This window comes from Lactuca saligna, chromosome 4, assembly GCF_052625555.1.
Source record: "Lactuca saligna cultivar CGN05327 chromosome 4, ASM5262555v1, whole genome shotgun sequence".
In the NCBI taxonomy this organism is placed as follows: domain Eukaryota; kingdom Viridiplantae; phylum Streptophyta; class Magnoliopsida; order Asterales; family Asteraceae; genus Lactuca; species Lactuca saligna.
The window spans coordinates 299,056,802-299,128,890 of NC_136420.1; the positions used below are offsets into that span (position 1 = coordinate 299,056,802).

The following is a 72,089-nucleotide window of genomic DNA, read 5'->3' on the forward strand; positions in this document are numbered from 1 at the left end:
GGCCTTGGCCTCGGATCGTCCACGTCGCGCCTATGCGAGGTTATGCCCCGTCCCATCCGAGCTCCGAGGCAGTCGAGGACTCGGTCATGCATGACGCACGCGTACGCCCAGCGTACGAGGTCGGTTCCCAGTCCCTATAAAAGGGATGCGAAGGTTCCGAAGAAAATGCACCATTTCTCTCATTTCTCTTGCGTTCTTGCCTCGTTTTCTGTGCCCGTGATAGCTTCATTTTAATTACTTCTTTTTATAGTTTATTTTAGCATATTTCATTCATAATTTAGATAATTTCCATGCATATTTTCCTTTTTGTTATTTTATGACTATTTCGGGTACTCTCGAATCTTGTGAGCATAATTGCAGGTTTTCGGGTCTAGCGGAGCGGGAGTGTTCGGGACATATAGGAGGCGATGAGATTTGGTAGACAAAAATGATGTTGGGCTTGATGGGTAGTGGCGATGATGCATGGAGTGATCTTGATGATTATTTGAAGACTTGGAGAGAAATAAACTTTAAATTTGCAAGATGCGGGGGAATATTCAAGCGTACGTAAATTATTAATCGGGCGAATTCACGAGCTTTGGAGGATTTGGAGAGCTCAAATTGGGCTTAAAATGAAGAAAAACTTGAAGAAACTGGGCTAGGAGGTGATTGGATTCGATCTGGACCAAGTGGGCTAAGCTATGGAGGCCCAAAACCTCAAAGATGCTACATCCAGGGACCACCCGCACAACCCACCCGCGCAAGAGCACGCGGGTCGCGCAACCTCCTGCAGGGGCAATTTCGGAAATTCTTCTTTTGAGCTATTTGAGGAAGGTTGGTGCCCATCTTTTGCATACTCTTGGACATCCGATTTTTGAAGATTCTCTCTGGAGTTTTGAAGACTTTTGAAGGCCAAGAACCCTTGAAGAACATCATATTTTTACCTCTTGATTCTTGCTTAATGTTTGGTAAAAATTTCTCTAACTTTGTTTCTTTGGGTTTAGCCATGCTTGGCTAAGCTAATCTTGGTTGACTTTTGGTTAATCCTTTGAACTTTTGTTGAATGTTGAAGAATCCATGAACATGTTCTTGAATCTTTATGGAAATGTTTTGTGTTTTAACATCTTATCATTACTTGTATGTTTTAGTTCATGAGTTTAAATGTGTTTGTGGTGATTAGTTGGCTAATTTCTTGATTAAGTAAAGGATCCTCAAATTAGCAAACAACAAATGATTTTTGTGTTGTTTTTGCTTCACACAATCATAAAAACATTTCCTCCAACATGGTGGTGAAAGCATTTGACCCCTCTTGGATTTGGTGACTTTTTGGTTCTTAATGCTAGTTGACTTTCACTAATTACATGCTATTTGGAATTAGTGACTTTGACTAAGGAAATTGTTATGAGCTTCTCTAGCCATTTCAACAATTAAGAAAAGTCTAGGTAATCTCAAGCTCCTTGGATTACTATAGCCAAATTGAGGATTTAAAACAAGTATTGCACCATTGAATTCTAATGATATGTTCATCAAAAGTCAAAGTGAGAAAACTTTAAGTCAACAATCTTTCCCTTATTGATTTTACATCAAATTCTTATTTTTGTTGCAATTGTCTATTTAAATCATAGTTAATTCTAGTTTGTTTCAAGTATTTCAAAACATCAAAACCCCCATTTTTAATTTATTGTCATATTGCAAGTATTTTACAAAGAGATTTTTCATAGAGTTATCAAATTGAACCAGTCTCCGTGGATTCGATCCCTTTACCACTATACACTATTTTAGTGTGTAATAATTAGGGTTATTATTTGTGTTGGCCTCGACAACCACCAAATTTTTGGCGCCGCTGCCGGGGATTGGTTTATTTTTAATCAATTTGTTTCTCTATGCCCAGATCTCAGCGTACAGGTGACTTGATTTACAATCCAGAAATCGAAAAAGAAGCAAGGCGTTTGGCGAAGGAAAAGCGAATTGAACGTGGTCAAACTTCTAATCCTCACGGGGATCCGGAGGTCGAAACCGCTTCATTAAGCGACATAGAGCCCGATTCTAGTCCCAACCTTCGCCAAGAAATTCCCGAACACCACCCCTACAACAAAACCCACCCATTATTGAACCAATTGAAATGGCGGACGGAGGAGAAGTTCCCGAAAGAACTTTGAGGCAAATGATGGAGACCGATGTTACACAAACTCCAACCGGTATCAATTACCCGGTTTTGGAAGGAGGCTCGGAGTTGAAGTCAAGTTTAGTCCATCACCTACCGACTTTCCATGGATTGGAGAATGAAGACCCTCATAAGCATTTGAAGATGTTCCACATTATTTGCACTAGCATGAAGCCACAAGGGTCAACCGATGACCAAATCAAGCTAAGGGCATTCCCCTTTTCATTGGCCGATAGAGCAAACGATTGGTTATTCTATCTTCCACCGGGGTCGATCAACTCATGGACCGACATGGCAAGAGCTTTCCTTGACAAGTTTTATCCCGCCTCAAGAGTCTCAAGTCTTCGAAATGAGATTTGTGGAATCTGCCAAGGTCAAAATGAGACTTTCCATGATTATTGGGAGAGGTTCAACAACTTGTGCTATAGTTGCCCACAACACCAAATTCCGGAACAACTCCTCATTCAACACTTCTATGAGGGATTGTTGCCAATGGAGAGAAGACTAGTTGATGCCTCAAGTGGTGGAGATGTCTTTAGTAAAACCCCACAACAAACAAGACAACTTTTCAACACCATAGCCGCAAATTCACAACATTTTGGCCCTCGCCAAGACATGAAGAGAGACACACAACACAAAGTTAATGAAGTGGGAACATCGAATCTTGAGTCTCAAATAAAAGATCTAACATCCGTCGTCCAAAAGCTAGCCATGGGACAAACTCCACAAGTGATGGTTTGTGGAATATGTGCAACCATGGGACATCCTACGGATATGTGTCCCATCCTTCAAGAAGATGCGGAGCATGTGAATGCCACGGGAGAATTCCAAAACTACCACAACAAACCATCCGGGTACCAAAATGCATATAATTCAAGTTGGAAACCAAATCCCAACGGAAGCTACAACCCAAGACCATTGCCTCACAATGCATTGGTTAGACCGTCCTATCCACCACCACAACCTCAATACCAACATCAACAACCACACTATCAATCCAAAACGCACCCTCCACATCATCATCAACAATCTCCTCAATCTCAACCAAGTAGCTCCGGAATGTCTCTTGAAGACATTGTCAAATCTCTAGCCACTAGTACCCAACAATTCCAAAAAGAGACAAGGACTAGTATCTCCAACCTTGAAGCACAAATGGGAGATATAGTTACGTCCATAAGCAAGTTGGAATCCTGTGGTAAACTCCCTTCTCAAACCGAAAAGAACCCAAATGTCAATGTGGTGACCTTGAGAAGTGGCAAGCAAGTCGGAGAAAGTAGTTCAAAGAAGAAGCCAAGGGAAGAAGAGGAAGAAATAGAGATCATTCCCATTGAAGAACCTACAGTCAAGAACGATGCACAAGCCGGAGTTCCAAAGAAGTCCATCCCTCTAGTAACACCAATAGCCACTCAACCACCGTTCCCCTCTCGACTTGCAACTTCAAAGAAGAATATGGAGGAGAAAGAGATTTTGGACACCTTCCGAAAGGTGGAAGTAAACATCCCTCTACTTGATGCAATCAAGCAAATCCTGAGATATGCAAAGTTCTTGAAAGAACTTTGTACCAACAAGAGGAAGTTGAAGGGAAATGAGCAAAATTTGATGAATGAAAACGCATCCGCGGTTTTACAAAGGAAACTTCCACCCAAATGCAAAGATCCCGGAATGTTCACGGTTCCTTGCAAGATTGGAGATGTCACTTTTAGTAGTGCTATGCTTGATCTTGGTTCTTCTATCAATGTCATGCCCTATTCAGTGTATGAATCATTAAATGTCGGACCCTTAAGTGAAATCGGTGTCATAATCTCTCTTGTGGATAAATCAAGTGTCTTTCCTAGAGGTGTTTTAGAAGATGTCCTAGTGCAAGTGAACCAATTAGTCTTCCCGGCGGATTTCTATGTGATTGATCTAGATGAGCAAGTGTCTTCCAAATCGGCTCTAATCTTGCTTGGGAGACCGTTTTTGAAGATGGCTAGGACAAAGATCGATGTGTATGCGGGAAGTTTGACAATGGAGTTTGATGGTGAAACAATAAGTTTTAATATTTATGATGCCATGAGATATCCTAGTGATGTTTCATCTTTGTACTTTGTTGATGTTGTTGAGCCAATTACTCAAGAATTGTTGGAGTTATCTAACGGTGATATGTTGGAGATGATCTTAAGCAAAGGATTCGATTGTGGGAAGCTAGCCGAGCAATTAAAGTTTTATTCTTTGGATCCGGAAGTTGAGAAGTTGGTAAATAAAATGGAAATGAAAAAATCCACAAGATTAGATGTCAAGCAAATTGAATTGTCCCAAACTCATACAAAATTGTCTCCATCCCTTGTTCAACCACCCGAATTGGAATTAAAGGTCTTACCTCAACACTTGAAGTATGCCTACTTGGGAAAGAATGAAACCCTTCCGGTTATCATCTCAACTCATTTAACCGAATTTGAAGAAGAGCAACTCCTCAAGGTGTTGAAGGAGCATAAGGAAGCCATGGGTTGGACGATTGCGGATATCAAGGGTTTGAGCCCCTCCACTTGTATGCACAAGATCTTAATGGAGGATGAATGCAAGCCAAGTAGAGACGCGCAAAGAAGGCTAAATCCACCAATTATGGAAGTCGTGAAGAAAGAGATATTAAAGCTTCTTGATGCGGGGATGATCTATCCAATCTCGGATAGCAAGTGGGTGAGTCCGGTGCAAGTCGTTCCAAAGAAGACGGGAATCACGGTGGTCGAGAACAACAAAGGTATGATGGTCCCCACCCGTGTGCAAAACGGGTGGAGAGTATGTATTGACTACCGCAAACTCAATGCGAGCACACGAAAAGATCATTTCCCATTGCCTTTCATTGACCAAATGTTAGAAAGGTTGGCCGGGAAATCCCATTATTGTTGTCTAGACGGGTACTCTGGTTTTCACCAAATCCCGGTGGCACCGGAAGACCAAGAAAAGACAACATTTACATGCCCATTTGGTACTTTTGCATACCGGAGAATGCCATTTGGATTGTGTAACGCCCCGGCCACTTTCCAACGTTGTATGGTTAGTATCTTTTCAGATTATGTTGAAAACATAATTGAGGTTTTTATGGATGATTTCACGGTACATGGCAACTCTTTTCAAGAATGTTTGACTAATCTCACAAAAATTTTAAAAAGATGCATTGAAACAAACCTGGTTTTGAATTTTGAGAAATGTCATTTCATGGTGAGTCAAGGTCTCATTTTGGGTCACATTGTGTCTAAAAAAGGAATTGAGGTAGATAAGGCCAAAATTGATGTTATTCAAAGCTTACCTTACCCGACTTGTGTTCGGGAAGTTCGTTCTTTTCTGGGCCATGCAGGTTTCTAACGAAGATTCATCAAGGATTTTTCAAAGATAACAAGACCAATGTGCCAACTCTTGCAAAAGGAGGTCGATTTCGAGTTCAATGAGGCGTGCAAAGAAGCTTTTGACAAGCTCAAAGAGTTGCTTACATCCGCTCCCATCATGCAAGCACCAAATTGGGATCTCCCTTTTGAGATCATATGTGATGCAAGCAACTATGCGATTGGCGCCGTTTTGGGTCAAAAGAATGGGAGGGCCTCCCATGTGATCTATTATGCATCAAGGACACTAGACAATGCCCAAAGCAACTACTCTACCACGGAGAAGGAGCTATTGGCCATAGTGTTCGCCTTGGAGAAATTTAGACAATACCTACTTGGTACCAAGGTCATAGTGTATTCGGATCACGCAGCTCTTAAGTACTTGATGACGAAGAAAGATGCAAAGCCGAGACTCATCCGGTGGATCCTACTGTTACAAGAATTTGACTTGGAAATCCGGGATAAGAGCGGATGCGAGAACCTCGTTGCCGATCATCTAAGTCGGATCACTTCAAATGAAACTCCTCTCCCATTGCGGGACGAGTTTCCGGATGAGCATCTCTTTTCCCTTACCCAATCTATTCCTTGGTATGCCGATATCGTTAACTTTTTGGTCACAAAAAGGTATCCCGACACATTCACGCGTTCTCAAAAAGACAAGTTGAAAAGTGATGCAAAATACTATGTGTGGGATGAACCTTATTTGTGGAAACATTGTCCCGATCAAATCATTAGGCGATGTGTGCCCCAACAAGAGCACCAATCCATTTTGCAATTTTGTCATGAATTTGCTTGTGGGGGACAATTCGGACCTAGCCGGACTTTGAGAAAAGTCCTTGAATGTGGATTATTTTGGCCAACCATGTCACGCGATAGTTATATGTTTTGCAAAAGTTGTGAGCGGTGCCAAAGGACGGGAAACATTTCGCAAAAGAACCAAATGCCCCAAAATCCAATCCTTGTTTGTGAAATTTTCGACGTATGGGGGATTGATTTTATGGGCCCATTTCCCGTATCATTTGGCAACGTTTATATTTTACTCGCGGTTGACTATGTTTCTAAATGGGTTGAAACCAAAGCCACAAGATCGGACAATGCCAAAACGGTTATCGAGTTTTTAAAGTCTAATGTTTTTGCGAGATTTGGTGTGCCTAGGGCTTTGATTAGTGATAGAGGGACGCACTTTTGCAACAAAATGATGGAGGCTCTATTAAAGAAGTATCACGTGACTCATCGCGTCTCCACTGCCTATCACCCTCAAACGAATAGTCAAGCGGAGGTCTCGAATCGTGAAGTGAAGTCTATTCTAGAGAAAACGGTGAATCCGACAAAGAAGGATTGGAGTTTGAGACTTGACGATGCCTTATGGGCATATCGGACCGCTTATAAGACCCCTATTGGAATGTCACCCTTCAGATTAGTTTTCGGAAAACCTTGTCATCTTCCCGTCGAGTTAGAGCACCGAGCATTTTGGGCGGTCAAGAAATGCAACTTCGACATTGACGAGGCTGGAAGGCATAGGAAACTTCAACTCCAAGAGCTAGAAGAATTGAGAAACGAATCCTATGAAAACGCAAGGATTTATAAGGAGAAAACGAAGCTCTTCCACGACAAGTCCATCACCCGGAAGAATTTTGAACCGGGACATAGGGTCTTACTTTACCATTCACGGTTTAAGTTATTCCCGGGCAAATTAAGATCAAGGTGGATTGGCCCATTTGTTGTAATAAAGACTTTTGACCATGGAGCGGTGGAAATCCAAAGTGAAGAAACGGGACATATTTTCAAAGTTAACGGGCACCGATTAAAGCCATTCTATGAAAGTTTTAATGCAAGTGTTATTGAAGTCATCCACTTGGATGCACCGGAGTGTTGAACCAAGCTAGAAGGACGTCTCGCCTAAGACGTTAAAGAGAGGCATTTTTGGAAAAGCTTTATGCTTTCATGTTTCTACGTTCGAATAAAGAAGTTTTGAAAATGTTTTGATACGTCTTTTGAAGTCATTTTTGAAGAAATCAAGAGTTTCTAGGTGTTTGGGGCATTTGGGATCAAGAACTTGTGAAGAAACGGAAGAAAACAGAGAAAAATCGATTTCCGGGAGCAGGGGTCTGCGCGACCCGCGCACGGGTGCGCGGCTGGTGTGCGCGGCCGGTCTTCAACATGCAACAAAAAATCAAGCACCAAACTTCATGATGTGCGCGACCCGCGCGCCCCCTCTGCGCGACCCGCGTGCTGCTTTGACGACTATCCCCTATTTTGTTGACCAACTTTGACTTTCGTTGACCAGGTGGTTTAATGAGTTGACCAACATTGACCGGGTGTTGACCACACTTGTATATGGATTAAAAACCTCCAGCAACTCTTCTTCTTAATTTCATTCTCTCAAAAACCCCTCATTCTCTCTCAAACTCTCAAGAACACATAAACCCACTTTTCACAAAAAATTGATTTCCCGGAGTTCCACCGGTCAGAATACGACGAGACCACCACCATTCTTCACCATTTTCCGTGCTCTACAAACCCCACCTAAAGTTTACTCCGATCCATCGCCGGGTCTAGGGGCGCCACCACCACCCAACTCGCGGCTTTCCGGCCATTTTCCGGCCAACTCCCACCACCTCTCGAAATTCCGACATCACCAAAGTGTTTCTTTTTCGGGGATCTTTACATCTAACCAAACAAAACCTCAAAATCTCACCAAAAATTTTCCCATAATTTTTGAGCCACCACAAGCCACCGCCGGATTTTTCACACAAATCAAGTTGAAAATATCCCTTCAATGAACAAGTCTTGCATTTAGGCACCTACGAATAACCAAAGCTTGGGGTGCACGGTAGCGGATTCCGGGTTCAAGTTCAATTTTGGGATAATACGAGTATTCTCTTTCCTTGGTTTTTATTACATTGCATTGTTTCAATTCAGTAATTGCATCCAATTATGCTTTGGAAATTGCCTAAGATCGTTAGTTGTTGCCCGGTTTATTTGGAAACATTGATTTGAGAAAGGTTGAGATTGGTTAATTTGCTTGGAAATTTGTTCAAAAAATTGTTTAAACTTTGGTTGAGATTTTCTCATTTTGTCTCATATTGCTGCCGAATTTTTGTTGGGATTATCGAATTAACCGAGTGGTGTTGTTGAAACCATTTTACATTGTCAAAAGTTGGGTGTCATTATTTCTTGGATTTTTTTTTTTGTGTTCGGTCTAAAGATAGTTGCATTGATTTGAGAGTGGTGAGGTGAGGGATTACGTTGGTGAAGTTGTTTTTGATATTGTAGGTTTCGAAAATGGGCAAAACCACGGCTCGGACACGCACCCATGGATCATCGATCGATCCTAACCCGCAAAAGGATACCGCCGGTCCATCACGCAAAGCAGCCGGTAAACGAAAAAAAAGAGGAGAAGAGGGAAGCGATCCTTCCCTTACACATGTTGAGATCAAAACCTATCGCTCCAATCTTCGGGGTCGCGCAATCCGGCCGACAAAATTCTACAAGAAAAAGTCCATGAAAAAGCTTGGGGTGCATGATGGTGTATACCATTTGTTCATAAAACTCGGTTGGCGTGGTTTTCTTCGACTTTGTGACAGAACTTACGAGGAACCCACAATGGAATTTCTTAGCACATATGCACGAGATGATGACACGGAAGTCCTCACATTCCAGTTGAAAGGGGAGCATCATAGACTCACATACGAAGAGCTTGATTCTATCATGGGTATAGACGATCCATTTCGCATCAGCCCCCAAAATCAAGAGTACCAAGATTTTCTGCGTTACCCTGATGCAAACTTTTGGATGCAAATTTCCGGTCTCCTAACCTTCAACCCAAGCCGACAGCGAGCCAAGCACATCGTTCACCCCTGTTGGCGAATTGCTCACCGAGTCCTTACGACGAGTATCTCCGGGCGTCTCGAGCCCGGTCAAATCAACAGATGTGAGCTATTTTTCCTCCGAAGCATGAGGCGTGCACTCTCCCTTAGTTTTTCAGGCTTCTTTTTAGACAAATGTGACTCCATACGCCAACGTTCCTCAGGGGAAATTTTCATCGGGGGACTTATCACGATCATAGGTTGAGCCGTCGGCCTAGACTTCCCGGATCCCGAGTACATACCTGTCGACACCCCACCGAACTTCCTGCTAGATTGTGACACTCTCATCCGGATGGAGATGTTGCTCGATCGGGGAACCCGCACGTACAGTTGGTTAGACTCTGACAAAGCCCCGGTTTACATCCTGCCAAGTTGGATCGGTTCTTCATTCGATACAGGCGACCCCGACACTTGGCTTCCTCCAGATCAATTGACCCAAGCAGGTGTATTCCCAGAATTCGGTGATGATGAGGGTGACGACGCAGAGCAACAAGAGGAAGAAGATGACGAAGAGAACGACGAGATGCCCGAAGCTGAGGATCATTTTGACCAGCCGCATCAGCAGGAGGGACACGAAGTCCCACCATATTCCCCCCCCCCCCCCCCCCCCGCATGTTCTTTGACCAATTTGCCACAATGTTCTCCACGGTGCAACGCATCGACGCCCAAACGCAAGAGAATTCGAGAGCCATCCTAGATGTGGCAAGCCGTGTTGATCGACTGGAGCAATCCTCCTCTCACACTTCCCGCCAAGTCCAGGATATGTGGGACTACCACTATCGCCACGAGCATTTCCCGCCGCCCGACCCCCCGATTTAGGTCCTTTCCGCCCTTTCCTCAAGCATTAAGGACAATGCTCGTTCTTAAGCTTGGGGTGGGGCATTTCATTTTCCTTTTATTTTTTTCATGCATTTTTAATTAGGTTGCATAACATTTTAGTTTTAAGCTAATTTTCATTCATTTTTTTAATTCCAAAAAGATTTTATTTTCTTCTTTTTCCATTTTTTATTTTTGCATAACATTTAGCTTAAGACATTAGCATTCATGCATTTTTGTTGTCTGTTTATTCTCACCTCTCTTGGATGCCATGGAACAGGTTCACAGTTATTGTATCATTATTGGTCCAGGATCTTGTTGCTATCTCACCCATCGAATCGGGACCACTAGCTGCAGTTTGGGATTTCATACTTGGGATCAGATGCTGGTAGCTTAAAGGGGTAAGTGATCATGGCCAGGTAGTTTCATGAAGAATTATGCATACAATACTAACAACTGTAGGATATACTATAGCAATGGGTGTTCTTAGCCTTGCGGTCACTACCGTGGAGAGGATCACACTTGATCATGTTTGAACTGTTAGGATGAAGCATTGGTGCTTGTCCCCGAGTAGAATCCATATCCGGTCTCTTTACATCACCATATCTTTTTGCGATTTTCTTAGAATTTAGGGAGTCTTTTAGTCCGCATTTGGACATTTTCATTATCTTTGAAAAACCACAAGTTTGAAAAGGAGCTTACTTTACATCTTTATGCTCCACACATGGTCATTTTCACACTTAGGCCATTCGGATTATATCATTACCCTTTCGGTTCCACCTACACACCTTTGGGAACCAAATTTTGAGTCAAAGGGTTTTCTCATCAAAAAAAAAAAAAAAAAAACAAAACAAAATGAAGCATGCAAATTTTCAGTTGCAACTATCTTAGATAGGTGGCCGGTTCAATTATTGAACAAATTTCCCAACATCTTGGTCACCCCGCGTTTGATATTCATTTATTTAGGTATGTTTTATTGTATATAGATCGAGTTGTTTTTCGCAAATTGGTGATGTTAGGGAGACTGTCGAGTCGAATACTACGGGAGGTTTGGGCCAACACCAAGTGAATCGATTCCTACAACGGTGCCCGAGCGATTAAACCTAGTTACACATGAGAGAAACCGGCAAATGTGAGATCAGAGTGTACACTTAAAAAAGAGCTCCACCCGAGCCCATCCAATTGCTTTCTCCCTACTACAGATGTTCTTCATTGTATACATGTTCCATTGAGGTTGCGACTGCTCATCCCTCCTTACTCACCTAAAGGAGTTGTCCTGGCTGTGGTTTATGGTTCCATTGTCATCGGATGAAAAAAGTTGTGAGATAGCAGCGAAATCAATTCTGACCATGTTGACTAACGTCGAACAGGTTCCATGGTTCTATCCATTCTTTTTATTTCTAGGGTAGTTCATCCCAAGTTCATTTAGTCTTGTCTTACTTGAGGACAAGTAAGGTTTAAGCTTGGGGTGATTTGATAGCTTCATTTTAATTACTTCTTTTTATAGTTTATTTTAGCATATTTCATTCATAATTTAGATAGTTTCCATGCATATTTTCCTTTTTGTTATTTTATGACTATTTCGGGTACTCTCGAATCTTGTGAGCATAATTGCAGGTTTTCGGGTCTAGCGGAGCGGGAGTGTTCGGGACATATAGGAGGCGATGAGATTTGGTAGACAAAAATGATGTTGGGCTTGATGGGTAGTGGCGATGATGCATGGAGTGATCTTGATGATTATTTGAAGACTTGGAGAGAAATAAACTTTAAATTTGCAAGATGCGGGGGAATATTCAAGCGTACGTAAATTATTAATCGGGCGAATTCACGAGCTTTGGAGGATTTGGAGAGGTCAAATTGGGCTTAAAATGAAGAAAAACTTGAAGAAAATGGGCTAGGAGGTGATTGGATTCGATCTGGGCCAAGTGGGCTAAGCTATGGAGGCCCAAAACCTCAAAGATGCTACATCCAGGGACCACCCACGCAAGAGCACGCGGGTCGCGCAACCTCCTGCAGGGGCAATTTCGGAAATTCTTCTTTTGAGCTATTTGAGGAAGGTTGGTGCCCATCTTTTGCATACTCTTGGACATCCGATTTTTGAAGATTCTCTCTGGAGTTTTGAAGACTTTTGAAGGCCAAGAACCCTTGAAGAACATCATATTTTTACCTCTTGATTCTTGCTTAATGTTTGGTAAAAATTTCTCTAACTTTGTTTCTTTGGGTTTAGCCATGCTTGGCTAAGCTAATCTTGGTTGACTTTTGGTTAATCCTTTGAACTTTTGTTGAATGTTGAAGAATCCATGAACATGTTCTTGAATCTTTATGGAAATGTTTTGTGTTTTAACATCTTATCATTACTTGTATGTTTTAGTTCATGAGTTTAAATGTGTTTGTGGTGATTAGTTGGCTAATTTCTTGATTAAGTAAAGGATCCTCAAATTAGCAAACAACAAATGATTTTTGTGTTGTTTTTGCTTCACACAATCATAAAAACATTTCCTCCGACATGGTGGTGAAAGCATTTGACCCCTCTTGGATTTGGTGACTTTTTGGTTCTTAATGCTAGTTGACTTTCACTAATTACATGCTATTTGGAATTAGTGACTTTGACTAAGGAAATTGTTATGAGCAGCCATTTCAACAATTAAGAAAAGTCTAGGTAATCTCAAGCTCCTTGGATTACTATAGCCAAATTGAGGATTTAAAACAAGTATTGCACCATTGAATTCTAATGATATGTTCATCAAAAGTCAAAGTGAGAAAACTTTAAGTCAACAATCTTTCCCTTATTGATTTTACATCAAATTCTTATTTTTGTTGCAATTGTCTATTTAAATCATAGTTAATTCTAGTTTGTTTCAAGTATTTCAAAACATCAAAACCCCCATTTTTAATTTATTGTCATATTCCAAGTATTTTACAAAGAGTTTTTTCATAGAGTTATCAAATTGAACCAGTCTCCGTGGATTCGATCCCTTTACCACTATACACTATTTTAGTGTGTAATAATTAGGGTTATTATTTGTGTTGGCCTCGACAACCACCAGCCCGTGCTACCCCGAAGCCCCGATCACTTTGCTCAAGTCCCGAAGGTCGTTTGTGCTCCCGAGATTCCCGAGAATCCCGAGGAAATCCACTTTCTCGAGCCGAAATTCTGTCCGGTTTTCATCCCGCAACCTCCGATCTTTCAAGTGAGTTCATACCCTATAATTCACACTTTTAAATGTTTTATGAGTACTTTTATATGATTTTAAGGGGGGGGGGGGGGGGGGAGAATACAAGTAAAACACTCGATTATTATTGTGTGTTATATAAACTTTCACTATACGTGTTTTATCAAAGGAATCATATGTGATCTAAAACTATTATAGGGAAACTTTCATACGCAAATTATACCACGACAACATTTTATCTTTTGAAATGAGAAACGATTTATGTATTTATATAAATCAGATACTTTGCTTATACTACATTTCTGTGTTTCGGTTTTGGCACTACAAAAACTACACTTTTCATAACAAGTGAACATTTTCACTAAGGGTTTATTATACAAACGAAACACACTTTTAGGAAACTATAATATGTATAGTTTTACGAGAATACTACGAACTTTTACATACATGGAAATACTATTTCAAGAAGCTACTTTCATATACAATAACAAACGAACATTTTCACACGTAAATATGTTTTATACTAAGTTTTGTGAGACATTAACTTCACGTACGTTCGAATACACATTTCAAGTCCTGTATTATATACCAGAATCCCTTGGAGGGGGAGCATGGTGTTTGTGTATAGATCTATACGGGCTTGACAACCCGCACCCTGACTGTTAGCTACAGTCCACCGTTTGGGGTGACAAACGTCAGAACATTCCAATGCCTGAAGAACGTTGTGTATAGGCATCCCTTGTCAATAGCATGGTTATAAAACTCACATAGAGTCTTAAAAATACAATGATTTACGGGGTTTTTCAGTCGTATTGGAAATTTTATACGTACATACGTTTACTAAAAACAAACATTGGTCTTGAAAGAAGGCTACATTTATACTAGTAGAAAATATAGGATTTTCTAGGAACAAACAAACAAGAACAAAAACATTTCATTTCATACAAACATTGTCATTTAATACTTATGAAACTCACCAGCGTAAATGCTGATCTACTTTTCAAAACTACTTGTATGTCCCAGGGATTCAGTAATTACAGGTAACAAACAGGTTTTGAAGAAGGAATGCTGCAACACTAGTTTAAATTCATATTTTGACATCATATTGTAATTGGTTTTGAACATGTACTCTTTTAAACAATGTAAACTTTCAATTATATATATGATGGTTGTATTGCTTTCTTTACTATGTATTCATTTGTTACGCTACCACATGAAGTCATCCGCCCCCGAACGTTTCCGTCGTTCCAGTTTGGGGGTGTGACAACTAAGTCACGAGTACAAACGTGGCTTTCTATCTTCCATACCAGCTCATCCTTCAAAACCTCTAACCCTTGCAAGATGCTCTTCCAAGATTGAGAAGTCGCCTATCCAACTAGCGGGACAGCCCTGATATTTCTTCAATGCATCTCCTTTCAGATTCTTCTATGTCAACCTAGCATTTCGAAACGAACAAATCCAGCCAAACTAGCAATTGGACAGGTCCAGCTTACTAAGTAAGTCGGCTACATTCTCCCGGAAATCAAGAGGGATGCCGGATGTAGAACCCGCTATCGAAGAAGACAACTCCCATCTAGGTCAATAGAAGTCAATTTATCTAAAAAACAGAAAAGAAAGCAGCATCCCGCTCAATGCAAGTAGGGAGAACCCGTTCTTTATCTTGTTTCATCAGCAAATGTGGCAAACGGTGATGCATTGAAAGTCTATTACTAGTACATACCAATTAATCGGACATATAACAATTTCATATGATAAAACAATTAGATGCCAAGACGCATTAAGCTTTTAGAAAAATACGTTGATATCAAATAAGAATTTCATTCAAAATATTCAACTAACAAAAAACGGAATGACTTGTATGGTTTCCCAAACAAAAAGAAAACAATTATTGAGATCCTACAAATCTGGATATGTAGAAATCAAGTTCTCCACATATTAGATCCAAAACGTCATCGTCTTCACAAATGAAGGTTGGAAGAAAAAGAAGACAATTGTAATAAAAAAAGAGATGGATGTTCATTTGAGAGAGCCTAGCTGATTATATAGCCAAGTGGAGCCGCAACTTGTTATCCTTCCACTGTCATAAGTGAGAGGTATTCATAGCTCTGTGAAGCCAGCCTAATGCAGTGCCCTCTTCTCTAGGAAACAAGTGAGCCAAGCCTTCGCTAGAGCCACTGGTTTGAGCTCCAACATGACCAATCGAGCCAGGCTATGACACAGTCCGACCACCTTTTATACCCTCACTTGAGTTATAGGCAAGCGCTACCAAGCCCGGTGGTGACTTCTCTTCAAATGGGTTTTATAAAGAGATCGAAAGTTTGTGAAGCTATCAATGTGGGAAGTGAGGTATAAATAAGAAAATTATAAAATAAACTTTGTGAAGCTATTTGATTGTTTTGAATATTTAATTGGTACATATTGTAGTTTAGTTGTTTGTTATAATTATTTTGAACCATGAAATATTTGCTTGTTTTGTTATGGATTTAAAATAGGCAGTTGTAATTGTAAAAACAAGTTTTTTTTATTTAAATTGCATTTTTTGAGAAGTTTTACTATGAATAGCCTTTTATTTTGTATATTAGTTAATGATATAACCAATGGTCGAATATTGTTGTAAGTTAAGGATAACAAAAAAAATCTCAAGAGATTGAGAAATATGTAGACTTTTTAATTTTAAAGAGTACACGTTTTTTGGGTTGTTTTATTTGTTTTATATACCAATTACATTTAACAACAAGCAAGTTCATTCTTCATACTATAAAACTTAGTTAGTGATCAATTTTATCGTCATTTGATAGCCATTAGTTATTGATGTTGTGGTTTTTCGTGGGGATGAAAAGAAATGAAGGACTTATTCGTCTAATATTGAAATATCTGAAAATATATATTAATTAGCACTTGCACAAACAATATAATTGAGTTTAAAGAACCACTTTAATATGATAAACAAATTGGCTGGCTGCTACTATCTTTCCTGATTTTTTAGGTGTTTTTTCTTATTGAAATGAGAATATTGCTAAATGTTTGCCTCTTTGGGGAACAAATGTGGGATGTGGGTCCATCATTGATTCTAAACTTGTAGCTTTAGCAAGAGTGGGTACATCACATGATTAAATACCAATTAATCGGACAGATAACGATTTGGTTTTACAAAACAATTAGTTGCCAAGACGCATTAAACTTTCAGAAAAATATGTTAATATCAAATAAGAATTTCATTCAAAATATTCAATTAATCAAGTACATAACAAAAAATGGAATGAATTATTGTATGGTATCCCTAATATAAATGGTTTCTCAAGACAATTGCACATGATGAACGTTAGAACGTTAGAACTATGTACTTTGTTCATTTATAAAGTAGAAACCTATTTTTATTATCGATATATATTTTTGATGAGCTACAATTGATAAGTGAGAGCATTATGTATTTTATCTTTTGTTTTTTTATTAAGTTAAATTTAAAAGTTATTCACTAAAATGACCATAATAAATGTTACCACGTCATGAAAGAGAATGTATTTTGAATAATGCCATTGGTTTTTCATTATGGCATTCCTAGTGAATTATATCGAATAAACTTAATAGTTTTTGAAAGTTTTACTTAGATGAACTCGTTGATTCATGACATGATCTTTCTTCATACGACAAGAGATGGTTGATGGCATTTGTGTTAATCATGTTATGAGTAAGATAATTTGTTTAAGAATAATTGTATTTGGTACTAGAGCAGTAAACAATGATATTTTTTTCGCTATGAATTATACGTAAGGTATAAATTTTCTCATCAAATATCATTGCTATGTATTAGCATCTCTATTACATGGAAAGGCAAAATGTCTTTTATAAATCTCCATAGTTGATTCTAACTACGAGAGCGGCTATAAGGTATGCCTAATGTGAAGGTTGATGATATTTATTAGATGTAATGTATCTTAGTAAAATAACCAAATTCACATGTGTTTATTGTTGGATGATATTCAAAATATCACCCTTTAAGTTTTCACTTCATGGATCTTCGTACATCTTGAATAACCGGTTCAAATCTTATATGTTAGTCCATCTAAAGTATTTGTAGGTTTCTGATGTTATGGCTTGATGTGTGTCGAACATTTATTTGGAACATGATAGTTATAAATGTTGCACTAAAACATGATATGAAACTCAAGAGTAACACAAATAGTACGATATGTGATTCATTCTTCCAAATTGTTGGAGTTTTGTATCATTTGGGACATCCTGATTAAAGAATGAGATATGAGCATATAGACACACCTAAATGATTTTGTGTAACTCATTCATTCAGAGATCAAGAAACCTTTTATGGACATTGATAATGATTTAATCAATTTCTCATGCATGTTCATAGATGAACAAATACTTAGGATATAATCATTTAGAAGTTAATGGATCATTTATGGAGATAAGGTTGTGCGTAAGCTAAGGGACAATGGCGTGGTATTAGATAATTACCATTGTCTTTACAGGTAGGTACTAGTGTGGCTTGCTCAAATATGTCGTTGGAATTAATGTGCAATGAATAAAGAAAAATAATAATATTGCTTGTATGTGAATCTAATAGACGCTTAAGAGCATAAATGGGATAAATAAATAATTTTTAGCTTATAAATTTTTTTCTACTAATTTGAATAAATAAAAGTAAATATTATTTGTTATCTATTGATCATACTTAGGTCCCGTTTGATACGCATCTTTCCAGGTCTAGATAGATCTTTCTGGCTTAATGGACTGAAAAAACTGTTTGATTTGCACAAAAAAAAGAGTCTTTCCCGGTAAAATATATCTTTCCCAGAAAGCCCCAAAATCCTATCTTTCTGGCTGAATGGGCTGGAAAGACAATTATGCACCAAAACATGCATCTTTCGTTCTTTCTTGGATTATTACTTTTTTTTAAATAACTTTTTAAATTTTTTTTATTGAATTATTATTTTTTTTTCATCATTCAACACAGTCAATCAGATGTGCAATCAAACAGCATGGTTTATTTCCAAATCAGAAAACTTTCCCAGACAACACTTTACCAGACAACACTTTTCCAGACAGAAACTATTAAACGGGACCTTAGTATTTAATTTATTAAAGCGTTATTAAGTAGGAATTGGTTAAAATAGGTTTGTCGGCTTTTATTAGTTTGGTAAGTAAGATTTTGAGAAAGCTTATCTATCAAGTAAAAAGAAAATATGAAAACTGAAAAGAAAAAAAAAACCATGATAGCCTCTCACACAATATGTATAGGTCTCTCTCTCTCTCTCTCTCTCTCTCTCTCTCTCTCAGGATGAAGAAGCAAATTGGTGTGGACTCGTTGGAAGTCTAACAACTATTTGTTAATGTATTGTGTAGATCAAATCTAAGTTATATACTCCTTATAACTAGTCTTCAGACATTGAGGATAATATAAGAAATATGACATGGTTGTGAATTGTTGATCTAATTGTTTTATTTGGATCCACAGTAGTATAATAAATATGACCGGCTGACGTTTTGTCACACCCCAAAACCGGAACGATGGAAACGTTATGGGGTGGATGACGTCATGTCAAGTATCACAACATATGCAGTATAGTAATCAAAGTACAACAACCATTGCATTAATAGTAATAGTTTTACATGGTTTACATTACATTACATCATCAAAGTAATACAAGTAATAATATAGATGCAGCTTGGTACTAAACTGTCCTCATCCAAAAGCTCCTGGAATGTACCTGTCTAAAGCTGACCTGAGAATACAAGTTATGTGAAAAGCGAGTATCAGCATTTTTACAAATGCTGGTGAGTTCATAAGTATTTAGTGTCATTTCATCCAAATAACTTTATATAAGTAGTAGTTTTAAAGTATACAGTGAATTAGAGTCCTTTCCAGAAAAACCTATATTTTCTAATTAAAAGTAGTCTTCTACCAAGACTGGACAGAGTTATATGGTAAAAAGTAATTTTTCCTTAACACTATCATTATCAAAATGTAAAATTGGTTTTGAAAGAAAGTAGGAGAATATCAGGGAAAATAACATATGCCTCAACAGTGAAGATTGCTGACTAAGGAAAAAGAAATCATAGACTCCACGGGAGTATCAAATGAACGGTACGCCTGGCTCAGTCTAACAAAAAGGGAGACGCAGACCCCAGACAGTATCAAATGAAAGATACGTCTAGCAAGGTCTAAAAATAGTGAACACATACCCCATACAATATCAAATGAATGATACGTATAGAAATGTCTAAATACAATGAACACAGACCCCAGACAGTATCAAATAAATGATACGTCTAGCAAGGTCTAAATACAGTGAATACAATGTTAAAACCCGTTACCTTAAGGCCATGAATTATAAGGTAACCCCTAAGAGCCTGAAGAGTCCAGAAGATGGGAGAGTCAAAGAGTTTGGATGTGCTTCGGGTAAAATCCACTATCTAAATCGATCAAGTTCCTATTCGTTGATTCTTAATACATAATGTGATAAGATTGCATTTTTTGCAGGATCGATGAAAAGAGAGGAAGCTTGATGAAATAGCAAGATGAATCTAATCACGAAGACATGGATTTGAAGATTAGATTTTGAGCTTATATAGAGTTGTTAGGAATATTTATTATGTAGTTTTTCAGTTGATTTTGCATTGTAAGGACAAATGTTTTCCGCTGCTTTTATAAATAAAATAAATTTTGTTTGACGTGTTTATTTATTTATTTCCTTGCAATGAAATCATTATGAAAAAATTGATGTTCGTATATTTACAACAAATGGATGTGATTCTTAATTATGTTGTTTGTGGAAATGTCGAGAATTTACCAAATAGGGAAAGTTTCTCATCGCCCAAGTTTCAATTGGATAGAGATTTGGAATCGTACAACAAGTATTGTATGATGAATGAATAAACTTTCACATTTGGAAATTAAACTAATTCGTTGACAAAGTGTCAAGTGAAAGACTAGGAGATCGAGTACACAAGGTTATGTGTTGATCAAGTCCACCACAAGAGTAACAAAGATCTTCGTCATGATTTACTAAAAGGTTAGCAAATATGATTAAACTTATAAGATTAAGTGTAATTCTGAATTGATTGTAAAAATTTAAATCAATAAGCAGGACGAATAAGAAGAATCAAGTAGAAAGATAAAAATTTCTCTATTCTAAGAAGAAGGGAGAGTACCTTTTATTATGTTCTATGATAGGTCTTAATGATTAAGAACCATATCTTAATTGATCATCGAAGCAAGTCTTAGTACAATTGTATGTCTAAGAAGAGGAATCAAGAATTGAAGAAATGGTTAAATCAAGAAGTCAATCATACTTCATTCCAAAACAAGTCTTAGAGTTAATATTGTGACATTGAGTGATAAGTATTAAGAAGGTTTATAACATTCATCAAATGAGGAAAGTTGTGATGTCTTGGATAAGACAAAGACCAACTAGGACCTATTTATGAAATTTTTTGATAAAAACTACACTAACTCTTGAATATTTTTCAAGAAATTTTTATTGACAAGAGAATTTTATATGTCAAAAAGTCAGTGAGAGTCTTAATGGTCTTGAAAGGTTTCAGGAACAAATTAAAATAAACCTTATCTAACATCACTAGCATACGACTTGAGGTTTACAACCTATCGTGTTGACATTATCTTGTTTATATGCCATTCCAATAGAGTTAATTATGCATGTGAGCCATTCGAGTTCTCATTTGAATGCATAAAAGGCAAGGACCTTTATTAATGAATGGTACATTGATGAGATAGGGTGAGTTGCTTAACTACTTGGAAGACATGGTGGGCAGCTGTATTACCATAAGGCAAGAAATCAAGATTAAGAAAGTTTGGTCCATATGAGTTTGAATTTGTCGTAAACCTTGGTTTTGACAAATTCACATGGATAGGAACACATACACCATTAAAATCTAAGTGTCATAAGATTTTTTCCTTCATGAAAATGAATGTGAGAAAATGCTTTCACTAAGAGAGATTTTAAGAAGATAGCAATTGTAAAATTGCATTCTCAAATTTGATTATGGTTACGGTATCCCTCTCCATGATTCGAATTGTAAGATTTGGCAATTAGTCTTAATTGTTTAAGACACATATGAACTATCTTAGATAAAGATGTATGAGATTAAGAAGCCTTGATAAAGCATTATCAAAGCATTAAGTGTTAGAAACATGAACTTAAGAAATTCAATAGGTATTGTCTTTCTGTAAGTTAAGTTGTTTTATGAATACATGTCAAAGCTAGTGGGAGCATAAGTGTTATGTTTATAATAATCATCATGATAGTGGGAGCATAAATGTTATGATTGTATGATTATTAAGGCAAGTGTTGCAAGTTAGCAATATTAATTATAGAAAACAAGAGTCATACTTTGCAAAGTTGTAAGAGTTGAATAGTAGTTTTGCTATAATTAAGGGAGAGAATATTATGCTTCATTTCAAAATCTAAAGGCTTAGGTTGTGGAATGTTAATATTTTAGTCAAGGATATATAGTGTGTTCTTAAATTTCGATTATGATTACGACATTCCTCTTCATAATTCGAATTGTGAGAACGTAGCACGTAAAATATTATGGCAGAAGATTTATAAAGTATCAAATCTTCATGTAAGACATTATGAATCGTGTCCCATACGCTTCGGGTATAGGATCGATTGCAAATGCTATAATATTTGACCATTCTAAAATTTTCCAAATGTCTAGCGCATTTAGAGGGAAAAAGGACAAGAATCGGTTTTGACTAAGATAATTAAACACCTATCAAAGGATAATCCAAAGTTAGTCGAGGATTGGTCACTTGTGAGTAGTTGGAAGTATGATATTGGATGGAGTATATCGGAAATTATTATGAAAAGATAAGATTCTATTAAGAATGAGTTGTCATATGGAAAATATGGAAACATGTCCATATTGGGAGTTAGATATTGGGAATCTATGTCTAGATTAGAAATTTTATGCAAAAGGATGTTCAAAGAAATGTACTTTGAGTGAGAGACATCACATCTATGGAATTATCTTGTAACAATCCCCGATAGAGGACTTTGTAATTTCATTGGCAATAGTCATTGTGACTTTAGTGCAGTGACATTACGAAAGGATCATTGCATAAAATGTTAGAATCTAACATATTCTATAAGTGGCAAGAATTTGATATTCTATCACTTGTGGAAAGGATTAGGAGTTGTGAAATGAGTATGATTGGAAATGTGTTCATTTGATCTATTTCACAAAAGTAAGAACCATAGGTAAACATTGTGTGCATGATAAGAGCATGGGACAAGTGTAATAGTTCAAGTAAAAAGTTGATTACCCGAAACGACAAATAATGAGTAATCGATATGGTGATAAATAAAAGGTGTTTTATTTATACTCAAAGGTTTGAGGCCATATGGGATTAGTATTATCCTTGTGTTTCACTTTGCATGTTTTGACCTCCTGAATAATTTAATTGGTTGAGAACAATCAAATTATTCAAACGGACCACAATCGTTCATATGTTGGAAGTAGGTATGAATGAAGACTATCATGAATTGGTGTGTGGATTGTCTAAAAGAGTATTAGACATAAGCAAATATTTTCTACAACGCTCATGAGTGCTTATGAATATGATTTGAGCATTGGATTAAACCCACGCTCACTTGGATCACTTCATGGATTTTATCATGAGTGATTGGTGAGACGATAATATCTTATATTCTTGAAATCGAGATGTGTGAGTTGTATCTTGCGAGTCGGTTACATATTGATGATATGTAAACGCACCAGTAGCTTGGTGTTATAAAACATATTGTTGTGTGTAATTAGGTAAGTGAGTGCAAGCGAACATTGAGTCGAAGTTTATCCGTTCCTTTTATCCAAAGTAGGATAAAAGCGATATCTTTGGGCCCCTTGACGGTTTAGTGATGACAAACGTAAATGCTCGGCCGGGCTAGGGCTAATTCGATTTGTTCAATTAGTCAGTCGTCATAAAACGGAAATTGAGAAATGGTACAGAAAGAATGATTTGAAATAATGTCTTATACGATATCTAGAATGGAGGAATATATGATCCCTTATCTAAAGGACACACGTATCTGATAGGATCAGAGTTGACAGCGGCTTTGGAAAGCTACGATTGCAGATCAGGATCTGAAGTCATATGCAAAATAGTTATTAGACTTATCCAAGTGGGAGACTGTTGGATTAGTGTCTAAGTCCATAACTATTTTGGTATATACTTGACCCGATGGTGCATGGTCCTTTTGGGTTGCCTTCACCAAGCAACTTGATAGGATGAATTATGGAGAGAAAGGATTAAATATGATTTATTAATATATTATGGGAATAATATATTAAAGGAGAAATCATATTGTTTAATTAATATTAGTCAAGAATTAATAAGAATTAAGTTTGTGACTAAAAGAGATTAATTAAACTTAAGGGACTGGAATTGTAATTATAAGATAATTGCAATTGGGCTATGGATTGCCTTATAAGGTTGGACGAATTCTATGGGGAACCCATTGGAAATCATCCAAGGCCTTTAATTAAAGGAGTCCATGGGTTGCTTAGGGCTTAAGCATCCAAATTAGGGTTTCCTTGTTAGATAACCCTAATAGCCTCATTATATATAGAGCCCTTATGCTCCAAAAACAGGGAGAACTAATAATCTAGGGTTTCCACACGTTTTTTAGAGCCTCCTTCTCTTCTCCTCTTCATCCTCTTGCTCTTAGTGTTTGTGAACCATTAGAGGAGTGACACTTGTGACTCTAAGCTTTCTAAAGTCATTACAAGAAGGAATTGTGATTGTTATTGCTACATAACAATCAAGGTAATATCTTAAACCCATTATTATGTTAATATCGATTATCATATGCTATAATTAGGGTTTATAGTCTTGGATAAATTGCATGTACAATAAAGAAACCTAGATCCAAGCATTAGGGTTTGTATGAGCACATAGGATGTTCTTATGACTATAACCCATCAGACTTATGGCTACATGTCCTCAATAGAGGTGTGGGGATCTGCTCTAATCGTATTACTTGCACGGGAAAAGGCGATTTACCTAACACATAGCGTGAGTAGTGTAATCACCAACTCACTAAATTGTATTATTTTATGGGTGTATTAGCGTGACGAACACGAGGAAAAGACACTTCTCGGGTTCCATGTACTGGCTCCCTTCGTCTGCCTCGTATCTTTGACTGAGACCGGCGTTGGTTTCCTTCGGGTAGTTACCTAGGGTCCTCTCCTCGTATGGACATATTGAATCTCTACTCCGCCTTCCTTCTGATTACGACTCTGAGTGTCATCCCTTTAGGATGGATGACTGGAAACCTCGGAAGTTTAAATGAATTTCCCACCATGTCCCTAAAAAGATATAGGCACTTGGTGATTTCAATAGTCTCATCTTGGTTCATTTATTTCCTAACTGGAAATCCTCTCAATGAACCTTTTCTGGGTCTGCATCTCCTCTTCTACCGAGTACTGAAGTGGATAGGGTTTTCTACAGGGTTCGTGAGAGAATGGAAATGTCTAAAGAATCCTAAGAGATTATTAACATTTCACTGGGAGATCCATATCAAGTCTTGCTACGATTACACAAGGTATACAAATCATATATAGCTTAGATCCGATAGGCCTTCGAATATGTGATACTACTTTATATCCACATCCAAACAAGGAAAAGGAAGTAGAGCGAAACCACACATTCTTAGCCTATGGGATCCTTATTATATATAATCTTGGGAGTATACCCTCTGTAGTTGTAGGTATATCAATAAGGATCTTTTTAATTCTTCACACAAGGTTATCTATGGATCCTAAAATACCCCTATGGTATTTTAATTTATTGTTTGTTTTCTTATCCTCTTAATATGATTCTGGGATTAGTGCGAGTCTTTTAGTATTCCAAAATAATCTTATAGTATTTTAAACTTTATGTTTGGCTCTAGCATTCCTAGTTGGTAAGTTTTAGACATGTTTCAACACCACTATCACTTCCAGGCACACGTTCATCGCATCTCGAATAAATGTAGTTGATCAGGTTACATTTATTCCAGCTTACGATTACATAACTGCCCAGGTTTGATGGTAATGCTCAACATCCGAAGACTTTTATTCTTGTTCTTCTTGCGATACTTGTGTTCGAGTGTTTAGATTCTGAATGTTCTTATACTTTGGTAAAATATGGTTATATTTTAAAGTATAATTCTTGGTCAGAGTGTTTTATCCCTATGTATTTATAGGATGTATATCTTTTATGAATTGATATACTTAGCTCACTATAAACAATGCTCTGATACCAATCTGTTACACCCCAAAACTGGAACGGCGGAAACATTCTGGGGTGGATGACGTCATGTCAATCATCACAACATATGCAGTATAGTAATCAAAGTACAACAACCATTGCATTAATAGTAATAGTTTTACATGGTTTACATTACATTACATCATCAAAGTAATACAAGTAATAATATAGATGCAGCTTGGTACTAAACTGTCCTCATCCAAAAGCTCTTGGAATGTACCTGTCTAAAGCTGACCTGAGAATACAAGTTATTTGAAAAGCGAGTATCAGCATTTTTACAAATGCTGGTGAGTTCATAAGTATTTAGTGTCATTTCATCCAAATAACTTTATATAAGTAGTAGTTTTAAAGTATACAGTGAATTAGAGTCCTTTCCAGAAAATCCTATATTTTCTAATTAAAAGCAGTCTTCTACCAAGACTGGACAGATTTATATGGTAAAAAGTAATTTTTCCTTAACACTATCATTATCAAAATGTGGAATTGATTTTGAAAGAAAGTATGAGAATATCAGGGAAAATAACATATGTCTCAGCAGTGAAGACTGCTGACTAAGGCAAAAGAAATCATAGACTCCAGGGGGTATCAAATGAACGGTACGCCTGGCTCAGTCTAACAAAAAGGGAGACGCAGACCCCAGACAGTATCAAATGAAAGATACGTCTAGCAAGGTCTAAAAACAGTGAACACAGACCCCAGACAGTATCAAATGAATGATACGTATAGAAAGGTCTAAATACAGTGAACACAGACCCCAGACAGTACCCAAACAGTATCAAATAAATGATACGTCTAGCAAGGTCTAAATACAGTGAATACAGTGTTAAAACCCGTTACCTTAAGGCCATGAATTATAAGGTAACCCCGAGATACTCGCAACCATACTAATAGACACTAGAGAACTTGACGCCCTGCAAGCATCAGTAATAATGTGACATATGTCACCCTTTAGGCTTGGTAGGCCGGGGACTGTAGCTAGCAGTCAGGGTGTGGGGGTGTCAATCATGTATAGATCTATACACATAATTCCCACTCTCCCTACAAGAGACTTTGGTTACTATCCTGACAACGGAGAAGGCCGTGTACTGAAGATGTATCTCGTGTAGTGAGATCTGATGTGAAATACTGGACTAATGATAGAGACTCACAACTGAACTGACTAAAGTAAACATATATGTCTATGCTTGTATACATAATGTATAACTAATGATCAAACGACCTTCGGACGGGTATTCGGTCCCACCAGACCACATCTCAACGAAGAAAAGGAAATAGGGCGAACTAGCCTTCCTATGCCCTTTAAACATTATTTGTATAACTATACAAGCATAGGCATACATTTAACTAAGTTTAATGTTTAACGAAGTAGGAGTGTTTCCCAAGGTATAAGAGTTAACGAATAGGGGCGTATCATGAAGTAGAAGCGTATCGTGAAGTATAAGTGAATTGTGAAGTATAAGTGTATCGTGAAGTATAAGTGTATCGTGAAGTATAAGTGTATCATGAAGTATAAGCGTATCGTGAAGTATAAGCGTATCGTGAAGTATAAGCGTATCGTGAAGTATAAGCGTATCATGAAGTAAAAGCGTATCGTGAAGTAAAAGCGTATCGTGAAATATAAGCGTTAACAAAGTAGTAGCATTAACTACGAGGAATTATAACGAAGCAGTAGTATCTAACAAAGTAGGAGTATAAAAACATGGAAGAAAACTTCAGTGAAAAACTTTGGAAAACCCTTTATACTTAAGTTTCGAACGAAACTTTGATAAAACATTTTGACTAAAGAAATCCTTTGTTTAACATACTGCCATAACGGGATTTTAAGTAAAACATACAACGTGGGAAACAATTTGAGAAAAGCTTTGTACACATAAAGATGTTTTGGACGACCATTTACAGTATCATACTTGGTAAAACAGTTAACAGTGTAATAAATCCTTGTACATGCGGGTTATCAATCACATGTGATTGATATGATAACTGGCATGTTTAACTTGTATTCCCCCCCCCCCCCCTTAAAAGCATGTAAAAACATTTAAAATGTTAATTCAGGGGTATGAACTCACCTGTTGTAAGTGAATCCGACGAAGGTGCCAGTTGGGTGCTCGGTGTCAAGTAAAGACTTGAACACACTTAGTGACCTATTAAACATATGATAACATATGTTTACATACAATTAGCAAATATAATACTAATTAAACACGTATACGCATCCTAAAGTGCGGAAAACACCTTGGTTAAGTGCTTGGAGTGTCTCGGGTAACATCTAAGGGTGTGTATGGCTTAGATCGGGAGTTTACTCTTCAAGAGTAAACTCTTTATGGAGTTCATGGTCCTGGGACTAACTCCCCATGAGTTTACGTCCGTAAACTCATGGTGAGGGTGTTCTAGGATGCCAAAGTGTCTTATATCACTCAAGAAATTAGGATAGACTCAAATCTAGGGCTTATGAAGGGTTTAAGGCCTCACATGGACCATTTTTCGGAGTTTACGGTAGTAAACATGGAGTTTACGGCCGTAAACTCCTAGTCACCCTTTCCTTTTGTGTTTTAAGGTCTTAAATGATAGAGAATAAAGTTCTATGCATTTTTCCAAGTTAAATGGGGAGTTTAGGGCATCATTTGGGCACCATTTAGGAGTTTACGGCCCATAGACCTTTCCTAGGGGGGTTTACGGCCGTAAACTCATATTTCCTTGGTTTCTTTAATGTTTAAAGCATTTACATTCATGGAATTGCTTCTAGACATTTTTCCAAGGCCATAGGAGGTGTTTAGGGGCATTTCCAACACTTAAACTTGAGTTTACTCCCCATGAAGAGGAGTTTATGGCCCAAGCAAGTTCTTGGGTAGTAAACTCAAGTTTACTCCCCAAAATGTAAGTTCAATGTGTTCTAAGTCCGTTTCCATAAGTCATTTAGCCATATCTAAGCCTTAGGGGTAGTTTAGAGGGGTTTTGGTGCTTAAAAACCCCATTTAATGGTGTTCACGGTCCAAGAGTGTTCTTGGGCCGTAAACACATGAATTTACCCCTATTTGATGTTTTAAACACGAATTTGCATTCTAGCTAAGCTATACTACAAGTTAGGATAGAGTTATTACTCGTTTGGGGCTCGAAACGGACGATTTTGGCTCGAAATTAAGTTGTAGAGAGAGTGTAGAGAGAGAGTAAAAAGGGTGGAAATGAAGTTTACTCTCCCTTATATAGGGACTTGAGTTGAGGCTCAGTGTAAATCTACCTGATACTGCTGTTAAACGGGGCTTTTGGTCGCACCCGATTTTAGTGGTCGTATTTTGACTTGGTTGAAACTAGAACTTTTCAAGGGATTAGTGAGGGTGTTTCTAATTTGTTTTCAACCTTTACCAAGTCATTATAAAAGTTCCAAATTAATTAACCAATCCAAAGGTTAACGAACAGTTTAATAAAGCGAGACTTATTAACGGAAGGAGGGGTTAAAATGACGGAATAAATTTCGGGTTGTCACACGTTTTGATTTTTGGATGGGTTGGAAGGAAGCATGTTTGTGTGGACCCTACGGGGGTATTTTCTCTCGTGTTTTTGAGGGCTGGGGGTTTCATGACGAGACATACTGCTTTAAAAGCTGCTACTTTCAAGGTTAAAAACATGAAAAATGATGCATGAAAAATCGATACGTGTTCATACAATTTACATTAGATACGTTTGGTTTCCTCGCGCCGGATGCAGTGAAGCTTCTTAATAGAGTACAACGAATTATACATAGTAATGTTATATCCCCTAGAGTTATGGATGTAGTGTTTAAAAGAATTGGTTTTACCATACAAAAAGGTTTAGCGACGCAGCTTGTTGTCTGTTTTCCTTCTCACTCGTTGTACGGTGATAACTAAGTTATGAATATATAAACATTGAGAAATCGTAATATGTAAAATACCGATTGTTTTTTGTATTGCTTATTTTGATCTATAAATTATTTATTCATCAATTCCAACATTTATATGTGTGAATTCTGCTAGTCTCAATAAGAACCAAAGATTATGGGTGAGCGAAAAACCAAACTATAAATAGAGTTGAAAATAATAAGTATTTTCATTATTCAATCTCATATTTATTATTTATTGAATTTGGGTATTTTGTGTCAATGGTACAATACCTGCATTCTTTCATAAATGAAATAAAATTGGAAAAATAGGGTTATTTCTAGTTGGTTTGGATTTGGAATGTTGTGGACTGTGGAGCTCTATTTGAAACTTCAGGTATAACACGCAAATCTGATACATGGATAATAACCAAGACCCGATTCATATCCATGACCTGGGGTATAAATTAAAAGAAGGAGTGGGTTACGTAATTAGAGCATATATTTTCCCAACTTTCAGTTCTCCCTCTCTCGTTCACACCAGCAAAAGTTAGGGTTTCACAGTTTTAGTTCTTTGTACGTTTTATCAATTTGTTTTTCATTCTTAAAGTAGATTAGGATGAGTGATTCATTCATAGAGTAGATTAGGGTTTTGTAGTGAGATTTAAGTTGTAACTTGAAAACCTTCGGTTTCTTAATCCTTAATTGATATAAGAAATGTTAATGTTAGAAAATTTAGGTTTATTTGTTTTTAACAAAATCGAAAAATAAAACCAAAGGTTTGGTTTCTATTTTTTTTTTCAAAAACCGTAAGTTTCAGCATTTGGAATGGAAAATTTTGAAAAAAACAAAACCAAATCAATTTATATAAAGTGTTATAAAATATATTTTATGTATATCTTATATAAAAAATTTATGCATAATTTTGTATGAAGTAAACCAAGTGGTTAAGGTGTTGGACATTTGAACCTTATGGTATAAGGTGGGAATCTTGTATTTGACATATATTTTGTATTTTGCTAGAGACAATGATGCATCCCACGACTATGCCTATATGAAATCTCAACCAATTTCATCTTGTATATAAAATAACTCATTTGTTTTTAACTTTTAACTTTGAGGAGTCACATATCAACCGTTATAAAAAACGTTGTACTTTCTCATTCTCTATATAATAATACTTTTTTAAAAAAAAAAAATTGAAAATATACAAACCGATCGGTTTAGGTTTAAGTTTGATTTAATTTGGACATTTGAAAACCGATGTTATTTTGTTTGGGGTTACCCGACTCATATTCACTCATGCCAAAGATTATGTTTTGATGTAGTAGTATTCTCCTCAATTTGAGTTATAGATATTCAAAAGTTAAGAACTTAAAAACCAATGAAATAGAACATTATCTACAAAATTGATTTTTTTTTTCAATAGCTCATAAGTTACAAAACCTATTTTCGTTGCATAAATTAAAAACTACTTAAGTTGGTTGCAATACCTAATCATAGGTATTTCTTCATTATAAATTACTTTTTATCTAGTTTATTGCTAGTTTAATAAAAAAAATATACATATAATCTATAATAAGCTTATTTATTCTATAAATTTATATAAACAATGCCCATTATTAACCCAAAATTAATCATCAAAATTTAAAATCACGATAACCTCAAACATGTCGAAACACTCCTAAATCAAAATTATTATTATTATTATTATTATTATTATTATTATTATTATTTTGGAAAAAAATACATTGATCTGTTTTATTTTATTTTTTATTTATAGAATTATGGTAATTTACTGATGTAAAACAGGTCCACCTGGCGTAGAAATGGAGCGGTGTTGCTGATGCGAGTAATATTATACGTAATAATTCAACAGAGCCAACTAGTCGTTGAATTTATCATCTTCTACAGCACACATAAAAGCAAAGATTCATCATTCACACAAACATATGTTCGAAGACAACCATAGAGAGAGAGAGAGAGAGAGAGAGAGAGAGAGAGAGAGAGAGAGAGAGAGAGAGAAACAGATTCAGCAAATTTTGGTCTCAAGTCACAATCACCACCGATTAACATCACCTCCAGATCCAAAGTTTGGTCTCAACAAACCAACTTTCAAGTTTCAGAAGAGTATTTCCACGATTGAGCTCAGATTGCTTCATCTTCATGGTAGATATTGACTAACTTATTGTTATTAATGATTCCAGGTAAACATTCTTCAAGTATGGAACATAATTCATCTACTTTATCTCCTTTTTATCGATTGTCTTTGGTTTTTAACTTTTTACGGTTTGTTCGACTTGATTTATACCGAATTAGGTTTTTGGTTGTTCAGTAGTGGTTTAGCTTTGATATAGTTCCTAATTTGGTAGTTCGATTCGTGCTTCTTACTTAGTTCTAACTATGAATCAAATGTAAAGCTTAGTATGTGATAATTAAGAAAGTTTGGGATCCTAGATTCAAGATTATACGATTTCAAACTGAATTTCGCTTCAATTCCAAGCTGTTCGACTTGTGTTCCCAAATTTAAGATTAGGGTTTTTACTTTGTCAAGATTCCACCTTTTGAATCATAGTTTTTCTCTACAATCTATTACCAAAAGAGGGAAAAAAAACCAAATCTTTCCTTGATCTTACAACAATCCATCATCCCAAACAAGAAAAATCTTGTGTTAGGTTGCGTTTTCTTAACTGAAGCATTATTTTGAAGGTTAAATGGAGAACAAAATGAGGATGAGGAACAAATACAGGAAACCAACCACTTTACATTGCTATGCAGGAAGCAGATATAGCAAGTTATCAATTGTGGTATGCAGCCTCATAGGATGCCTTATTATGTTCCACTTCTACTTCTTGAATCAAAGTCAACAAAGTCAAACTGGAGTTCCACAAATGCAAACAAATTATCATCCATTATATCGTGAACTCATAGAAGTTGAAGATGACACCATTAAAATCCCACCACCAAGGAAAAGATCACCACGTGCTATAAAACGAAAACCTAAAAGGCCAACCACTTTGATTGAGGAGTTTCTTGATGAATCTTCTCAACTTAGATACTTATTCTTTCCTGGTGTAAAAACAGCCATTGATCCGATGAAAGATGGTGGAAATGAGAGTTTTTATTATCATCCTGGAAGGATTTGGTTGGATACTGATGGGAATCCTATTCAAGCTCATGGAGGTGGGATTCTTTATGATGATAGATCATCAATGTACTATTGGTATGGTGAATATAAAGATGGGCCCACTTATCATGCTCACAAAAAGGCTGCAGCCCGGGTTAGTATTGTAAAATTTGTCGATTCTTTTATCTATTTGTCTTTTTGAGGTGGGATTAAAGATTTAGAGAGACTTAGACAAGCTGAAATGTTATCTATGTGTAAGGGTAAAATTGTCATTTAGGTGCTGTTTGTTTTCTCTAAAAAACCACTTAGACCACTTATTGCTGCGTCGAACAACACTTGGCCCTTCACAGCTGTTTGTTTTTTAAAAGACTTCTGACTTAATGACTGTTGTGCGTGTGCTGCGTGACGCAACAGTATACCAATTGCTTGAAACCTCTTCACACCTTACTTTAACTTACTGCATCAGTCTGCAGAAGTTAAAAAACAAATGGACTTTTTATTAAATGTTGCAGCCGTTTGGTCCACATCTTCTGCTACAGAGTGTTGCAGAGGTGGTTCGCAGACTTGAGATATTTTCGCTTCGAAAAAACAAACAGCACCTCATTCAGACGGTTTATTCTTATGCATAAGGGGTTAAGCCAGAAAACTTAGCTTAATGTATTAAGACTCTACCCCTTTTACCTATTTGCCTTTCGACTTTTTCCTCTCAATTTCTCTAATGTTAAAATTGATTAATTTTGTTGAAATTGACGAATATTAAGAAATTTGTTTGCGTAAAATTGTCATTTGGTCTCATTTAGACGGTTTCTTCCGTTTAGAAAAGAAACAAACCTTATGCAAACGTGACCTACTTTGATGTTGTAGTTCATAGTTCCATTCCCATCAATTTGATTCCAAGTTTTCGTTTATTAGCATATCAATCTATTATTATCTAATAATTACTTTTATTAATTAATTTATAAATATACTAATATTCTAACAATACAAGTTCAATTTTGATTGTAGGTTGACATCATAGGAGTAGGTTGCTATTCTTCGAAAGATCTCTGGAAATGGAAAAACGAGGGAATCGTTCTACCCGCCGAACAAACCGACGAAACTCACGATCTCCACATTTCCAATGTTTTAGAACGCCCAAAAGTAATCTACAACCAAAACACAAACAAATACATAATGTGGATGCACATCGACGACAGCAACTACACCAAAGCCGCAGTCGGAATCGCCGTTTCCGATTCCCCCACCGGTCCCTTCACCTACATCAAATCCACCCGACCGCACGATTCCGATTCCCGCGACATGACAATCTTCAAAGACGATGATAACACCGCGTATCTAATATATTCTTCTGATGACAACTCCGAGCTGCACATCGGGCCCCTCACAGAGGACTACCTCGATGTGACATCCGTCGTCAGACGGGTGCTGGTGGGCCAGCACCGCGAAGCGCCAGCCCTTTTCAAACACGAAGGGACCTATTACATGGTCACTTCGGGTTGTACGGGCTGGGCTCCAAATGAGGCGCTGGCCCACGCTGCTGAGAATATTATGGGGCCGTGGGAAACTATGGGGAACCCGTGTGTTGGGGGTAATAAGGTCTTTCGACTTACGACTTTTTTTGCGCAAAGTACGTTTGTGTTTCCGTTACGTGGGTTTCCGGGTGTTTTTGTGTTTATGGCGGATAGATGGAATCCGGCGGATTTGAGGGATTCAAGATACGTGTGGCTGCCTTTGTTGGTTGGTGGACCGGTTGATAGACCGCTTGATTATTCGTTTGGGTTCCCGTTGTGGCCACGGGTTTCCATTTATTGGCATAAGAGATGGAGACTTCCGTATAAATTGAGTGTGAAAAAATGATTTTTTTTTTTTTTTTTTTTTTTTTTTTTTTAAATTTACGGGTATACGGAGTGTTTGTACATTATATATATACTGGTGGTAGTATGTATTGTTGTGTATGAGCGTGTGTAATTAGAGAAATAATGATGAGCATGTTAGATTATGGGAACAAGGTATTTGTTAGTGAGTCTAGTTTAACAGAAGCAATTTATATGACAAAACCACAAAATCATATGAACATGATAGATGACACGTAAGGTATGTTATGTGTGAATATATGCATCGCCCATGTTTGGAACATAAAATCTTAGTATATTATTTTAGCCGATAACTCATTATTAAATTAAATATAAGGTAAAACTGACAGTTAAGTCTACGGTTGCCAAAAATACATTTAACCACTAATTATCCTTTTTAATTTCATTCCGAGTCCGACCCAAACCCGATTTCCGGAATGCGCTCTTTAACCCATTCATTACACGCTTTCCGAAACGCCTGGGACTCCCTTGATCACTCGAATGATCCGACCCATTTTCCATATCCACAGCCTGAAAACTACCCGAAGAAACCGACCCTCTTTGCCCTCTCTCTACCCTCCTCTCAGTCTCGGAGCTAAACCGGAAACTCTCGGACTTAACCCGATCCGTAATATGACCCGTATCCGATTTGTTCAGGATCTTCCTCATCCCATTAAGCTCTTCTTCCAAGCTTTGAATACGGGTGCTCGTGTAGTCCATGGTGGCTTTCAGTTGCGCAACTTGGCGTCGCGCGGCGTCGCGTTGGAGTATGGCGCCGAGTGTGACGGTGGTGGCGCCGGCGGCCGGTTCTTTTATAGGGTGGTTTTGGTTTTTGAGAGTTTTGGCGGCGGAGAAAACGGAACGACGAGTGTTTAGTTGCTCGATAAACATAGCTTGAACCACGAATCTTAATGGCATTCTAGGGTTTTGAACTGCGTGCATCAGGATTTGAGAAGATAGATTTGAACAGTCGATGTAATTACAGATCTTGCTTCCTTCTTCCTCCGTCATCTTCCCGCCTTCTTCCTGAATTCAAAATTGTTACAGAGATCGAAAGATGAAATCTATTTGACTATGTCAATTAATAGATAATATCACCTTGAAATAGAAGTCGATGATTCTATAAAGAAGATCATGACTACCGGCGACCTTCTGGTGCAAAGCCCCGACGACTAACCGGAACTCTTCACCGGACAACTCCTGAACGCCATCAAACCAATTAAAAACATCACCGTCGCCGACTTCTCGATTTATCCTCAAAGCCTCTATACACTTGCTTAAAAGCCCTGTTCTCGTCTCTACCTCCGGCAAAAGTTCAATGCATGACTTTAACACCACCGTCGCGTAATCACGATCACCGGCCACTGCCCGGTGAAAGTACGCCTCCGTCTTCCGCCGGAGATTCTCAACGTTGTCTGAATCATCAGTCATTTCGAGCAAGTCGGAGGCAAGTAAAAGAGAAGCGAGGTTGAACGGCGTAAGGAAGAGGTTGCCACCGTAGCAGTAGTCGACGACGAGAGTAAATGTGTGAGGCGTTATCTTTAACGCCGGCGAAAGAGACACTTCTGAGGACTCCGTTAATTGCCGTTTCAGATATCTACTGCATTGCGTCAGAGGATCCTATGTGTAACATAAAAATTACAAATAATTATTCATAAATGAGATCATTATTGCATTAAATGTTAATGTTACAAAATTTATTACATTCTTATACTCCAAAACATGGAATGAAAAATAATTAAATATCAAATATATTATTAGCATCAAAGCACAAATAATTATTTTATGAATTTAGTCTGGTATATATAAAATGAGTATTGATATTTTATATCAACTTTTTGTGCAGGCTAATAAATGTAAAAGAATGTATTAGTTGTTTATTAATTAAAGGTATTAAATACCTTGTATAAGAATGGCAAAAAGAGTGTGATCTCAATGTGTAATCCATACGTTATCTTTTCAGAATAAGTTTATTGGTTCTTTTTCATACTATAACATCATTAATTGAAATTTTGAAATAAACAATTGATATAAGTACATAAAAATATATTGTTATATAACATTTGAAACAAACAATTGATATGAGTACATATAGTATTTATTTAGGCCAATATTTGTACATAATATTTCTAATCATACATAACAATTGTTATGTTTTATATAGTTATAGAGTGAAATATATCACTAAAATATTTTAGTTGCATATAAATCACTCCCTATTAATTTACCTTGTGTAAGTGAAAAGTTGACCCTTGAACATGTACAATCACATTGGGTTCAACTCCATTATTGAAGGACCTAAAGCATAAGAATAAATAATAATGAAAAGAAAAACATTAATTAATGATATTGAATTATGAAGTAAAAGAGAAAAAGTATAAGATGGAGGATGAGATGACTTACCAAAGTTTAACTCGGGAACGGAGAGAGGTGGTGGAAGGGGAGGAGGTAGGTGGAGGAGAGGAGGGAGAAGGGGTGGTTGTGGAGGAGGAGGAGGAGGAGTCGCCGGAATCTTCCTCGTAGATGGTTTCCACCACCTTGAGATTTGGCCAGCCCTCCAAATCAGCCACCGCGGATTCCATCGTTGTAAATCCTCCGTACGTGTTTGTAGAGAGAATATATAGACAGTTACCAAAAAAATAAAAATAAAAAAAGGTTTTAATTGGTTTTGATTGTTGGGGTGTTTTGGGGGGAATTGATAAGCCATATACTGCTGCTTAGGCGCATTCATGACGTTGCATGTGATGAGCCTTAAATGCTCCTTACACCTGCCTAAGGTACCATTTTGCCATTTTCTTAAGTTTTTATTTTTTGAATTTTGATTAGTAATTTGGGCGGTATATCATTTTATTTCTTCTTCCAATCGAGAATAACGACTCATAAAGGTGTGCATAACTACATATAACTTTTGTGTGGCACTTTTTTTTTTTTTTTTTTTTTTTAAATTACAAATAAGAATGACGACTCATAAAGGTGAATAGTTGTTTCTTGTATATAAACTAGGAGTAGGTGTTGTGTGTGTAAGATAAAATCATACGACTAAAATATCGGTTAGTAAAATTTCGAATAGGTTTCAATTAATGTTTACACATATAAGAAAAATATAAATTATTTATGATTTATGATAAATCTTCATAAATGATTCATGTCGTATTTTGGAATATAGTATCTAATTTTTTTCCGGTCATATAGAAGGTCTTTATTACTTCAATTTCTATCGTGGTTTATTTTTCACTATATAAAAAACTTTAATACCCTTTTTAATTTTTTTGACGTTATCTTAAACTAACTTTAACTTATATATAAAAAAAATTATACCAAACCCATCCTAAAACACACCAATCTCTATAATTCTCACTCTCACTCTCGTCTCTTTCATGAAATTGTAATCAATGCCTTAGTTTCATTCCTTTCTCTTTTCATCACCGCCTTGGGTCTGTTGGCCTTCTGCACACAGCAGGACCGCCTCAACTGAACCAACCATCACATATTCACATATAACATAATGAAACATAGCTAGCATATACATGCAGTCATACAGGTTTGTAACGCCCACAAATTCGGGCTAGTCAATTTAGAGACAATAAACGTTAAAAATGACTTTTTGATAGAAGATTATTTAGAATAAATAATCTTAACTAAGTTATAGTATATGTCACAAGGGTTCCATATATATAAAGAACATTGAAATCTGAGTTATAACGAAGAAGTTATGACCCGTCGAAGTTTTACGGTAAAACCGACACGACACTGGGAATCTTAAAAAGTAAGTTTGTGATAAAATACTTTTTAGCCTTAGCAATCTGAACAAAATTCATAGTATATGTTAAACCGAGAGCATGCATAAAAAGAACGCCCAACTCTGACTTCGTATGAGGTAGTTATGATTTTTCTAAGATTTAGCACAACAGTGCACAACCCAAAATTCGAATTTTAGACCGATCGTTTTAGCCAACACAATTAAAACGAGAATTGAAGATCTAGTTAATAGGAGCTCAACGATATAAAGACAGGCGAAAACGGATGTCGGATGACAAAGTTATGAATTTTTAACGAAACTTACTTGTCTAAGCCTGTTAAAATATAACTTTAAAAATAAATTCAAAATAAGCTGGCGGAGTCTAAACGAAAGTTATAGAGTACATCACCACCTACGCGTGGATATAAAGACTGTAAAAAACAGAGCTCGTATGTGAAAGCTACGGATTTTAGAAGATAATTGGTTTTTAGAGTAATCCGCGAGTGACACGTGGCACAATCCTGACCACTGCTTCTTCCCCACGCCTTGCCACCAGATGGTGGCACTTGGCACTCAACTCGATGAGTTGGAGGCTTATAACTCGCTGAGTTGGGCCATTTCCCAGTCTATAAATAGAGGCACAAATCTTCCATTTCCTTCATACCTCTCCCATTTTTCTCTCTCAAACCTAACTCGTGAAACCCCTCCCAAGCCATAGTACTTCCCAAGTGCTAAGAGCGCGAATCCTAAAGCGCCAAAAGGCTCCAAGAAGAAGAGCTTTCGGCTCAGAAGTTCTGCCCCTGCAGAGCCCGATTCCAAGCCAAACCTCCTGGTAAGTGAGTTATGCTTACTCTACTTTAGGTATAACTTGTGTTTAAGTTCAATACTATTATTATGAAGTTATAAACAATATATATTATAAAATATAATATACAAAGTGTTATTATAATATCTTTTAACTACTCGCAGTATGGGGAATCTGGTTTGAAGGGTCGCATGGGATTGTTGGATTTCAAAAGTGTTATTATAAAACTCGATGTTTTCTGACCATAAAAAAATATCATATAACTGTTCGAATTGTTATTCCATCACTTAGATGAAATTTGATTTATCTTGATTACTTGATTATTATTGGGTTTATCTATGTGAGTCGTTATAACCATGCATGATAATGACTAGTTCGTCTGTCTTGACACTCTGGTGAATGCCGGAATTGATCTTTAGATTTTGTCACCCTAGAGTGACCGAGTCTAATTGTAGCAAACAACTGAGGTGTGGGGGAGTCACCCACGTATAGATCTATACACAAACTCTCGCTCCGCCTCCAAGAGACTTTGATTATAACTACAGACCACGACCGACACACATTGGTGCCACCCGTTATTACTCACTAAATCCCAACTGACTTTGATTACTCTTGGTTATCGACCCATATTTGCTTACTTGGATTGACGATAGGCCTAATAAACAGGGATAAGAGGATTACAAATCCTACTAATCCTATGTATTATTTAAGGCTATTGGATATGCGAAGGACACGCTGGCCCATTTCGCATTTGATTCACTTGGACCTTACTAGCAATGCTAATGGACCACTAAGGCCCAATAGCACTTAAAAGTCATTGAGGGTCCCTAAAACATGAAATTGGGTCATAGAAGGCCCAATAACATTTATAATTATCCATTGGACCCAAAGATCATGTTAATGGGTCACAAACGCCCAATAAGCATGTTTGGAACTTTCAAGCCCAAAGAATTCAATGTTTACATGTTTTAGGTATAGTCTAATTGTTGGGAAGTTTGATTGGGTAATTGTTAATTTTCGCACTGGAACAAGGTCGGTTGGTTATTTTTAGCGATGTTGGAATTATACGTATTTTCATCTTTCCATTTTCATGAATCGTAGTTTGGTATTTTATTTTAACTCAAATATCTTAAAATAAAATAATTGACTCAAAATCTTGGTTTGAACCCCTCTCAGCCCTACTTTGGTAAAATTGATAATTTTAGTCCTTTTATATATAAAAAGACATTTTAAGCCCTTAAACCATTTTCTTGACACTTTTGACCCAAGACTTGTTCAAGTGATATTTTTAGCTCAAAAATTAGTCTTTGGCAATTTCGGCCCTTCCAGAAAGTATTTTTCGGTCAAAGCCCAAACTTTTGCAACTTTTACAATTTTGGCCCAAAATACAAAAAGTTTACATTTTTGATCCTTGTTTGGAAAATACATCATTTTAACCCCTGAAATAATTTTGTATACCCTTTTTGCCCCCTGTTTTGAGAAGTTTATCATTTCAACCCCTTTAAAGTTGAAGATTTCGCAAGTTTTGACACATTGGGCCGAAAAGCCCCAAATTTGGCCCATTAAGCCATAAATTTCATTTCTAACCTATAAAAAAGTATGATATTCATAAAAACAATTATTTTTACTGTATTGACTCTTTTGATCCTTGAGAAAACCGTGAATAGCAATTTTTCAACCCCACTTTCGTTTGTTTGACAATTTTAGCCCAAAAGTGGGTTTTATGTTGCAATATGTATACTTTAATATTAGAGGGTAATTTTCTTAACTTGTTTAGTGTAAGATGTTCTAGATCATGTTTATCTTCCTCTTAGATCCATAGATCTCGAGATTTCCATTCTTTTTGTTACATATTTATCACATAATCACATGAAATCACACATAACATACATATACACATAGATCTACACATTTTACTTGTATTCTCCCCCCCCCCCCATAAAACATATGAAAACCGAAAATAGAGGGGTATGAACTCACCTTTGCTTGTTATTTTCGATTTGAAGAAGAAATGGAAGAAGTTTGATGCTTTTCTCGGCCTTACAAAGCTTCTTGAGAAGAATTTGGCTTAGATGGGTTCTAAGAAGCATGATCATGAACTTTCATGAATTAGAAGGGGATTATAACAATCTTAAGAAGCTAAACCATGGATCCAAGAATTAGCTTAACTAGAACGATGATTTTTGTGGAATAACCTCCTTGCAAAGCTCTTAATCTCGAAAACTTTGAAGGAGAAGTGAAGAGTGTTCTTTGAGAGTGTTTGGAGAGAATTTGTGAGATGTGTGTGTTTTTCCTTTGTGTTCTCGGCTGAAGAAGAAAAGAGGGGGGAGAAGAGAGAGAGAGAGTGAAGTGATAGATTCTTGGAAGTATGAGATAGTTGCATGGACATCCCAAGTATAATTGTGAGGTGGCATATAAAAGTCAACTCTTTCTCCCTAAGTTTTGTAGTTGGGTTGAGAGAAGTAGAGGAAAGAAAGAATTTGGGGAGTTTTTTTTGTGCTTAAATCCATATTATGGCCCATTGATGATTTTTCGGCCTAATTGGTCTTTGGAGATGGTTCACGGCCCAAAATAAATCAAAGAATGAGTTTTATGGTCCATTAGGGCTAATTAGATTTGTTACAGCCCAATAAGGTCCATTAGGGTATTTTATTTCATTCTAGGCCCAATATGGCCCAAAATGTTAAAATAAATGGGATTGGGTCCAATAAGAGCCCATTTAAGTGTTCTAAGCCCAAAATAGTCAAATTGGAGGCTTATTGGCCCATTAGGCCCAATAAGGAAATCCTAGCCCATAATGGACTTAAACCGAGATTTCTAGGATTTCCAATTCTTTGTTGACTATTTGAAGTACTTGTATAGAGTGTTTGATGGGGATTTTGTTGTTGTTAAATAAGCATCATACATGCTTTCACATTTTTGGTTACCAAATGTTATCATTGTTGTTGTTACATGGCATAGAATTCCTAGTTGTGACATCATCCTCCCGTTAGAGGGAATTTCGTCCTGGAATTCTTTTTAAAGAGAGATTCATGAAAGCGAGAATAGGTGAGGGTACTTCTATTTCATCTGGTCTTCGCGTTCCCATGTGAATTTTGGCCCACGCTTCACGTTCCACTATACCTTCACAATCGGAATACGACTTTGCTTAGTACACTTCACCTCCCTGTCCATGATTTCGACTGGTTCTTCGACAAACAGGAGATTCTCGTTGATTTCAATTTCTTCAAATGGAATGATGAGGGTTCGTCGGATAAGCACCTTTTTAAATTAGAAACATGGAACACGGGTTATACATTGCTAAGCTCAGCGGGTAGCTGCAGTCTATAAGCCACTGGACTGATTCGGGCAAGAATCTCGATGGGTCCAATGTATCGTGGGTTCAACTTTCCCCATTTTCCAAAACGATTAACCCCTTTCAAGGGAGAGACCTTTAACTGTAACATCCCAGAATATCAAGAGTAGAGTTGAAGGGCTAAAAGTGTAAATTTGAAAGGCAACTCGGCGAGTCCATGGATGGACTCGGCGAGTAGGGTCGCGACTTTGGTAACGTGTCAAGTGGCCTACTCGGCGAGTAGGTACTGAGTGGAGAAAACCCTAAACAGGAGATTCTCGTTGATTTCAATTTCTTCAAATGGAATGACGAGGGTTTCGTCGGATAAGGACCTTTTTAAATTAGAAACATGGAACACGGGTTATACACTGCTAAGCTCAGTGGGTAGCTGCAGTCTATAAGCCACTGGACCGATTCGGGCAAGAATCTCGAAGGATCCAATGTATCGTGGGTTCAACTTTCCCCATTTTCCAAAACGATTAACCCCTTTCAAGGGAGAGACCTTTAACTATAACATCCCAGAATATCAAGAGTAGAGTTGAAGGGTTAAAAGTGTAAATTTGAAAGGCAACTCGGCGAGTAGGGTCGCGACTTTGGTCACGTGTCAAGTGGCCTACTCGGCGAGTAGGTGCTGAGTGGAGAAAACCCTAAATCCGGGGGATGAGCCCTATTTAAAGGACATTATACCCTATCCCCAACCTCTTTGAACCCCCTTGAAGTCCAGAAACCCTAGAAAGCGTGATTGTGGAAGATTGGAGTGCATTTGGATCTTGGGGAAGTGTTTGTTCAAGAAATCTTGAAGGAGAAGAGGCTTGGATCAAAGGACTTTGTTTAGATTTGGATTTCCTGCTGTTGGGGGCTTCATTTTGAGGCAATATCTCATTCTTGTGTTGTGTTCTTCTAGATTCATCATTTTAGGGTTGTGTGGGAAGCTTAGATTTGTGGCATCTTGAGTTTGAAGGATATATCTGAGGTTGCTACCTCAGATCTGGAGTAGAGAAGGTCTTAAGAGCATTAAAGTCCATGTTCTTGTGTAGTTGATGGAGCTATCTTGTCCCAAACCCAAACCCTAGAGTGAAAATGCCTAGATCTTATTGGATTCACGTAAAGATCGCCACTTTACGTGATTGATGGCCTTAGGAGAAGTAGATCTATGGTTTGGATCATCTGCATGGATTGGAAAGCTTCTGTATGGATTCAGACCCGGTGGTACTCGGCGAGTCACATGGGTGGACTCGACGAGTTGCTTGAAGAAAGTCTGGGACTCGGCGAGTTGGAAGAACAACTCGGCGAGTTGGATAAAGGTGGCCTGGAACTCGGCGAGTAGGTTGAAGATAGTCGTAGATTCGGTGAGTCTGTTCTTGGACTCGGCGAGTCTGGTCGTAGGATCCAAGTTTCTTTTGGAAGTGTTGTGACTCGGTGAGTCAAGGGATGACTCGGTGGGTTATGTGCGAGTGGGTTCAGAGTTGTTGGACTCGGCGAGTCTCGGGGTGACTCGGCTAGTTAGATCGCGAATTGAAGGAGGTTCTATGTATGAGGACTCGGCGAGTCATTGGTTTGACTTGGCTACTAGAGTCAGTCAGGGGTAGAATTTGACTTTGACTTTTACCAAGGGTTGACCAGTTGATTTCCAGGGGTAATTATTGGTATTTATTGGATTCAGTCTTTTGGGTATTGGCTGTGTTAGAGTTCGGGTCGGAGGCTGCAGCAGCGTGATTTTATCCTTTCAGTCATCAGTTGCGAGGTGAGTTATCCTCACTATATCAACAGGGTCTAAGGCACCAAGGCCGGCCCTTTTATCGGATTGAGATTCGAGTATCTGTTGTTATGTTAGTGCTTTGATATGTTTGCATCCTGGTAGTTAGGATGGTATTTGCTAGTGACCGGTTAGGTCGGTATCATGTTAGAGTATGTTGTGTTATGTGATCTGCTAGATCGGTTTTCCTGAATATGAACTGTTATGTGATTGTACGTTTATGTGCACATGGTTGTTTGGACTGGAGTTAGGTTGAGGCGGGTCCTGCTTCGTGCTGTAGGCCAAGATACCCAGGGAGGACCGGGTGTTTCGAAGGCCCAGCAAGCGGTCCGGATAGGCTGTAGGCCCCACGAGGGCGGACCAGACGTGTCGAGGCTTGGAGAGTGGACCAGGCCGACTGAAGGCCCGATGCGGGCGGACCAGTCATACTGTAGACTCAGAGAGTGGACCAGGTGGGTTGAAGGTCCAGTGTGGGCGGACCAACCACACTGCAGACTCGAGGGACATGACTGGACTCGGAGGGTGGACCAGGTGGACTGAAGGCCCGATGATACGGCGGACCAGTCTCACAGTAGACCCGATATGCATGGCTGTTCTGTGATTCGTTATGATATAGCATGTTATGTGTATGGTATATGTGGTTGGTATTTTGGGGGTATCTCATTAAGCTTTCGGGCTTACAGTTGTGGTTTAATGTTTTTCAGGTTCTTCAGGAGACTGTGGCAAGGCAAAGGCGTGATCGTACCGCTCCTCGTGTTTATGTTTTATGAAATGGACCTGGGAATACTCTGATAATAAATGTATTGAAAACCTTTTTGTAATAACTTAATGAATTGGGTTGTTTTTGAAAAGTTTAAATTTTATTGAAATTTTGGTTGTTACATTAACAACACCCAATCCCCGACTTGAAATTCTAAGGGCTTTCGTCGTTTATCAACGTAGCTCTTCTGTCGGTCTCGTGATGCTTGTAGTCGAGATCTAATTTGAATTATCTTCTTCTTTGTTTTGCGTATAATCTCCGATCCCGTTAATGCATTGCTTGATGTCTGTCCTCTTGCTAGCTGGGTGTCACCTACCTCAACCCAACACAACGGTGATCTACATTTACGTCCATACAACGCCTTGAAGGGATCAACTTTGATGCTCGAGTGATAACTGTTGTTGTATGAGAATTTGATTAAAGGCAAGTGGGTATCCCACGACATTCCAAAGTCTATCACACATGCGCAAAGCATGTTTTCGAGTGTTTGAATGGTTCGCTCGCTTTGACCATCCGTTTGCAGGAGATAAGCAGTGCTCATGTCGAGATGTGTTCCCAACGCTTTCTGAAGTGATTGCCAAAAAAAGTGAAGTGAATCTACTATCTCTATCTGAGATAATAGATACTGGCACTCCGTGGAGTCTCATAATTTCCTTGATATGTATTCTCGTTAACCATTCCATTTTGTATGACTCTTTGATTGGCAGGAAATGAATGGATTTCGTCAATCTATTGACTATTACCCATATGGTATCCAATCCATCTGATGACTTGGGTAATTTGGTTACAAAGTCCATAGTAATCCTTTCCCATTTCCACTCAGGAATTATTGGTTGCTGTAATTGTTGGAATAGTGTCTAAGGCTGCAACTATATTAGGCAAGTATTTGACTCGGTTGTGCATGGTCCTTTTGGGTTGCCTTCACCATAGCAACTTGATGGATGATTTGTTAAGAGAGAATAAATATTATAAGGAATAATATATGGTTATTTGATTAATATAAGTCATAGATTAATTGGAATTAATTTGGTGACTTAAAGAGATTAATTAAATAAGAGGGTATAAACTGTCAATTGTTTGATAGTTACACTTTAGACTATAAATCCTTATCCATGATAGGATGGACGATTTCTAGGGCTTGGATAAGCCAAAATCGTCCATAGGGTTATCAAGGAAAGGATATGGATCAACTTAAAGTCTAAGTTATCCAATTAGGGTTAAAGTTGTAATCCTTAAGGAGTCTACAAGTATAAATAGATCCTAGGGGTGAGGGAATTCGAGTAATCACAACACACCATCTAAAGTAGAGATACTCTGGCCGAATTCCTCTCCTCTCTCCTAAATCATCTTGCTTGCTATTGGTGTTTGTAAGCCATTAGAGGAGTGACATTTGTGACTCTATAAGCTCCAAGACAACAAGATCAACAAGGAACTCAAAGGTATGATTCTAGATCTGTTTCAATGTTGTTATTTAACCTAATTAGCCATTAGAAGTCTTGGATTCAAAGCATGTTTAATTAGAAAGCCTAGATCCGAGCAATAGGGTTTTGCATGCGCACATAGGAAAGTTCTTATGGCTAAAACCCATCAGTGATATCAGAGCCTAGCTTGGTTTTCTTTATATTGTTGCTTGATTAACTGAAACAAACCTGCAAAATTCGATTTTTGGTTTATGAGTCATGGACTCGGCGAGTTCCAAAGTGAACTCGGCGAGTAGGCCTGACTCGGCGAGTCCCTTTGTGTACTCGGCGAGTCCGGGCGTAAGGATTAGGCAAATCCGGGATTTTTTCATGTTTATTTTGTGGAAACTTACCTTAATCATATTAGATCAACCCTAATCCAATTTTTTGATATATATGACTATAATCTTGATCTAATTAAAGATATTTATCATCTAATAAAATATTTAATTTCCTTATATGATAATTGATTAATTATTTTGATAATTATCTTAAAGGAAATCTTGGATAAATCAAATATAGATAATTAGGATATTAATTGTTACTTGGAATTATTTGTTATTTGATCCTCCATGTTTTAAAATGTTTAAAACTTTCCCTCAAGTTTTGAAATTTATATTTGTGATTAAAAAGTTTTAATTTAGACAACTTAAATTTCAAACCCTACGTTTTAAAAGGTTTAAAAACACAACCTTATACTAATATGATATTACTAGAATAATATATATATACATACATATATATATATATATATATATATGTATGTATAACTAAATGCTAGTCTTACCGTTAGTATGCCTCATTCACGAAGCCAATCTATAAGGTGGGTATAAGGTTGCGGCCTATAAAATGGCGCTTAATGGGTGTACACTCACACCCACCGCTTGCTTGATTGGTGGAGGGTCGTTAGCCGAACGGGTAGGATAGGGCAACCTCATCCTCGCATTAAAAGTATAATAAGAAATACAAAGTAACTAAACGTTTTAAAAAAATTCCCAATCTTAGTTACTTTAGGAATAGTGAATTGATGCAATCCCATGAAATTGCACTTTGCACCCTTGCTAAGAAGTTAGTGGAGCGTGTGTGGTTTACCGGCACACTAATTGGTTCTAAGCAAAGGTGGCAAAGGGTGATTCATTGTTTATCATAGTTCGATGGAGCGTGTGTGGTTTACCGGCACATCGAATAGGTGATCGTTACAATGAAGGCACCATGTGAATTTGCATGGTAATTCACACCCGCTTTGTGATCCTCGGCATCCCAATCACAAACAAGAGGGGCATATAGAGATTTAAACATGCCATTGAATAGTTCAATGAATCTCATCCGAACCTAGGAATTCTCAATACACTTAGGACTAATAGTCTATGTTTTGTTGTGGAGAATTAGTGAATCGTCATTCGCTTACCTTCAATTTATTTCCATGTTAGATTACGGCATCCCTTTTCTAATATGTAAATGTTATTGTTGGATCCTAACCCTAATTTTTCTTATTGGGGGATAATTAGGGATTCTTATTCTAATCTATCTTTGTCCTTTCTATAGATGTCGAACGCAAACAACGCTGCTGCTAGTTCTTTCACGTTGATGAGCCTTTGCCAAAAGGTCACCTTCAATGGAACGAACTTTAGCGAATGGATAAGATACATTCACACCATTGCTCGCTATGAGGATAAGGAGTATGTCCTCGATGAGAAGCTCGAGAAAATCAACCCTGAAGTTGCTACTCCCGCCGAAATCACCGCCTTTGAAACTCATGAGCGAGATGCAACGAAGGTACATTGCATCATGATTGCCACCATGAACTCCGAATTCCAAAAGTCCTACGAGGACATGTATCCATACGAGATGCATCAAGACTTGTTGGAGAGATACCACCAAAACGCGAGACAAGAGCGTTACGAGATTTTCACTAACATGATTTCCGCTAAGATGGGTCATGGAGAATCTCTTACCGTGCACCTGCAAAAGATGCAAAGGTATGTCGAACGCCTTCGCAAGTTAAATGTTGACTTCGGTGAAGACTTGGCGATCGACATGGTGCTTCACTCTTTGCCTCCAATGTACAACCAATTTAGGATGACCTACCACATGAACAAAGAGGAGGTCACCCTAAGCAAACTCCAAGGTCTTTTGAGAGTCGCTGAGAGCAACTTCAAGGACAAGTCTGTTGCACCTACTCCCAATCCGTCCGCTGCTCCTGTCTTGGCTATTGGTCAAGGGAAGGGAAAGAAGAGGAAAGCTTCATCGAATAACTATCGCAAGGTGAAAGCCCGAGATGGTGCCTCTTCTAGTGGGACCAAAGTTGATCCCGCTAAGCCCTGCTCCAACCCAAAGGAGGCAGAGTGCCACCGCTGCCACAAGATAGGACATTGGAAGAGAAGCTGCCCAGAATACCTGCAAGAAATCAAAGAAGGAAAGATCAAGCCATCTTTCGCAGGTATATACACAATCAAATCTAATGATTCTAATCATGCTATTTCTTGGGTTCTTGATACCGGTTGTGGTTATCACATTTGTTCTAATGTGCAGGGACTAAGAAGAAGTAGGGATGTAGAGCAAGGAAGGATCAATCTAATCATGGGGAACAGAAGATCGTCGCCTGTTACCAAGATTGGAGTGTATTCTTTAGTGCTTAGGAATAGTTTGGTTTTAGATTTGAACAATTGTTGCTATTCGCCAGAAATGGCTAGAAACATCATTTCATTTCATGGTTTATATAGACAAGGATTTAGATTTTCTTTTAATAATGAGAATGGTTCTATTTTGGCTTATCTAAATGGTGTCTTTTACTTTGAAGCTATACCATGTAATGGAATATATGAAACTGTTATGATTGTTGATAACTTAGGAAATGATGTTTTGAATATTGATTCTTCCACTAGTTTGGATAAAGCATCCTTGTGGCATTGCCGTCTTGGACATGTCAACAAGAAACGCATAGCCTAACTCCAAAAGGATGGAGTGTTGGAGTCATTCGACCTTAGGAAAGATGACACATGCGAGTCTTGTTTACTTGGAAAGATGACTAAGTCACCCTTCACGAGTACTTGTGAAAGGGGTGAGGGGCTATTGCACCTAATACATACCGATGTATGTGAACCCTTTAGATCAACCACGAAGGATGGGAACCGCTTCTATGTGACTTTTACCGATGACTATAGTAGATATGGGTATATCTACTTAATCAAGCAAAAGTCAGACACCCTTGAAAAGTTAAAAGAGTTCAAGAATGAAGTGGAGAATCAATTGGGCAGGAAAATCAAGATGCTTCGATCCGATCGAGGAGGAGAGTACCTAAGTCTTGAATTCCACGATTATCTCAAGGAGTGTGGAATAGTTTCGCAATTGACGCCTCCTAGGACACCGCATTTGAATGGTGTGGCAGAAAGGCGTAATCGAACCTTATTGGATATGGTTCGCTCCATGATGAGTCGTGCTTCACTACCTATCTTCTTTTGGGGGTATGCCTTAGAGACTGCCGCCCATATCCTTAACCGAGTCCTTACTCAGAAGGTTGCCAAAACACCTCACGAGATGTGGACGGGGAAAGATCCCTCGTTGGCACATATCAAGGTTTGAGGTTGCGAGGCTTTCGTAAGACGAGATACTCATGACAAGCTTGAACCTCGAAGTGAGTGATGTATTTTCATCGGCTACCCGCAGACATCCTTTGGATATCTCTTCTATAGACCGAAAGATAATGTTGTCTTTGTTGCGAGGAGAGGAGTTTTCCGAGAGCGAGAACTCATAAGCCAAGGAGACAGTGGGAGGCAAATCGAACTTGAAGAGATTCAAGAGTCGATAGATGAAGGAACCTCTACCGCTGGCATTCAACCCGAGGAGGAAACTCCGGTTGAACCGATTGACGAATCCTTACCTCTTAGACGTTCCGATAGAGTTAGTGTTCATCCCCAGTTTTATGGTTTTCATATTACTACCGAAGGGGACACGTATATTAGTGATGGTACACTAGTAAACCTTGATGAACCTAATAGCTATAAGGAAGCCATGGCAGGCCTGGAGTCTGCGAAATGGAAAGAGGCAATGGATAGCGAGATCCAATCCATGTACGATAACCAAGTTTAGAATTTGGTTGATTATGTGCCCGAACGTAAGACCGTTGGGTGCAAATGGATCTTCAAGAAGAAGACCGACGTGGATGGAAACGTACACACGTATAAAGTGCGATTGGTTGCGAAGGGCTTTACTCAAACTCCCGGAGTTGACTATGATGAGACCTTCTCACCAGTTGCGAAGATTAAATCTATTAGAGTGATGCTAGCAATTGCCGCATTTCATGATTATGAGATTTGGCAAATGGATGTCAAGACCGCCTTCCTTAACGGAAAGTTGGCTGAGGATGTTTACATGGCTCAGCCAGAGGGGTTTGTGGATCCGAAGCATCCGAATAGAGTGTGTAAGCTTGAGAAGTCCGTTTATGGACTTAAGCAAGCGTCTCGCAGATGGAATCTTTGCTTCGATGAGAAAGTCAAAGAGTTTGGATTTGTACGAAGCGAAGACGAATCTTGTGTATATGTCAAAGCCAGTGGGAGTATAGTAAGCTTCCTCGTTCTATATGTCGATGACATATTACTCATAGGAAACGACATCCCGACTCTGCAGGAGGTTAAGTCCTGGCTCGGGAAGTGCTTCGCTATGAAGGACCTCGGAGAGGCTTCTTACATTTTGGGAATAAGGATAGTAAGAGAAAGAAGTAAGAGACTAATTGGACTTAGTCAGAATACTTACTTAGAGAAGGTACTAAAACGTTTTAGTATGGAAAACTCAAAGAAGGGAGAACTACCGATACAAGGAAATGCCAAGTTGAGTAAGACTCAGAGTCCGAGTACCAAAGCTGAGATAGCAGAAATGAGCCGAGTACCATACGCTTCCGCAGTTGGCTCAATCATGTACGCTATGACTTGTACTCGCCCTGATGTAGCCTTCGCTTTGAGCATGGTTAGCAGATATCAAGGGAACCCTGGCAAAGCACATTGGATTGCGGTGAAGAACATCCTTAAGTACCTTCGGAGGACGAAGGAATGGTTCTTAGTCCTCGGAGGGAGTGATGACTTGAAGGTGCAAGGGTATAGTGACGCCAGTTTTCAGACCGACAGGGACAACTACCATTCGCAGTCGGGCTGGGTCTTTACCCTAAATAGAGGAGCAGTGACATGGAAGAGTTCCAAGCAGGAAACCGTAGCTGATTCAACGTGCGAATCAGAGTACATCGCAGCGAGCGAAGCATCGAAGGAGGCAATATGGTTGAAGAACTTCATTGGTGATCTTGGAGTTGTTCCTGCCATAAAGGAGCCCATGGAGATTTTCTGTGATAACGAAGGTGCGGTTGCCTTGACCAAGGAACCAAGGGATCATGGTAGATCTCGACATATCAACAGAAAATATCACTTCATTAGACATCGTGTAGAAGAAGGACAACTCGTAGTGAAGAGGATATCATCAGAAGATAACCCAGCAGATCCGCTTACGAAGGGACTGAGTAGGGTTAAGCACTTGCAGCATGCTAGGAGTATTGGGCTGAAGGATGATATTAGTATAGATTAGATAGTTTTAGAAACGTATAATAGATAAATGTAATTAACATTTGATGATTAAATAAAGGAGTTTTATTTATAAGTAAGGTTACTGTCATATGTTAATTGTTTAACTATTGTTTCACTTTGCATGTTTTGACTTCCAGAATAATTGAGTTTATTAGGAATAATCGAATTATTCAAATTGTCCACAATTGTTCATATGTTGGAAGTAGATATGAATGAAGATTGTCATGAATTGGTGTGTAGATTGTCTAAATGGTGTTAGACATAGCAAAGGATTGCTGCAACGTTCATGAGTGCTTATGAACTGGTTTTGAGCATTGGAATAAACCCGCGCTTGCTGGAATCACTTTATGGAATACAATATAAAAGTGATCGCAAGACGATAATATCATATAGTCTTAAAACCTAGATATATGGTTTATTATTTGTTGATTGATTGTACATTGATAATGCGAAAACGCATCAGTAACTTGGTGTTATAAAACGCATTGTTGTGTATAGTTGGTTAATGAATAAGTAAATGCATATAAGTCGAAGTTTATCTGTAAATTTTATCCTAAGAGGGTAGAAGAGATATCTTGGCCACTCAATGATTTGATTTGACTTATGTGCCGGGCCCGGTCAGAACTGAATTGATGTGTTTGATTAAGTTCTATGTCAAATAAATCAGAGATCGAGAAATCTAAATGCTTGACTAACCATTCCATAGGATTGTCAGCATGATATCTAACAGAGGACTGTACGATCCCTTATCTAAAGGACAAGATTGATTAGATCAGAGTTTGATAGCGTCTTTGAGAGCTACGATTGCAAACCGAATTGTACTTGTATAGTTACTAGACTTATCCAAGTGGGAGACTGTGTATTTGACTCGGTTGTGCATGGTCCTTTTGGGTTGCCTTCACCATAGCAACTTGATGGATGATTTGTTAAGAGAGAATAAATATTATAAGGAATAATGTATGGTTATTTGATTAATATAAGTCATAGATTAATTGGAATTAATTTGGTGACTTAAAGAGATTAATTAAATAAGAGGGTATAAACTATCAATTGTTTGATAGTTACACTTTAGACTATAAATCCTTATCCATGATAGGATGGATGATTTCTAGGGCTTGGATAAGCCAAAATCGTCCATAGGGTTATCAAGGAAAGGATATGGATCAACTTAAAGTCTAAGTTATCCAATTAGGGTTAAAGCTGTAATCCTTAAGGAGTCTACAAGTATAAATAGATCCTAGGGGTGAGGGAATTCGAGTAATCACAACACACCATCTAAAGTAGAGATACTCTGGCCGAATTCCTCTCCTCTCTCCTAAATCATCTTGCTTGCTATTGGTGTTTGTAAGCCATTAGAGGAGTGACATTTGTGACTCTATAAGCTCCAAGACAACAAGATCAACAAGGAACTCAAAGGTATGATTCTAGATCTGTTTCAATGTTGTTATTTAACCTAATTAGCCATTAGAAGTCTTGGATTCAAAGCATGTTTAATTAGAAAGCCTAGATCCGAGCAATAGGGTTTTGCATGCGCACATAGAAAAGTTCTTATGGCTAAAACCGATCAGTAATAATCCCGAGGGCTTTTGATATTCTACCTTCACTTTAGCTCAAGTCAGTCATTTGCTAACATAGGTGGCAATCTCTGCCTTCATGTTGGGCCACCAATAATGTTGCTTAATGTCCAGGTACATTTTATCTAAACCCGGATGGATGGAGTACCGTGTCTCGTGGGCTTCATTCACGACCATTTCTCTGAATCCCCCAAGTTTAGGGATCCAAATGCGGTTCATGAAATAATATGCTCCGTCCTCTTTCACTTCAAAATTCTTTTCCATCCCTTGTAATGCTTCGCTTGCTTTGTTTTCCGTCTTCATGGAATTGGACTGGGCTGCTTTGATTTGGGAGGTCAGGTGGGATTGAATGGTTATGGAGAGAGTCTTTACACGATGAGTCGAGTATTCTTTCTGACTCAAGGCATCAGCTACCACGTTAACCTTGCCTGGGTGGTATTTGATTTCACACTCATAGTCGTTTAGTAACTCAACCCACCTTCGTTGCCTCATGTTCAACTCTTTTTGATTTAGGATGTGTTGGAGGCTCTTCTGGTCCGTGAAAATGGTGCACTTTGTACCATAAAGTTAGTGCCTCCAAATTTTAAGGCGAAGACCACAACTCCCAATTCTAGATCATGGGTCGTATAGTTCACCTCATGTGTCTTTATTTGTTGGGATGCATAAGTTATCACCTTCACACGTTGCATGAGTACACAACCTAAACCCTGATTCGACACGTCGCAGTAAACTACGAAGTATTTTGTTCCCTCTGGTAGCGATAGTACCGATGCACTGCAGAGTGCTCGCTTCAGAGTTCGGAATGCAGTTTCTTGCTTACCTGTCCATTCAAAGGGTACACCCTTTTGTGTAAGCATGGTAAGTGGCTTGGCTGTCTTAGAGAAGTTCTGGATGAACCTCCTGTAATAGCCTATGCTACCTAAAAATTAACGAATTTATGTGGGTGTCGTTGGGATCGCCCATCCTTCAATGGTTTTTACCTTAAAATGATCCATGTGTATCCCTTCTTGACTAACAACATGACCCAAAAAGTTCACACTACAGAGCCAAAACTCACACTTAGAGAGTTTTGCGTATAGCTTTTCGGTTCGTAGGGTTTCCAGGATTTGTCGGAGATGTTGGCCATGCTCTTCTTCGCTTCGAGAGTAAAATAGAATGTTGTTAATGAAAACGATGACAAATTTGTCGAGGAATGGTCATCAGATTCGATTCATTAGGTCCAGGAATGCGGCAGGGGCATTTGTTAGACCAAAAGGCATTACGACAAATTCATAATGTCCATAACGAGTTCGGAAAGCGGTTTTCGGGATATCCTCTTCCCGGACCTTGAGTTAATGGTATCCAGACCGCAAATCTATCTTGGAGAAATAGCTTGCGCCTTGAAGTTGGTCAAATTGATCGTCGATTCGCGGAAGTGGATAGTGATTTTTGACAGTGAGCTTATTTAGTTCCCTGTAGTCAATGCACATCCTAAAGGATCCGTTTTTCTTCTTAACAAAGAGAACCGGAGCTCCCCAGGGTGAGAAACTTGGTCGGATGAATCCTTTGTCCAAAATCTCACTGAGTTGGCTGGACAATTCTTGCATATCCGCAGGAGCCAATCTGTAGGGCGATTTGGCGATGGGTGTAGATCCTGGCACAAGGTCAATTCGAAACTCGACTTGTCTTTTTGGGGGTATCCCCAGAAGATCATCAGGGAAGACATCCGGGAACTCGCAAGCTACTGGAATGTATCGAATATTGACCTCTTCCTTGGATTTATCCACTATATGATCCAGAAACATTAAGTCTTTCTTTCGTAGAACTTATGTGCCTTAATGCACGAGATAAGACGAAGGTTCGTGCTGGATTTGTCTCCGTCTATAATCAAGGTTTCGCGATTTGGAAAGTGAAGGCGAACGGCCTTCTCATGACACATAATTTCAACATGGTGGGGGCTTAACCAATCCATGCCAATAATCACATCAAAACTCTTAATGGAAACAGTCATTAAGTTTATTTGAAAGACATGTTGGTTCAAGGTTAGGGTACATCCTCTATATATTTCCCAGTGGATTCTATTTTCCCATTGGCCATTTCCACCGTAAAGGTTTCATTAATCTTCTGGGTTGTTGTTTTAACAAGTGTTTAAATCTATTGCTCACAAGGCTTTGTTCTACTCCGGTGTCAAATAGGATGCATGCATAAGTGTGGTTTAGGAGAAACGTACCGGTGACAACAGTGAGGTCCTGAACCGCTTCTCCCTGACCCATGGTCAACACTCTTCCTGTTCCTCCATTTCCAGGGTTGTTGTTGTTGGGGCAATTTCAACGGAAATGCCCAATCTTTCCACATCCATAGAAGGTGTGGCTCGGCCTTGCATTGTTGCCGTCGTCGTTGGTGTTGTTGTTGTTGTTTCCTTGCTGCTGGTTTTGGGGAGGATAGGTCCTGCAATATTTTTCCCTTTCGATTGCAACTGGTACAATGCATCTCCCTGCATTCACCATTATGATGGAGACTGCGCTTGTTGCACTTTGGGAGATTCCCAGAATACTGCTTAAGAGCACTTGGAGCAGCTAAGACTGAAGCATGTGGTGTCGAGGGAACTTGGGTGGTTGCAACTTTAACTGTCACTATCTGTTGCTTCTTTGATGACTCCGAGCCTTGTCGCCCTTTTCTCTTGTTATTCTTTCCTTTCTTGTTGTCACTCTCCTTCTTGCCTTCAGCTTCCCTTGGCTTCTCGCTCTTCTTGTTGTTGTGGTCGTACAATTTCTTAGCCAATCTCTTGGCACTGTTGAAGGTTTCGGGATTTGCAGCTATCACATTTCCTTGAATTGGGGAAGTTAATACCCAGATGAATCGTTCGATTTTCTTTCCCTCCGAAGTAATCATGCCAGGGCACAACAGAGACAGTTCGCTAAACCTTGATATGTATGTGTCAGTGTCGGAATTTCGGACGGTGAGATTCCACAAGTCCTGTTCCATCTTCTGAATTTCGCCTCGCAGGCAGTACTCGTCCATCAATCATTTCTTTCATCTTCGCCCAAGACATAGAGTTGGCTACAGGGAGAGTCATGTCTTCCACGTGTCCGTTCCACCAGGTGAGAGCTTGATCAACGAACGTGAATGCGGAAAACTTCACCTTCATCTCCTCAGGGCACTCGCACATCTCGAACACTGATTCCACCTTCTCAATCCATCTTTTTAGGGTTATCATTCCCCCAGTGCCGTTGAAGGTTCGTGGCTTGGTATTGGTGAAATATTTGTAGGAGCATGTCTTGGTAGGTCCTTGATTCATTCTGTTGTTTGAACTTCCAGCCCCTTGTCCATTGCCTCCTCCATTGTTCCCTTGGTGAATTTGTGCCATGGCTACGGTGACCGCAGCAGATACAACTGCTTGGAATGCAGCTGAGTCGACTTCGGGTGGGGTTGGCCCAAGGTTTCCGAGGGTTGGTCGTTGAGGTATCTGTCTGTCATGGAACGGACAGATGTTGAGTGTCTAGGATTTCTGCGAGTTTGTGGTCCTATAAACTAGGTGTAGTGCATGTACTTAAGTTGTTTCACATGTTAACATACAATTATGGATACACAACATATAACAGATAACAACATCACAATAGAACACATATATTTTTCATTAATAATATCCGTACTTTGATACATGAAAATTTGCTCGAAAGAGCATACATAAGTGGTGCAGGTTCGACAGCGTAACGACTCTATGATTAGTGTAATCAATTAAACATAGAGTCGACGATACATAACATAGATCAAGGTACTAGTAGGGTAAGGCTGGTCCTAACACTTTGAGGAGCGCCCAACGACGGCAACGAGGTCATATGCCGAAGTGTTGTGCCAACAGCTGGGCCATCTCAGTCATTTCTCCAATGACTTCATCCCTTTCCTGTTCAGCCTGAACCGCTCGTGTTTCCATGGTCAATAACTGTTGCCACAGAGCAACAATCTCAACTTCTAGAGAGCGATTCTCCCTCGTGGAATTTCCTGGTGGGGCGGGGTGGTACTGTTGTGCCTCGCTGACAGGTGACGTGGCAGCATTCTCGCCTGAATCTTGTTCTTCCTCCATGTCGTCATCGATCTCATCAAACTCGTAGTCAGTGTCCGTGTACTCGTCAGGCCTAACACTGTGTGCTTCTCCCTGATCTCTTTCGGGCTCGTCCTCGATCATTTTGTGGGCCACTAAGACCTGATGAAACTGAATGCCCTGGTGCTCTCCTTCCGTGGTGGCTGAGAGAAGGTACTATCATCACTCCTAAGACATTGTAATTATTGTATAATTTGAGTTGATGTTCTCTTCTTGGTAATAAAGGGGTATGTTTTTAGGTTTACCAACCATCGCGATTTCCTTGGGGCATGTGATAGTTGTACCTTGGAGGAAATGTAGTTGATCAGGCTACATTCACTCCTTAATATGAATATGAATAGTCCGGGCTTAACCGAGATGCTAGCATTATCTTATTTGATTTGGTATTATGTTATTTTTCCTATATCGCACAAGTAGAGGTTTTTTATCGTTGCGTTTTATTTGTTTTGTTTTGTTCAGAGTTGTTTTTGGTCCCTCTTTGGTTTATAGTTGCATATCAATGTGTGGTTAGATATGCTAGTTCACTATAAACAGTGCTCCGATACCAACCTGTCACACCCCGAACCAGACGACGGAAACGTCCGAGGGCTCGCATGACTTAAATTGAATATCATCACAATGAATATACATGAATCATAACATAAACATCACCATGCATCAATATATTACAACTGACTTTGTTCACATCAAGTACATTGTTTTAACATTACAAATCCATAACATATATTGTTTGATAGTTTTCAAAAGAACAACACCCTAAAATACTTGGTACTACTCCTCAGCTTACATGTTACCTGAGAATACAAGTTATTTTGAAAACGACCAACATATGGAATGTTGGTGAGTTAATAAGCAGGTTTGATATGAAAATGTTTTGTGTAGTTTGTAAGAAAACAACCCAGAAAATTCGATATTTTCTGAAAAGACCATTGTTTATATAAAAGTGTGAAGATCCATAAATATATGCATGATGATTTCAAATCGTGTATAATTGAAAAGATTTGTATTAAAAGTACCAATGAAAAATGTTGAACTTCCACGAAACAACCCGATGTTTTCCGACCATAAAAAAAATATCATATAACTGTTCGAATTGTTATTCCATCACTTAGATGAAATTTGATTTATCTTTATTACTTGATTATTATTGGGTTTATCTATGTGAGTCGTTATAACCATGCATGATAATGACTAGTTCGTCTGTCTTGACACTCTGGTGAATGCCGGAATTGATCTTAAGATTTTGTCACCCTAGAGTGACCGAGTCTAATTGTAGCAAACAACTGAGGTGTGGGGGAGTCACCCCCGTATAGATCTATAAACAAACTCTCGCTCCGCCTCCAAGAGACTTTGATTATAACTACAGACCACGACCGACACACATTGGTGCCACCCGTTATTACTCACTAAATCCCAACTGACTTTGATTACTCTTGGTTATCGACCCATATTTGCTTACTTGGATTGACGATAGGCCTAATAAACAGGGATAAGAGGATTACAAATCCTACTAATCCTACGTATTATTTAAGGCTATTGGATATGCGAAGGACACGCTGGCCCATTTCGCATTTGGTTCACTTGGACCTTACTAGCAATGCTAATGGACCACTAAGGCCCAATAGCACTTAAAAGCCATTGAGGGTCCCTTAAACATGAAATTGGGTCATAGAAGGCCCAATAACATTTATAATTATCCATTGGACCCAAAGATCATGTTAATGGGTCACAAACGCCCAATAAGCATGTTTGGAACTTTCAAGCCCAAAGAATTCAATGTTTACATGTTTTAGGTATAGTCTAATTGTTGGGAAGTTTGATTGGGTAATTGTTAATTTTCGCACTGGAACAAGGTCGGTTGGTTATTTTTAGCGATGTTGGAATTATACGTATTTTCATCTTTCCATTTTCATGAATCGTAGTTTGGTATTTTATTTTAACTCAAATATCTTAAAATAAAATAATTGACTCAAAATCTTGGTTTGAACCCCTCTCAGCCCTACTTTGGTAAAATTGATAATTTTAGTCCTTTTATATATAAAAAGACATTTTAAGCCCTTAAACCATTTTCTTGACACTTTTGACCCAAGACTTGTTCAAGTGATATTTTTAGTTCAAAAATTAGTCTTTGGCAGTTTCGGCCCTTCCAGAAAGTATTTTTCAGTCAAAGCCCAAACTTTTGCAACTTTTACAATTTTGGCCCAAAATACAAAAAGTTTACATTTTTTATCCTTGTTTGGAAAATACATCATTTTAACCCCTGAAATAATTTTGTATACCCTTTTTGCCCCCTGTTTTGAGAAGTTTATCATTTCAACCCCTTTAAAGTTGAAGATTTCGCAAGTTTTGACACATTGGGCCGAAAAGCCCAAAATTTGGCCCATTAAGCCATAAATTTCATTTCTAACCTATAAAAAAGTATGATATTCATAAAAACAATTATTTTTACTGTATTGACTCTTTTGATCCTTGAGAAAACCGTGAATAGCAATTTTTCAACCCCACTTTCGTTTGTTTGACAATTTTAGCCCAAAAGTGGATTTTATGTTGCAATATGTATACTTTAATATTAGAGGGTAATTTTCTTAACTTGTTTAGTGTAAGATGTTCTAGATCATGTTTATCTTCCTCTTAGATCCATAGATCTCGAGATTTCCATTCTTTTTGTTACATATTTATCACATAATCACATGAAATCACACATAACATACATATACACATAGATCTACACATTTTACTTGTATTCTCCCCCCCCCCCCATAAAACATATGAAAACCGAAAATAGAGGGGTATGAACTCACCTTTGCTTGTTATTTTCGATTTGAAGAAGAAATGGAAGAAGTTTGATGCTTTTCTCGGCCTTACAAAGCTTCTTGAGAAGAATTTGGCTTAGATGGGTTCTAAGAAGCATGATCATGAACTTTCATGAATTAGAAGGGGATTATAACAATCTCAAGAAGCTAAACCATGGATCCAAGAATTAGCTTAACTAGAACGATGATTTTTGTGGAATAACCTCCTTGCAAAGCTCTTAATCTCGAAAACTTTGAAGGAGAAGTGAAGAGTGTTCTTTGAGAGTGTTTGGAGAGAATTTGTGAGGTGTGTGTGTTTTTCCTTTGTGTTCTCGGCCGAAGAAGAAAAGAGAGGGGAGAAGAGAGAGAGAGAGAGTGAAGTGATAGATTCTTGGAAGTATGAGATAGTTGCATGGATATCCCAAGTATAATTGTGAGGTGGCATATAAAAGTCAACTCTTTCTCCCTAAGTTTTGTAGTTGGGCTGAGAGAAGTAGAGGAAAAAAAGAATTTGGGTATTTTTTTTGTGCTTAAATCCGTATTATGTCCCATTGATGATTTTTCGGCCTAATTGGTCTTTGGAGATGGTTCACGGCCCAAAATAAATCAAAGAATGAGTTTTATGGTCCATTAGGGCTAATTAGATTTGTTAGGGCTCAATAAGGTCCATTAGGGTATTTTATTTCATTCTAGGCCCAATATGGCCCAAAATGTTAAAATAAATGGGAGTGGGTCCAATTAAAGCCCATTTAAGAGTTCTAAGCCCAAAATAGTCAAATTGGAGGCTTATTGGCCCATTAGGCCCAATAAGGAAATAGTAGCCCATAATGAACTTAAACCGGGATTTCTAGGGTTTCCAATTCTTTGTTGACTATTTGAAGTGCTTGTATAGAGTGTTTGATGGGGATTTTGTTGTTATTGTATAAGCATCATACATGCTTTCACATTTTTGGTTACCAAATGTTATCATTGTTGTTGTTACATGGCATAAAATTCCTAGTTGTGACAAAGATGCTCTAAAAAAAAGCAATGTGACCGAGAGATTGACGACGATCTTCACATTACAAGAGAAGAAGAAGAGAGGGAAAGAAAAAAAAAGCCCACGATACAATGGAATTTAGAAAAACTCTATTTCCTTTGTGGTCGTTGGAGAAACTATTAAAAGAAGCAATTGAGTCCCCTAGCACTCATTGTCTTGAACCGGTCATCTCATTTGATTGTGAAAATTCGAGAGACTCTCAGTTCGACTTGCCCGTCACCCGAAAGGCATTTATGTTTCATTGCTTTGAGCCAACAGTTGCTATTCCCTCTCCTGACCCGAAGATTGATCGAGAATTAATTGACTACTTTCTCGCATTCTCTCAACCATAATACTTGAGCTGGAGCGCAAAGAAGATCACATCGGTCAAGGTATTGAAACCAAATTTTGTATGGAGTTTTATAAATGTTAAGCTTAAGGTGACCCGAGGCTCTGACAGCTCGGTTCATATGATCTCTCTTACTAATCTGCCGAACTTAAACCCACATGACTGGATCCTCCTGAACAACATTCTGCTACTTAATCAACATTAGTACGAGCCTATTATCGATCACATCAAACAAATGTTGGTGTTCTACATTCTTGAGGTTTCCAAGATAGATCAAGAGATCGCCTCCGCCTTAACGAAGAAGCCCACAATAAAACCAATTGGGAAGGCAAGCGAAATTTACAAGATGCAGATGGGCAAGATTAACACGAAGTACCACACAGTCATGTTCACTAGAGCCTAAGGCCAAACGTTCTTGTTCGCTCTTGATGATAAAAACATGTTCTCCACTACGTGTATGGAGCTCATTCTTGACATCATTCACAGGCGTAATCAAAACAGTGAAGCTGAAAAGAAGAATTTTTCGGATATGCTTCGGTGGTATATTGTCTTCCATCAAAATTTTCTTGCCATCATACCGAAGCTATTCAATACTGTGAAGAAATCCACTCTCACTCAACCGAAATGATATCTCGCCTCAATTGACACAAAGGGGGAGATTGTTGAGTCTAGGAGTTGCGTCATTGGGCTAGTTTACTATACCCATTAATGTGACGGTCTGGGCCTATCCAGCCATGTTTTTGTAATTAGGGTTTAGTATATATGTGATGCATGCATGCATCATTATTGAGAGGCTTATTGATTATAATTTTGATTGTACTGTAACCCTAGCACACCTCTACAATAGAAGTTCTTTTTCGAGTTCTTCTAAGGTGTTGCAGTTTTAATCGTTCAACACTTGTTTGATTCATTGTGTGTTTTTGCTATTATTTACTTTATGATTTACTTGTTAAGAATATTTACGATCTTAAAAGAGTTTACAACTCTTCAAAGTTCCTTATCATCAGCATGTTATAAGGCTGATGGATAATGCTTATTGTATTTCAAGCTTAGTGCACCTCCTAAATACTTAGTGTATTTCATTATTAAAAGAGATCAATCTACTCATTACAACTTAAAACACTTAGTATATTTCATTTTAAAAGGGCTCAATGTGCTTATTGTGAAACAAAATACTTAGCATATTCAATTCAAAAGGCTCAAAACAGCCCTTGTGTGTTTAAATACTTAGCATATGTACTTCAAAGGCTCACAGGATCCTTTACACGACTAAAGACTCAAGCCAAATGTATTATTGGCAAACCATAAAACTTAGTGTGTCTTGATATAACAACCATCGTAAGACTTGGTGCAACAACAAAAAGGAAAAGAGAAAGAGGTGATACACGTCCAATCTATTTAGCACACATCTCTTAGAGCCTACAGAGGCCCCATGCAACAAGGAAAGCACCCAATTAGTTGGGGGAAATGCTTAGCAAAACATCCAAATAAAATCAATGACAATAAGTTAAACGAAAGCATCAAGAACATGTAGAATGAAGTACATGAAACCAAGAACAACATACAAATTGCCAAAACATATAGTTCATTACATTCATGGACACACAAGTCCTAAACAAGTCCATGCCACAGAGCGGCCCAATTCATACAAAAAAAAGCAAAATAACAAGCTTCATCAATTTTTTTCACCCCGAAGGGTAGCATAACGGTACAAAGTACCTCATGGTTGCTACAACAATCATGAGTGCTCATAAGTTATGAGTATTGGAATAAACCCACGCTCACTTGTATCACTTCATGGAATTTATCTCGAGTGATCGTGAGACGGTAATATTATATAAATCTTCAAACCTAGAGATATGAGTTGTTACCTATGAGTTGGTTGTGCATTGATTGCACGTAAACACATCAGTAACTTGATGTTATAAAACGTGCCTTTGTGTACAATTCAACAAGTAGTAGAACAAGTATATGAGTCGAAGTTTATATGTTCCTTCTAGAAATAGAAGCGATATCTGGGCCCCTCAATGATTTTGTTGTGACCTATGTACCGGCCGGTCAGAACTAAATTGATGTGTTCGATTAAGTTCTTTGTCAAAAAAATCGAAAATCGTGAAACAAACTGCTGGACAATAAGTACAACGTTGTTCCATGTATTTGTCCGGCTGATATCATGAGAACAGAGGATTATATGATCACTTATCTAAAATGGCGCTTCATAGTTCAACAGAGTTTTCGAGAGCTACGATTGCTGGTTGGTTCCTGAAGTAACATAGGCAAATATAGTTATGTGACAATCGTCAATCTTGAGTCAAGTCAAGTCATCAAGTCAAGCCGGTCAACTCTATTAAACCTTGTGTATTAGGGTTTGTGTTATGTTCGTACTGTATAACTTGCTATATTAATGGGAAAACATCACTAGAGAAAAGTTTGGTGTTAAAAATTTCCTAAGCCTTAGTACTAATCAATGAATTAAACTGATGAAAACCATGTTGCATACTCATTAGGAGTGTGTGGGATCCTTAATCATGACTTAACGGGCTCAAGAGACTCGCATTACGGAACCAAACACTCACAAATGCCACACTTGAAATCTCTCTCAACTATCTCTCTGTATGAGAAATCTCTCCAAGAATGTCAAATCTCTCCTAAATCTCTCTAAGTATGTGAAATCTCTCTCAAATATCTCTCTGTATGAGAAATCTCTCCAAGAATGTCAAATCTCTCCTAAATCTCTCTAAGTATGTGAAATCTCTCTCAAATATCTCTCTGTATGAGAAATCTCTCCAAGAATGTCAAATCTCTCCCAAATCTCTCCAAGTATGTGAAAACTCTCGCAAATATCTCTTTGTATGAGAAATCTCTCCAAGAATGTCAAATCTCTCCTAAATCTCTCTAAGTATGTGAAATCTCTCTCAAATATCTCTCTGTATGAGAAATCTCTCCAAGAATGTCAAATCTCTCCCAAATCTCTCCAAGTATGTGAAAACTCTCGCAAATATCTCTTTGTATGAGAAATCTCTCCAAGAATGTCAAATCTCTCCCAAATCTCTTCAAGTGTGAGAAATCTCTCCCAAATCTCTCTCAAAAGTTTCCCGTAACTTTTTGGAATCATTCGGGTCATTCCGGCCCTTAACCGGGTCAAAAACGGCTTAAAACGGGGCGAAAACGAGAAAAATGGACCTTAGGAACCGAAACCCTCTTATAAGAGGCGAAGTTCCTTAGGACCGAAAGGTCTTCTTAGGGACCGAAAGTAAGAAGACCGAACCCGAGCAGGAGGAACCGAACCCTAGAGCAAGAACCGAAACTACTGTTCATCAACCGAGCGATCGGTCCCTCTCGGTGCCTCTCGGTCCGCCCCCACCCTCTGTTCGCTACCCCGCCGCTCCGTCGCCTTTTGTTCTTTCTTCTCGCTCGGTCTCTATTCGCGCGGTCGGTTCCCTTCTCTCCCCTCTGTCTCTCGCGCGCTCTGTTCCTTTCTCTCCTCTCTGTCCCTTCGTGCTCTCGGTTCTTCCCTCCTTCTCCTCTCCTCTCGGTTCCGCCTCCCTCTCTCTCTCTCGGTTCAGCATAAGGGGGCCGAGCCTCGGCCAGATTTCGCATTTTTGTCATTTTCAGCCCATTTTTGATATTTTTAACATTTTAAGCCCGTTTTTCGTGATTTTAAAGCGGGATTTTCTCCAGAAATTTTATTTTAACATAATAAACCCTAAATATTCATAATTTAAACATATTTTTATAAAAATCATTAATTAAATAATAAAGATCTAATGGGGGATTTATTTAAGGTAGAGTGTTGACTTTGCCTTAACTTATGACACAAGCAACCACCCCACACCCACTCTATGACCAACCATACCTCCCCACCTTACCTATGTCACTTCAATGTTCCCTTACACTCAAATTTCACTCACTCCCACGTTTTTGAGCTGGAACAAACAACCACACTCCTCATTTCTCTCATTTCTCTCATTCCACTAAGTAACAAACACCACTTTTTCTCTCAAACTCTTCTACACAAATTTTCGAGATCCAAGGCTGATTTCAAGTGTTCTTCCACACTTAGTAAGTAAAAATTCATCCTCCCTATTACTATTTCACTTCATTCTACTCAAATCTTTGGTTGCTTACACAAACTCCCTAACTATGATGTTAGATTCTCGAAAACCTTCAAGGCATCTCCAAGTGTTCTTGAATTAAACACTTCCATTCTTCAACAATCATCTACTGAAATCACTCAAGGTGAGTTCATACCCCTACATTTTCATCTTTTCTCAAGTTTTCAGGGGGGGAATACAAGTTAAAACACTAGGAACATAGCTAAATTTTTCTAACAGCCTTCATCAGAAAAGTTCAACTCCATTCACGGACTGTTTTGGGCATCTTAAACATTTTTGTTTTCAAAACTGTACAAGGTGCAAATAGTTCAAGTTTTTAGCTTTAAAATGGCTACTTGCACATCTCCATACGATTTTTCTACAATTTATGGTGATTTTTACAAAACTGCCTATCATTTCAAACAACAATCCGGACCAGTCTGTGATTATGGACTTTTTCACCCAAGTTAGAGGTCATATTAATTTGTGATAAAAATTATGAGCAAACTAGACACATTTTTTGAACTCTCAGAATTTACGGATCTAGTTTTCGACTTCGTATGATTTTTCTATGATTTTTCCAAAACAGGGCAGAATTGCTAAATTTTGCCAACAGCATGTAAATATCATAACACTTTGTATTATGTTGAGCAAAGTGTATAATCGTAAGTTTTAGTATTTGTATGTGTTTCCTTGTTAGATTATCATTATGAACTGAAACTAAGACATTCATATTAAATATTAAATATTATTCAGTCATTTTGGAACACGTATTATTAGACTATAAAAAGTATAGTTTGATAAATTCACAATACTAATACATTTCCATAAAAGAATTCATACATATTACATACATTTTAGATAAACTATAATAGGTATAGTTTATGATACATCACTCAACGCACTCGTACAAAAAGGGTACATCCATACAAGAAAGATTTATATTCACACACATTTCACGTAAACTTGTTAACCTATGTTGTGAGACTCTCTCTCTCTCTCCCCCGTACGTCCGAGTGCGGGATATAATTCCTGGTAGTTATAATCAGAATCTCCTTGAGGGAGAACGTGATACTTGTATATAGATCTATATTGGGTTTGACACCCCACACCTTGCTGCTAGCTACAGTGGGACCTGCAGGTCTACGGGTGACAAATGTCATTTCATTTTCGCGACGCCTGAGAAACGTTGTGGCAGGTTCACATAGTCACAGTATGATTATAGCGACTCACTTAGGGGGATAACAATTCATGAAGTTTACGGGGTTTCATAAAACCGAAGTAGGTTTTAGGTTGATAAAAGAAATTTACTTTCCATAACATTTTAAACTCACAACATTTTTACGAAGAAACGATGATTTCTCATACGCTCTAGTCTTTGGTTATAAGGCTACATTTCTCGGATTTCAAGGGAAATACCGGATTTTTCTAAAACAAACGCGACATTTACATGTGAAATACTTCTACTAAGTTTATTAATAAAAGCTTATGAACTCACCAACCTTTGTGTTGACACTTTTCAAACAACTTGTATTCACAGGAAAACACTAATCAGGTTATCAAGTGCTTTTGAGGATGGGACGTTAAGGCGTCAAAATTTTCATATTTTGACAACATATTGTAATTGATTTTGAAACATGTAATTCATACAAGTGATGTAACTTTTTCAATTATATATATGTTGGTTGTGTTTGCTTAAATTACTATTAAAATTGTGGTTATGATGCTATACATGAAGTCCTCTACCCCCGGACGTTTCCGCCATCCTCGGTTTGGGGGTGTGACAAGTTATTAGACTTATCCAAGTGGGAGTCTGTTGGATAAGGTGTCTAAGTCCATAACTTATTTGGTATATACTTGACCCGACCCGGCATGGTCCATTTGGGTTGCATTTCATCCAAACTATTTATGGATAATTTTATGAGAGTTATACACATATGTTTATTAATATATTGTAAGTTATAATATATTAATATGAATTCATGTCATTTAATTAGTCTTAGTCTTAAATTAATTATGAATTAATTTAGAGATTAAAAGGAAGACTAATTAGATTGTGGGCTATTGGTTTTATATGGTGTGGGCTAACACTCATTTGTTAATGGGCTAGGATTGTATGGAAGTCCATGGATGATCCATGGAGCTTTTAACCCATGGATCCTTGGAAAAGGAAAGGTCATGGGTTATTAGGGTTTCACCCTAATCATGTACACTATATAAGCATGCTTATGTTGCATGAAATAGCCACTAGTGTGTGTGTGTGTGTGTGTTTGTGTGTGGCTAATTTTATAAGTGTGTATACACTCTCTCAAACTTTTCCAAGAGTTTGTGGTGATTTGTGATTCCATTTTAGGCATTCACACTATTGGTGCTTGGCCCTCAAACTCCTTAGGAATCAAACTCATCATCAAAAGGTATGTAATCTCATCTAATTCTTTTATGTTTAAAAGTACCCCATGCCATGTTAGATAGGTTATGAACCTTGGAAAAATTATTATTTTGCATGTATTTAGACAAACATAGATCCAAGGTTTATTAGGGTTGCATGCACACTTAGGAAGTGTTAGATTGCTCAAAACCCAACAGTGGTATCAGAGCCTAGGCTTGCTTGTTTGATACTTGTTGCAAAATAGTGAAAAAAAGTCGAAATTTTTGATGTCTGCATGATGGACTCGCCGAGTCCAAGGCAAAAGTCATCCTACTCTCCGAGTAGGTTCGTGCACTCGGCGAGTAGAAGGTTCAGAATGCAGATTTTTGACTTTTGCTGTTGGAAATGGACTAGAAACTTTACCCTAAACTGTTTTGATGTTTTAAAACTTATTTTAGTTGGTGTAATGGTTGTTCTAATCCATTTACAATAACATATATCAAAATTTCATGCTTTGTATGTGTTCATATAATTCTTGAAACTTTGATAATCATGTTCATGTTCTTATGAATTTAGAAGATGGTAGGAATTATTTGCTGAATTGTTTAGGATTAATTCTTGATCATTTATGTGTTTTAATGGAGTCCATAATTTCTCCTCAAGTTATGGATATCCAAATGTCACTTTTCTTTAACACACATTAAAAACACATAAGTTACATAAAATGAAGAGTCTTCATTTTATGAACCTTTAATTCATAAGTTATGAAATGAAAAGTTTTGAAGAGTTACAAAACTTGCCCTAAAGTTTTTGAATTTGGAAAAGTTTCACACACTTTAATAAACTTTAATTCCAACACTTAGAATTTTAAAAGTTAAAATTCAACACTTATAGTATTTATAACATTAATGGTTAATTTTATATATATATATATATATATATATATATATATATATATATATATATATGTATGTATAAGAACAAGTCATTTTACCGTTAGTAGGCCTCATTCACGAAGCCGGTTCTATAAGGTTGTTGCCTATAAAATGACGACTTAATGGGTGTCCACTCTCACCCACCGCTTGCTTGTTCGGTGGAGGGTCGTTAGCCGAACAGGTAGGACAATGACTTTAAATTCTCATTAAAAGTATAATGATTATTATAAAGTAACTAAATATTTTTTATTTAATTCCCAATCTTAGTTACTTTAGGAAAAATGTGAATTTGGTGCTAGCCCATGGAATTCTCACTTTGTACCTTACCAAGTCGTTGGTGGAGCGTGTGTGGTTAACCGGCACACTAACTTGGACTAGTAAGGACCACGAAGGGTGACTTAATGTTTGTCATAGATCAATGGAGTGTGTGTGGTTAACCAGCACATTGCTTAGATGATAATATTAAGGGTACCAAGTGAATTGGTATGGTTATTCACACCTTGTTTTGTGATCCTCGGCATCCCAGTCACAAAATTTGAGAGGGCACACTCGAGATTGAAACATGCCATTGAAAAGTTCAATGAATCTCAAAAGATATAGGAATTTCAAATCCAATTAAAACCTAATAAATTATTTCGTTTTTCATGGTGGAAATTGGTGAATCGTCATTCGCCTACCTTTAAATATTTTATAGCTTGGATTACGGCATCCCTCTTCCAAATTATAAAATATTGTGTTGGGTCCTAACCTTAATATTTCATATTGGGTGTTATATTAAGGACTTTGAATCAACTAACTTGATTTTCTCCCATTATAGATGTCTGGTTCAGACAACTATGATCTTCCCAAATCTCTTGAAGATGGTGTCCCTCAACATCATGCTTCACTTCCTCACCCACAAGTTCTTGAAAAGTTTAAAGTCACTCAATCCCTATTGGCAAGCATAGTCTATGTGTGCTCACATCTTGGAGATAAAGTCACATATTGACAAGCTGGGAGAGTTGGGTGTCAAAGTCTCGTGAAAGTTGGATGTTCAATCACTTTCTTAGTAACATAGTGAGTCTCTTTGGGACTACTATGAGACAGACTATGACACGAGCCTTAATTATCTTATTTATTTGCTTTGTGCTGCGGAATCAACAATGATTTGGAACACTAGTAAAGCAAATTTTATTAGAAGATCAACTTCCCAAACTTTAAATGGACATTAGCAATGGTAGCATTGGATATCTAGAAAAGCATTTCTCTTCCCAATGGAAAGGGATCGGCCATAGTCAACTCGGTTGACCAAATGGTAAAGAGAAAGGCTAAGTCTGAGATAGTATCATGTGCCATTACCAAAGGGTCTATAGGAGGGACACTGATTGCGAAGCTGCCATATTTACCTGAAAGATCATAAGATTGATCAAGTCAAAAAAATTTGACTCTACTTCAGTTAAATTCCACTGACTAACTCTGTTAAGTTCCTATTTGGAGATTCTTATTACATAATGTGAATGGGTCACATGATGATGTTTTAAGAATCAAAGAAAAGATAGGAAGCTTAAAGTAAGTATATGTTGATTCTGATTGCGAAGATGGGCTTCAATCACATGGTTCGGTGATCAGAATTTTGAGCTGTTGCTTGAGAGTTATGATATATTACTTAATAACAACAAGGTTTTCATATGAATTGTAAGGATAAGTTTTCCGCAAAGTTTTAAAATAAAAAAAGGGGTTTGAATTTTGTTTATTTTAAAGATCCTTACAATGGCATTTGTGAAAAGTTGTTGCTTATATGTTTCCAGTAGTAGCAATATTGGAAAGTGGATTTGATTCTTTCATTTGTGGTAGTGTCTGAATTTACCAAATGAAGAAAGTTTTTCATCACCCAAGTTTCAATTGGACAGAAACTTGGAATCATACAAGTTGTATTGTATGATGAATGAGAATTTTCATCTTTGAAAATTAAGACTAATTCTTTGATCACATGTATATGTGAGTCAATTGAAGGACTAAGGAATTAGGTACACTGGGTGTGCGCTGGTCAAGGTCCACCACAAAGATTGATTTGTCATGATTATCTAAAGATTAGTAAATATGATTATACTTATAAGGTTAAGTATAATTCTGTAACATTGGAAAGAATACAATGTATGACAAAACAAATGAGAAGAATCAACTTAGGCAGAAAGATAAAAGTTTCTCAAATCTGAAAGGATGGGAGAGTACTATAGTATCGTATTTCATGATCATCTTAATGATTATGAAATCATATCACAAATTCATACTCTAAGGACGTCTTAGTGCATTGTTATGGCTAAGAAGAGAGGTCATGAATTGTTGGATTGGTTAAAATCAAGAAGATGAGTCATACTTCGTTCCAAAACAATTCTTAGAGTCATACTCCAAGATTGTAACCTTGAGTGACATAAAGGAAGATTTATTAACACTAGTCAAATGTAAGAGTAAAATGTTTTCTACCCTTGTACATTTGAGATTGGTAAGTTGTGATGTCTTGGATGAGACAAAGACCAACTAAGACCAATTGTGTGAAGTGTTAGTCTTGATAAGAATCCGCACTATCCCTTGAATATTTGTTTTGTCAAGGAATGGTTCTTGACTGGGGAAATTTATATGTCAAGGGGACAGTGGGAGCCTTAAAGATCCTGAAAGAGTTTCAAGATTTAATCAAGAGTAAAACCTGTAATTTATCAGTAGCACACGACTTAAGGTTTGCAACCTATCGTGTTGACATAATTCTTATTTTTGTACCTACTTCAAATAAGTTGAATTTGCATGTGAGTTATCAGAGTTCAACTTGGAAGCATTGGTGGGCCTTGTGCTACCAAGGTGACAAGAAACTAAGATTGAACAAGTTTAATCTAGGTAAGGCTAAATTTGTCACTAACCTTATCTTGTGATTATGGTTTTGACAAATTCACATGGATAGGAACTCATACACTATAAAATCTAAGTGTCATAAGGTTTCTATCCAATTCATGAAAATGATG

General features: G+C 37.9%; 2 protein-coding genes across 3 annotated transcripts; one reads left to right on the forward strand and one right to left on the reverse strand.

Moving 5' to 3' along the window:
• Window positions 1–31,384: 31,384 nt before the first annotated feature.
• On the forward strand, window positions 31,385–34,619 carry LOC145043848 (uncharacterized). 2 transcript variants are annotated; one of them, XM_078992614.1, is made up of 3 exons: window positions 31,385–31,691; window positions 32,194–32,765; window positions 33,617–34,619. In XM_078992614.1, the coding sequence occupies exons 2-3, from the start codon at window positions 32,199–32,201 to the stop codon at window positions 34,466–34,468; spliced, it is 1,419 nt and encodes a 472-aa protein (XP_078848740.1). In that variant the 5' UTR covers window positions 31,385–31,691; window positions 32,194–32,198; the 3' UTR covers window positions 34,469–34,619. The 2 variants fall into 2 exon arrangements, with proteins under 2 accessions (XP_078848740.1, XP_078848741.1); XM_078992615.1 differs by having other exon boundaries at window positions 32,263–32,765.
• Window positions 34,620–34,738: 119 nt separating this feature from the next.
• On the reverse strand, window positions 34,739–37,152 carry LOC145043849 (Phototropic-responsive NPH3 family protein). The gene is made up of 4 exons (XM_078992616.1): window positions 36,868–37,152; window positions 36,693–36,762; window positions 35,563–36,084; window positions 34,739–35,490 (listed from the first exon to the last, which is right to left on the reverse strand). The coding sequence occupies exons 1-4, from the start codon at window positions 37,044–37,046 to the stop codon at window positions 34,849–34,851; spliced, it is 1,413 nt and encodes a 470-aa protein (XP_078848742.1). The 5' UTR covers window positions 37,047–37,152; the 3' UTR covers window positions 34,739–34,848.
• Between the last annotated feature and the right edge of the window lie 34,937 nt (window positions 37,153–72,089).

Coding starts and splice junctions, on each gene's coding strand:
- LOC145043848 (XM_078992614.1), top strand. CDS start 32,199: ATGGAGAACAAAATGAGGATGAGGAACAAATACAGGAAACCAACCACT. Junction 32,766..33,616: donor ACAAAAAGGCTGCAGCCCGG/GTTAGTATTGTA, acceptor TTTTGATTGTAG/GTTGACATCATAGGAGTAGG.
- LOC145043849 (XM_078992616.1), bottom strand. CDS start 37,046: ATGGAATCCGCGGTGGCTGATTTGGAGGGCTGGCCAAATCTCAAGGTG. Junction 36,085..36,692: donor CAACTTTTCACTTACACAAG/GTAAATTAATAG, acceptor TGTTACACATAG/GATCCTCTGACGCAATGCAG. Junction 35,491..35,562: donor TCATCGACTTCTATTTCAAG/GTGATATTATCT, acceptor TTTTGAATTCAG/GAAGAAGGCGGGAAGATGAC.